This window comes from Saccostrea echinata, unplaced genomic scaffold (assembly GCF_033153115.1).
Source record: "Saccostrea echinata isolate AGI-Se365-2 ecotype Australia unplaced genomic scaffold, CSIRO_AGI_Sech_v1 ptg000054l, whole genome shotgun sequence".
Classification (NCBI taxonomy): Eukaryota; Metazoa; Mollusca; class Bivalvia; order Ostreida; family Ostreidae; genus Saccostrea; species Saccostrea echinata.
In genome coordinates, this window is record NW_026889803.1 from 66,459,156 (window position 1) to 66,531,244 (window position 72,089).

The following is a 72,089-nucleotide window of genomic DNA, read 5'->3' on the forward strand; positions in this document are numbered from 1 at the left end:
TTGCAAACTTATTTTGTTTAAAAAAAAGTTCTGATTCTAAGCACAGTTACTCCAAGGGTGATCTTAAAAAAGAAGCTTAAGTTTCTCACTGACAATATCTATGTTGTATTTGGGGACCAGGTCTTCCAACAATCTGTTGGAATTTCTATTGATACTAATCGTGCCCCGTTATTAGCAGACCTGTTTAAGTATTCTTATGAAGCAGAATTTATTCAAAAACCTACTTGAAACGAAGAAGTTTCTTTGTGTGGCCTTCAATTCCACATTTAGATATATCGACGATGTTTTTATCAATTAACACTAGTATTTATTTTCATATTCCTGTTGATTCGATATATCCCGTTAAATTCGAAATAAAAGACATCACAGAGTCTGGCACATCTGCGTCATAATTAGATATCTTATTAGAAATCGACATTGATGGCAAACTACATGTAGCAACCACTTTTATGATAAACATGATGAATTTAACTTTTCTATCGTCAACTTTCCTTATATATGTAGCAATATGCCATTATCACCTGCATATGTTATGCCTTCCAATAGATTCGATATGGAAGAGCATGTCGAACAATTTCTAAAACGAAGCAGGCTTTTAACAAATAAATTGATACAAGGATATCAACAATCTCGTTTAATGTCAACATTGTCCTTGTTTGCAAATGCAATCTTTCGTAAGGTCGAATGTTGACTGACGTATTTCATGAAATATATGGAGAAATCGAATAGTATTCAAGCTCAAAAGTCCATTAAACAATAAAAAATAGGAGCAGAGCAAACACGGACCTCCAAAACATAAGAGTTGGGATCAGGTGCCATGGAGGAGTGAGCATCCCCTGCCGACCGGTCACACCTGCCGTGTGCTCCTTGTCATGATCCGGAAATAACGGAAAAATCCGTCAATTCAGTGTGTAAATAATGGCCTAACAATTAGTATGAAAAAAGTCAGTCAGCATTTGACTCAAAGATAAACTGTATTTGCTGACAAGTCATTGTGTCGACCATAGAACTTACGAAATGATGACTTTAAATACAAATTGTATGAAATACATTATTTTCACAATGGATTTTTCCGTTCATCCGATCATAACAAGGGGCAAACGATGGGTGTGACCTGTCGGCAGGGGATGCTTACTCCTGCATAACACCTGATCCAACCTCTTCTGTTTTCAAAGGTCTGTGTTACCTCTGTTCACACTTTGCATTGTTTAAATGGACTTTTGAGCATGATCACTATTCGTTATCTTCACATTTCCTTTGCCTCTTTCTTCACATTTCCTTTGCCTCTTTCTTCACATTTCCTTTGCCTCTTTCTTCACATTTCCTTTGCCTCTTTCTTCACATTTCCTTTGCCTTTTTCTTCAAAATGTTCATTAAATAATCGTATGAATTTATCACACTCTTTCTTTACATTATATCTGTTTGAGTCACCTGCGGGTTGTTAATACCATAACAAATGATTCTCTCCCGCCCCCCCCCCCCCCAGGGTGTTTCTCATGAATGCACTGAGAGAGGTTTATGGCATTTTCCCGCCTTTGAAACGTTTTTAAAGACCTTCCTTTACAGCTGTACTGTCTATCCCGACTATGTCAATAAACCAGCTTTTAATATTTCTTTCTTTTCAGTAAGGTACCATGTTGTCATGCAGTCAAAGTAGGGTTATTCGAAAAAACGGAAGTAATAATAATAATGATAATAATAATGTCCTTTATTTATACAGGATAGCACAATTAGTGTAGAAAACTAGTTTACATTGTGGTCCTGAAAACGTTTATTCAGACAGCAAGAGTATGTACAGAAACAAATTAATATAAAGAATATGAAAAAAAGCGTGGTCTAATAAAAATAATATTAACACATGATATAATGTAAAACTTCCATAAAAAGAACATAATCAATGAGGTGTTTGGTACATTTTAGTTAGTTTGTAGACTGAAAATAATTTCTGATATATGCTGATTTAAAACTTTGTAATGGGGGATTACACTTTAAAGATTCTGGCAATTCATTCCATATTTGCGAGCCGTAAATTGTAAAAGATCTTCTATAATATTCTGTTTTTTGCCCCCGGTATGTACAGTGCGTTGCTTTGGCTTAATCTAGTAGATCTGCTGTTTATTTCATATACATATTTATAAACATCTAAATAATTTGGAGCTAATCCATGCAGAACTTTAAAAACAAGAATGACAGTTCTATATATAAAATAGTCATTTAGAGGCATCCATTTGAGTTGCAGAAACATTTCTGATGTAGGTGTATAAAAGGTTTTATTTAAAATCACTCTAGCGGCTCGCTTTTGGAGTTTACACAGTTTGTTAAGACCGTCTTTGTTCTTCATATTGCCCCAAACAGTACAGCAGTAATTAAATTGAGGAAAAACAATTGTATTGTAAATTTTAAGCAATAACTCCGAGGACATGAATGATCTTAATCTAGATAAAACACCTATTTTGCCTGCAAGTTTTTTTTGTTAAAATTTCAACATGTTCAGACCACGTAAGACACCTGTCAATGTAAACACCAAGTAATTTCGCACAAGATACATTTTCAATAACAATACTGCCCACTTGAATAGATAGATTCCTACAGTTTCTTAACCTTTGTTCCGTACCAATTAACATACACTGAGTTTTTTAAAGATTGATTGTTAACTTGTTTTTCTCCATCCATTCTAACGTATTGATAAGATCGCTATGTAATTTATTTTCAATAACATTTATACTCTTATCTGAGACATCCTGAGTTGTATCATCAGCATACATATGAGCTGTTGAGTAAAAACACAAAATTTATAAACTGTGGTCATAAGGAACGTTTTACGCCTTTTATTTCAAATAATTTAGAAACATGCGATAAGTCCTTTAAGCAGTCTGGGTACATACAGAATAAAAAACAATGGCCCAAGTATTGATCCTTGAAGAACACCTATAGTAATGTCTAATTTTTCTGACTGAATACCATTCCACCTAACACACTGTGTTCTATTCGATAAATACGATTTGAACAAATTAAAAGAGTCTTTGCATATTCCAAAAGACAATAATTTGTGGAGAAGTACATTATGATTAACCGTATCAAATGCTTTGCTAAGATCAACAAATAAAACACCAGTAAGTTTTCCACTGTCAATGTTTCGTAACCATTTTTCAATTATACTATGAAGTGCTGTTTCGCATGAATGTTTGGGTCTAAAACCAGACTGTTTTTTATGGTAGTTTTTCATTGATAAGATTGTTACTCGTGAGGTATTCATAAAAAGAATTATGAACATGTCTTTCTAAGACTTTGCTTATAATAGGTAAGACCGAGACTGGTCGATAAAAAAAATGTTCACCTGCTTTATACAACGGGGTAACCCTTGCACTTTTCCACTCATCAACAAATACACCCGACTTAATTGAACAATTCAAGATATGCGTTAAAATATCTCCTATGACATGAATACTTTGTTTTAGAATTTTAACAGAAATTTCGTCTAAACCTGTAGCTTTTGAGTTAGACATAGACAGTACTTCGTGAATAACAAATCTTTCACTAACAAAAGGTATGGAAAACGAACCTTCTGGCATTTGTTGAGGTACCTTGGGTAGAGAATTGTCAAATTTAGAAGCATATTTATGTCCAATATTAGAAAAAAAGTCATTGAATTTATTTGCGATTTCTCGGGGGCAAGTTATTGTTTCACCGTCGACTTCTACGTGTGTTGTTGTAGATTTGGTTTGTTTTGAGGGAAGAAATTCCTTTATACGGTCCCACATATTCTTGGGCTTAGCGTGTGCCTGTTCAATTACCTCTTTTACAAATTCGCATTTGGCTTCGTTGATCTGGATTCCAAGTCGTTTACGTGCCGCTTTGTAAGCATTCTAATCCGCATCGGATTTGGATTTGAGTGCTTTCCGATGTAGAAAGTCACGTATTCTCATTTCTGATAATATATTGTCATTAATCCACTTTTCTGAATCCGCTCTGATGCGCCTTTCTCTCATTGGGAAGTGTTTGTCAATGATTTGGAAAAAAGTGTCTTTAAATAAAGCCCACATATCATTAACATTTTCTAGGTTTCTGATAGAGTTCCAGTTCGTCGAAGCGAGGTCGGACATGAACGCATATTCGTCTGCATGTTTAATATCTCTGTATTTGATGTATACATGTTTTTTATTTTCTTTGATTGCTTTATTTCTAATTGTATATACTAAATGTAGTCACTAATACCGATAGGAATAACACCAGAATTTCAGTAGAGGAAGTGGTAGACAACAGAAACTTGAATTCAGGAAGTAGAATGTAATTTTTTTTTTTTTTTTTTACTTTTTTAAAAGTTTTCTGGAAGAGGAAACATATAACGTTAGTTGCAAAAACATAAAATGTAGTTCCGACTACAGTTAATTCGTGAACATTTATGATGTAGGCATAAAAAATCAACAAATCAGAAACGTCATTTTCACATCAATCTGATAAATATTAAATGATTCTAAAATAATAAAACACAATTTAAAAAAATATATAAGTTTTATTATTGACAATGGTTTTGCAATTTCAATTTCTTGACATATCTTGACAAAAAAAGTAATGAATATGTAATGTTGATTATAAAGCATTCGATTGTGTTACATAGTATGAATAGTAAGTGCTACAAGCACACGTCACGTGATCTGTAAAGGTTTGCTGGAATCCCCGTTAAGAAAATCCTTATGTACAGTATTTCAAAATATCATACGCCAAATGTTTGACAATGGAATTTAAAAACATTTATAAATAAGATCAAAGAGCGCTGATTCATTGGAAGACATCGAGTTCTCAAGATGCATGACTTTTACAAACCCAGAATACTTATCAAAACCAATGGTAAAGCGAAGAGCAAAGTGGCGGATCCAACTTTGGAGGCATTGTTTTGTTCGTTTGCTGTAACAAAAAAAGGATTATAATTAAGTTGATTTGTTAAACAATGATTACTTTTTGTATTTTTTCTTGAGTATATGATATATTATTATGTTTTCTCCATTAACATGTTTGTATAATCTAATTAAAATTGAAGACGTACCTCCTAAAGGCTGACCCGCTGTAAAAGAAAAATAAATCGACATGATTTAGTAGCAGTAAAACAAAGACTTTAATTACTAAATAAATCTCTCATTTGTGGTTTGAATCGACCTTACTTTTATTGCTATCAGAATCATAACGATCATTGTTATTATCATCAGCTATATCATTGCCATCATTATAACGGCCCATCTTATAATAATCCTACCTATCATTGTAAGTATCATCATCATTATCATTGTTATCATCATCTTTCTGTTGATTATTGCCATTATCAAAATCGTTATAATCAGAAATAGCGGAGTTGTTCTTGACCAATTTAGAAGTGCATTCTTAATTAGATTATACCTTCACAATATTCACAAGTAGCAGCACAATTAGTCTCCATGTATCTCCTTACAAAGCGGTTAGAACAAAGTCCACTATCCCTCAAAAAGGTACAGCTGTTTCCCATGTCTTCACATACTTTGGCAGCTTTAAACAAAATATACAGATTACCAATAATCTGAAATATTTTCTTGAAATACATGCAAATCGTATAATAAGATGCCCATTGGCCACAACGCTCACCTGAATCACTTCGAACATGCTGTTCATCAGATTTTTTTTTCATATATATTTCTATGCAAAACTTTTATTACCTACAGGCTACTGTGGATCAACCCTACCTCCAAGAGCAATGATTTACACAAAACTAAAAATATACTACATGAGGATGTTTCCATATAAATATGACTATTCATGGCCTTGTTGTTTTTGAAAAGACAATTATTAAAGATTTTTTTTCTTTAATACTTCTATGTAAAACTTTGATCCTCCATTGTGGTCCCTGGGGGCCATGATTTTTAAAGACTTTTTCGTATAAATTACTATGCAAAACTTTGATCTTCTATTGCGACCCCACCAAACCTCCTGGTTCATGATTTGAACAAATTTGTAAGTACACTACGTCGGGAAGCTTTCAAATAAGTTTCATTTCTAGCCAAGTGATTCTTGAGCTGAAGGTTTTTAAGACACCACCCTATTTTTGCCTTTTCTTCATTATCCCTCCTTTAAAGAGGACTGGTCCTTTATTTTTTACAAACTTGAATCCCTTTTACCCAAGAATGCTTTATGGTAAGTTTGGTTGTGATTGGTTCAGTGGTTCTTGAAAAGAAATCGAAAATGTGAAAAGTTAACAGACAGACAGACGACGGGTGATCAGAAAAGGTCTCTTGAACCTTCTGTTCAGATGTGCTTAAAAGTGAGAAATATATAAACCAATAAATTTTACAGACACATTTTAAACGGATATTTAAGCCTTTACTGCATCTTAATGATTTTACGATGAAACTCAATTTTGATTAATTGAAATTAAGTTTTACTTACCACCACATTTGTTGCAAGTTTGTTTGCAGTACATCATCATATAGCGACTTCTTGAACAATATCCAAACAGAGCCCAGAACCCACAAAACCGGTTCATGTCTGCACATTCTATTTTAGTGAAATATGATTAAATAATGTAGGTCATTAAAAATACCCTTTATATATATATATATATATATATATATATATATATATATATATATATATATATATATATATATATATATATATATATATATATATATATATATATATATATATATATATATATATATATATATATATATATATATATATATATATATATATATATATATATATATATATATTGGCAGAAGTAGGTTAGATCATTGATGTATAAATACTAGTACATGTAACAAATAAAGAGGAATAATGTCAGATGTGATATCCATTAGTCTTCTAATCAAAGACTTCTGTAAGCTTTCAAAATAGGCCTCAAGTTCTTATTATGTCAATATTTTGGGGTGATGGGGGTTTTTAAGTGTGTTTTATTCGTAGTTTAAAAAAATAAGATTGAGCAAGAAAAAAGAGCGTATTTCATGTAAAAAAAAAGTTGCCGAATGCGGAAAAAGTCTTATAACTTATAATTTAATACAGCCAATTCTCTTCGTATGCTTCATTAAAGCTGAATTTAATCAGGCAAAATAGTAACAAAGAGACACAGCTGACCTTCAATAGGTGGCGTTGTTGTAGTTGTCACTACGCTGTTAGAGGTGGTTGTAAGTCCAGATGTAGACGTCGCTACTGGCGTACCCTGGCAATTCTGGACCGGGTTGTTAGCATCTCCAGTGGGACACTTACACTGACAATCTTTTCCAACAAATCCCTCTCCTGGACAGTTCTGAGCAGGACAGGAAGCTGGAAGATATATTTAATTGATATACGTACATGCAATCAAATGCAATTTAATTTACGATTTATCATATAGGTGCATTTCCCCACAGAAGTCAATGTCAAGATAAGTGCCCATCTTTTATTCCTGATTTTTTTTTTTTTTAAATCAAAGCTTTCAGAGTGAAAAAGGTACACGCATTTTAAATAAAAGGAATATGTAGTATCATCAATTATACATTCTATTGTGGAATCATTTAAGCTCGAGGTGACCAGTTTTTGTGGTTTGTTCAAAGCTTTATACACTGTAGAAAAGCTGATTTTTATGTGAACAAAAATGATTAAATGAAATACTAATAATTAACCGCAAAAGAGCAACAATAAGTTTGATAATCGCCAGGTAGTCGTAACACTAAGTATTCACAGCATTTCGTAACTTTATTGGGTAAACAAAATTTATAAATTTCGATTTTTAACTGATGCAAATTATAGCATATTTAGCTTTAGAATTCATAGAGAGTGTATTGCGAAGGCGAATATCTTGCTATAGAAGACAAACCTATACTTCAATATTCGTAGAAGGTTGTAAATATTTGGGTAAGGAGTACCCAACTTCACGAAATATAATGATTCTTCTTCGAAATAAATACAATCAATGAATTATTACTTCATCTTTCATCCACATCAGTCTAATTATTTAGCAGAAACCCCATGTGAATAATTTCTAAAGCATTATTTCCAAGAGCGAAATAAAATCTTACCAGCACAGTTATACATTAAATTTGCGAGTTTAATGTCACTGAAACTGAGTCCCGGTGCATTCCCGATAATGTTTTGAAAGGATTGGTCGATAGTTCTGACTGTGATGCCATTGTTGGTTGAAAAAGCCTGAAAATGACATTTTTAGAAGATTCAATCGTCATGTTAGAATTTTTAAAAAATTTAAAATCAACATTTTTCAAACGTCAGTTGCATCAAAATTTATGACTTTTCAATACTTTGTACAACCATTCGTCACGATAAATAAAAAACTAGGCTTTTTGATATCATAGACAACTCCTTCTTTAAAAGAAAAGGAACTCGGAAATTTTCATATCTTATGACTGGTCATCAAAATTACTTTGTAAAGATCACTACTGATTCTACAGTACACTAAAGTTGACATTAAAAGGATGCTGGAGTTCCTCATTGACAATATCTATGTAGACTTTGGAGACAGGGTCTTCCAACAAACTGTTGGAATTTCGATAGGCTCCTTAATTAGCCGACTTGTTCTCATATCCCTATGATGTAGAATTTATTTAAAAAGGAGAAAATACTGATGTGGCCTTCAACTCAACATTCAGATATATCGACGACGTTTTATCAATATAACGATAGTTACATGTACTTCCATGCATATGTTGACTCAACATGTCCCAGTGAACTCGAAATAAAAGACACCTTAGAGTCTGTCACATTTGTTTCATATTTGGATGTTTTACTGACTATAGACGATAAGGACCAACTAACAGCTAAATTGTTGACAAGCGTGGTGACTTCAGCTTTCCACCGTCAACTCTCCTTATTTATGTACTAATATCCTGCTATCACCTACATATGGTGTTTATATATTCGATACTCAAGAGCATGCTTGGAGTACGATCAATTTTTGACCCGAGAACCGATAAATAAGTTAATGTTACAGAGATTTCAACAACCTACTTTGAAGTCAGCATTTCGTAAATCCTATGATCGTTATAATGACCTTGTTAGCAAATACAACCTGTCATTGGGTCGTATTTTGACTGACATATTTCATACCAATTGTTAGGATTTCTTTTATACTAAATTTGACTACCGAATATTCAGTTTACCTGATCAATCCATAGGACTCACGGCGGGTGACCGGTCAACAGGGGATGCTTGTAATCCTCCCAAGCACCTGATCTGGAATTTTTTGGGGTGTTTTGCGTCCCCTTCACAGATTTGAATTGTTTGTAGGTTTTTTGAGATCGATCACTGTTCGTTATCTTCACCTTTTTCATTGTAATAGGACTGGAGGAAATACAACCATGTTTCAAACCCAGCCCGCCCACCCCCGGAAACTCTTAACAGCCTGGCCCCCTGAACTCCCGATGGATGTTCTACCACCTGCCAATGTTAGGAATCTGGCTTAGGCAAATGAATCTGCCTGACCATCATACACTGCGTAAATAAATAGCAGGTAAGTAAACCAATAATCAAAGGGAGTTCATTTTTTAATGTACATTGTTGAGAGATTTCATCACTCGTATTACTTATTGATAGATTTAATTACGTGATAAAAATCCATTAAAACCCCGAAAAATAAATCTCAGCAGCACGTTTCAAGCGAAATTCAAACTTACAAAAAAAGTGACTTAATGAAAGCAATGCGCCTTCTATATTTGTTGTCCGTTAATTAAACCCCTAAATATAACAGGAGTCTCGTGTCCTTATTTCTAGGTGCTGATCTTAATTTACAGATAATGTAATTATTACAAAGAAATAGAAAGACTACAGAAAGGAACATACTCGGGCTCCATAATGCATCACACTGAGGTAGTCGTAAGGTACCCCAAAAGTGTTGACCTGAGAAGTGGGCTGTTTTTCAAAGTTGAAAAGTAGAGCGGAAGCTATGTTTGCTTCCTGTATTTCAACAAATCCATCCCGATCTGGTCTACTCTGCTCGTGCCAGTAGCCAACTGCATGTCCTATCTCGTGCGTAATAATTCGGCTCTGAAATATGGTCAATATGACATGTATTTGTAACTTCCGGGTTTTTAAGATATAATATTTTGTATTATCCTTTATCTGAATTTGATACTCTAATAAAAGATTCCTTTCCTTTCTCTCGTTAGGTGATAAATTACTGCGTTAGTGTTTTGAGACTTACAATTCTGCATCCATTTGCAAGGCTGATAGGTTGAATATTTCCTGTTCTCCCAATGAAAGACGAACATCTAATCAAGACAAAACAAAACGTCAAAACAAGAACTCTTCGGGTTACTCCAGAATGAAAATATGCTGTCTGTTCCATTATTAAGACTGATAGTATTAATGTAGGAATTTAATTTAGAACTGTTTCTGCATAAAAGGATGTCTAAAATTATATATCGTGTATATGTAGATCATCGCTCCCTATATACATGTATTTGTTAACACAGGACACGGATTTCAGTAAATCCAATGGCTTAAAAGACACAGGGCGATACAGGTAATTACTGTGTGAGGTCACTGAAGAAAACGTGATAAATTTTTCTCATCTTTAAAAATTAAAATTTTTATGTTGAAACAGTTTTGATGTTTGTGGCACAGGGAAATTTTTTGTCGATATCCTTCCGCGACATTAAAATTCGGACATTTATCAAGTTCTCTGTCCCTTTTTCAGTCTGATGATACAAAAAATGACAAATTCGATGATAGATGTTATACATTATTTACTACATAGCCTCTCAGATGCAAAACACTGTAAAATTTTTCCAAGCCAAACTGTTTGATAACTCTGGCTCTGACTTTTTGCAGAATTTTTTTATAAAGTGAAATTTGAAAAGCCATACTACAAACGAAATGCATACATCTATGACACAAAATGACACCAGTGCACTAGCCATGCTGTCATCGTTGTCCACTAGACTACTAAACCGGGAACCATTGGATCATGTCCGGGTTTGGGAGCGATTACGGAGGGTGACTGGGCATATTAAGGGTGTGGTATTTATATAATTTACTATTCATTTTGCTAGAATGCATAGATTTAATGTCATGACAGAGCATAGTGAGAGGACGCGTCTACGCAACTTTTCCGACAAGCTTTTTCCTGATTGTTTGATACATCCAAAAAGTATATACAATCAAACAGACGGCTTTTGAATATAAAGAAATTCAAAAATGAAATTTCAGACGAAGCTACAAAATTGATAAATTGTAAACATATAGGACATGTTCATATTATCCTCCAGAACATTTGCTACAAATGCAAAACAACCCCCCCCCCCCCAAAAAAAAAAAAACGATAGAATTAAAATTTGTTATATAAAATCCTTTCTCGCGTCGGGAAGTTATGAAAGAAACTTTCTGTAAGCCTTCTTACCCATCGCCATTTTGAAACCTAATAGCAGCTGTTTGTGAAGTTCTCAGAGGGAAGGTCAGGCACGTCTGTGTCCTCCATTCGTCGAGGGCAGCGTTTATCTGGGCCAGGGCGGCAGAGCCTGAAAACATTAAATGTACAACATATGAAATACTAAATGTTCAAATGAATAAATGAACTATGATACATCAATTAATCTGGGTCATGGCGTGAGAGTCTGAATGATATAGTATGATATATATGATATAATGATATGAAATATAGAATAAATTGGAAGTTTCTTTTGAGGAAACAAAATTTACATTTTCATCTAGTAGACTTTTATTTTATTTGTATATAGATATGTCGGGTGTAACTCACTGAATGTACTAGGTGCTATCTCGTATGGAATGATGTTGTTGGGCCACCTCCGTCTTTCGTCACGAATGGCCTTCCTTCTTTTCCTCTTACCGTTTTTTTCTTCCATTCTGTTCACAAGGGATGAAAAGTTTTACAATTGTGAACAAATAAAGCATGACGGTAAAAAATACAAAAACTTCTTTGTTGTATGTGTACGTTGATTTGTTTTTGTTTGTTTGTTTGTTTTGTTTGTGTTTATTTTGATTAGAATCAGTTTGTCTTGATCAGTTTAAATGTACATGTAGAGCGAAAAGATAAAGGGCATAGAAACGGGGGAGTTTTCTAGGTAAATTAATTGTTTATTACAACTTAATGAATATAAACTTATTCCATTGTCTCTAAAGACGATTCTTAGTTCAGATTTCATTTAATGAAAGGGCTAGTATATAAAATACAAATCTAAATTCTTTATCAGGGACATTTTTACAGGGGAAGGAGAAGTTAATTTTGTATTCAAGTGTCATGTTGTAAATTTTGTATTTGCTGCCACCCGGTAAATTCAAAATTTACAACATGACACTAGAAGATCGTTGAAGCATCTTATCTGTTAATTTTCAATCTGTTAATCTGTTAATTTAAAAATAGTTAAGTTATGTCTTCACCTTTCTTTCTCTTCTGCGAGGAAATCGTCCAGAGTCATTAATATGTCCAATTCTTTCCTGACTATTCTAGAAGACTCGCTGGACACCAAGTCATATGCCATACCTTTTAAAAACAAAATTCAATGATAATAGTAGTTTGACGATTAACAACAGGTTAGACACAGGTAAAAAAGATATCCTGATCTGATACCCATTGTTTTCTTTACAGTAAAACAGTGATTAGCAGTTATACCTCACTAGTTTTGTAATCATAATCAGCAATGAGGACATATTGTATGCTCTGATTGTTCAAAAAAGAGTTTATGTCAAGTCTGAGATAATGCTTTCTTTTCGATGCTGAAATAAATTCTTTCTTCATAATTTATAAATTACTCACTGTTGTTATTAGCATTCTTTATAGCGGTATCTATGGACATGCTTTCCGTCTGTTTAAATAAAATAAATTAAATATAAATAAAACAAATAATGAATTAATTGATTATCACTCTTCAATTTAAATTGATTTTGCATGTAATTCTTTCCTTTTTAATTTGCACCAACTTTTCCAGATCTAACGAATAATTTTACCTTAAAGACAAGAGCAAAAATCAAAGCACATCCGAAAATCTTCATTTTGGCTAATAGTGGTCTCTACCTCGTATCACTGCAAATTTTATCCGTCGATAGATAATTACATTAATTTATATGATACAAACTGTGTAATGCTGATGTGTCAGATCCTATTCTGTTACATGTGTCCGACAAAGTCTCCCCAAAATACGCATTTTACACAAACGTAATAATGTACATGTAAGGTATCTTACTAACTATATATGGTCACAATGAAAAAAAAAGAGAGAAAGCGGCGTTCATTTCTTATTAACAAATATTGTATTTTAAAGTTAGATCGTAAAAACTTATTTTCTAGCATATTGAACCATGGCGATTTACCGTTAGTATGTTTTAGCAGGAAATACAGAAATTTGTTAGCCCCTTAACAACGGTTTATGTCCACTTAAGGCAATGACCCCATAAAGGATGTATTATATATTAAAATGACCGTGTAAATAATCGGACGTCACAAGGCGTATTACGACAGGGATGATGAGGCTTTGATGCATAGAAAAACTCGGATCTCATTCACATACATTCGGTACAAGTTATTAAACCATTATTCCGATAGTGACTTTGTTTCCTTTTATTTCACTAAACGAAACGATTTGCGTTTCCATGTGGTTTTGCTTTGAAGTGGTTCTTCGATCATTTGTTTCCATTTCTAGCAAAAAAAAAAAAAAAAAAAAAAAAAAAAAAAAAAAAAAAAAAAAAAAACATTAAATCTTTAGAATATTTCAGCATCTTATTCATTAATTACTAGTGATTTACAAGTAGAAAATGAATACATCAAAGCCAACCCCAGGACTGTACCTTCTCGATTGGACTATCAATGTTAAAAATCCTCTAGATACTAATAAAAAAGTAAACTTGACGGGTACAGAGGATATCCAAAGGTGTAATGTATTTTATTATGTGAAAAACTTTGGAAACTAAAAGCTTAATCCATGACTCATGAATTTCAAATTTTGGTAAAAGATTGAGCATTCAATGTAATTATACAACCAGTTTGCTCTCTACGTGTCCCTTAAAAAGGCGATTTATAAAGTTGTAATTTATTTCCAATAAATGATCAACTTAACCCCACTCTAGGACCTGTATCATCGATCCAGAGGCCATGATTTTCAAATTTTGGTAAAGGGTCATGGCTTATTGTAATCTTGTAAATATTTCTTAGCATGAATATAAGTCTTTTCATCATATAACTTGAATCTTAAAAATATGTGTTGCACTCCTGACGAGATAAATATAGATCTGAAACACAGACCCTGTAATTGATAAAACTATTTAGTAAAATGTTCTTTGTGTCTTAATTTTCAAAAATAAAAATCAAAGAATCATATACTGATTAAAGTTTTTTCATGATGGGGAGCAAAAAATCAAATGTTGCACTCCTGACATTTTTGGATATGCACAGATACTTGACTCTCATTAATGCTGCTTGTGATTTATATAACATTTTTAAGTTTTAAATTGTATAACAGTTAATGTTTTACACTTTGAAAATTCTTTTATGAATTAATTGCCTTTCAAATTTTTAAAATTGATTTTTTTTTGGCAACACTACATTTTTTCTGTTGCACTCCTGACATGGTATAACATTTTTTTTCAACATCAGCCATGATCATGACCAAAACTTGGTCATACAAAAGATGCTACAGTTTAAATTTAAGCTCAATACTTTGAATATTATCAAGAAAGTCTGTATTTCCAACATAAACCGTTATTATTTATTTAACAGATCTTCAAAAAATTTGAATTTTCAAATTGTCACAAAAAGGTGTTGCACTCCTGACATTTTTAGCATCATTTTGGGGCATAAATTGTATCGAGATAGCATGTTTTCAGACACTCATCTAAAGACATATGCTGAGACAAAAAATTATTCCCATTGCCTGTATTTGTAGTGCAGGTTGATAAAGATATATTTGTTTTTTTTTTAAATTCATCCTGATCCTGTCTGTTAAGTTGTCAGATGTAGTAACTTAGGTGTTTACTTAAACAATAAAATGTTTCATTGTTTTTAATGCAGGAATAACGGTCGCGACATTGCAGAAAAAGAACTTGCTAAACGCTTATGTAATTTTGTCTATAATGGGTGCAACCGTTATTTCCTGCATGAACAAGTAAAGAAAGACATTTTATTCTTTATATTTATATCTGTATTAATTATTCGTATAGAGTTGATGAAAGTAAAATGTTGTATTATTGGTCTGTAAATTACCTTGATGGAAGACCCTACTTTTCAAGAAATCTTTCAGAGAGATGGCCTTAAAAAACCATATAAAAAACTAACTTGATCATTGTTAATGCAGTGATAACAGGAAACGGTTCTCATAAGAAATATATGGGAAATTATTTAGTGAATGTAAATATTATTTTTATTATTGTCTTTTTTTTACTTGTGCGGTTGTTCTGGTTAAACGCAGATGAATGCTTCATTTTCTCGAGTCTGTCTGATGGATGAAATTTAATGAGAACTAAACGACTGAAATCTTGAGTGAAGTTTTTAATGATTTTAAAAGATACAAAATGAAAATAAATATTCAAACAATATGAACAAAAAACCTCAAACAATTCTAGTTAAAGATATAAAACAATTCTTCATTTATTCAGTGCATATAACAATCAAAATAAGCAAAGAAAGTTGTTAAATGCTGCTTGCATTAATATTAGGTTTTTTTTTTAATTTAAACGAAAAATATAAATTAACTTATGATTATATGTATATGAAGCAAATAAAATTTTAACACACCTATGACATCCAACAATAAAATCTATGTAACTAATGCATTCAAACAGCGTTATTTTTTCTTATATTTTTTTCATTATAATAACACACTCCAAACGATGAAGACAGGGATCAAGATAAGCATGGTGGTGGATCCAAGGTTTGATGCTTTGCTTCCTAAAATATATATATAATTTCAAGTTTTAGTTCACAGCATCTTGTAAAGTTTAATAATCAAAGTCTTAATGTTCTTGCGGAAGTTCATAAACTTTTCTTGTAAAGCTTTGAACCACACTAGAGTGCCCCTTTTTAAAGTCCCAGAGTCAATGCTTCGAATAAATTTAAACCCATATGAATATTCCGATGTAAACGGTTGACACATATTGTGTCCCCACCCGTTCGACTCTCTGCTGGGATCCAACACTATCCCTTGGCACCATGTGTTGAACAAATTTTAATCTAGATTTCTTCAAATGCTTCCATTTTAGTATGATTAACTGTGGCTGTCATGTTCTAGAGAAGATTTTTAAAAAGATTTTTTTTTAATCGATATTCTTTTATTAAACCGTTATCCCCTATTGTATCCCCATCCTAGGGTAGGGATCACGATTTTAATAAATTTGAATCTAAACTATATGAGGGTGCTTACTGACCAATGTCTTCTAAAATTCCATGCCAATTTAGCCACCCCACCCCCTTTTAGTTTTAGCCATAGCCCCTGTAATCTATGCTTCCTTGTGATTATGACGTATTGCAACCATACTGTTCTTTTGAAGATTTTTCCAAATGTATGATTTAATGTTAACCCTTAACTCTCTGTTACTGCCCTAAATGAAATATATGGAGATAACGAACAGTATTCAAGCTCAAAAGTCCATTAAACATTACAAAATAGGTGCAGAGCAAACACGGACCTCCAAAACATCAGAGATGGGATCAGGTGCCATGGAGGAGTGAGCATCCCCTGCCGACCGGTCACACCTGCCGTGTGCTCCTTGTCATGATCAGGAATAACGGAAAAATCCGTCAATAATTCAGTGTGTAAATAATTGTCTAACAATTAGTATGAAAAACGTCAGTCAGCATTTGACTCAATGATAAATTGTATTTGCTGACAAGGTCATTGTATTGACCATAGAACTTTCGAAATGAAGACTTTAAATGAGACTGCTGATATTCTTGTTTCATCAACTTGTTTGTCAATAATTTACCTCGTTTTAGAAATTGTACATACGTAGAGCATGCTCTTGCGTATCGAATCAACTGAGTGATATAAACCTCGTATGCAGGTGATGAAGGTATATTGCTGCATAAGTAATAAAAGTGGACGATTGAAAAGTTAAAGTCATCACGTTTATCATAAAGCTTGGTTGTTAGATTACCATTAACGTCTCTTTCAAGTAAGATATCCAAATATGAAACAGATGTGTCAGACTCTGTAGTATCTTTTATCTCAAGCTCACCGGGATATATCGTATCGACATAAGAATGGAAATAACCATTGTTAATTGACAATACGTCGTCGATATATCTAAAGTCGAGTTGAAGGCCACAGCAAGTGTTTTCTTCTTTTCACGTATAAGATTTTGGACAAATTCTGCTTCATATGAATAAAAATAATTCGTAAGGAACATGATGTAATCTTTGAATCTTTATTACATGGACTTGATTCCATATCAATATTGTAATCCTACCCTTACTGGGATTTTTTAAATCTTCATGTGTAATCTCAAATGTCAATCATGTCACCTAAATTTACCCCGCCCTTGCCCAGGGGGATGATTATTTTCATATTCATTGAATATACTGATGTATATATTCTCAATTAGGAATACTTTTCGTAAATTTTCTGGCCTAATTGTTCTTGTCTAGAAGAATTTCAAATGACCCAGCCTTACTTTCACTATTTTTGATTATCTCTTCTTGAAATGGGGCGTTTTTCTTTACTCCTCACTTAAATATTTATAGCAATGGAGAAACTTCAGGAGTACTGTACAACAGTATATTCAGAAGTGGTGTAAACCAGATGTGGATACCTAAAAACTCCTTTTAGAAACTTTTAGAAAATTTGAAATCACAAAATTTTAACAAAATCAATAACATCAAAACGTACGAATTTTCAACACTTTATACAACCATTCCCCACGATACATTAAAGTTTTTCAATCGTCAACTTGCCTTATTTATGTAGCAATATACCCTTGTCACTTGCCTATGGGGTTTTGTCTTTCAGTTGATTCGATACGCAAGAGCATGCTCTACGTACGATCAATTTTTAAAACAAGGCAAGCCACTGACAAACAAGTTGATGAAACAAGGATATTATTTGTTTGTTTGTTGTTTAACGTCCCTCTCGAGAATTTTTCACTCATATGGAGACGCCACCACTTGCCGGTGGAGGGCTGCAAATTTTGACCTATACTGGGCACTCAGGGCCATTGGGCAATGAGGGATCTTTTTCGTGCAAGCACCTACTGCGACACAGGACCTCGGTTTATACGGTCTCATCCGAAGGACCGGCCTCCACGTCCCGCAGTGGATTTGAACCCGCGACGTAAGGAGTAACTCCTTACATCGCGACTCTAGAGCAAACGCTCAAACCACTGCGCCACGAGGGCGACAAACAAGGATATTAACAGTCTCATTTGAAGTCATCATTTCGTATGTTTTCAGGTCGATACAATCACCATGTCAGACAAGAGGCCCCAGGGCCTTAACGGTCACCTGAGTACAATACAACAATTTAGAGGATCCATACACTGATAAATGAAGCTTTGTTGCCCAAAAGCAAGAAAAATAGTATGATGAGCATCAACAAAGTAATTTGTATAGAATCTATCTGTCCCCCATTTATCACTATTACCATGCAGACTATTAACAAAATGTCTATTTTTAACCCCATATTATGACTTCTCACATTGGTCTCTCTTGGCGTTTGAAGAACATTTAAAAAATAAGTTATTTTTGCCTCACTTTTATTCATCTATTATTTCCAAGTCTACCTGATCATTAAAACTAGGAAAGTACTTTTTGCATTATACAATAATTATTCTTGCATAATTCTCTTATTCTATTAACCTTTCAAATGCATTATTTACAGTGATTAATTATCAAAGGTGAATGGCAAAGGGGAATAACTTTGCTTAGCAGAATACAAGTTCATAGAGCCCTGACCAGGACCAGAATACTTGACTTAATAATCCAGGTGTTCAAAATTCTGGTAAAAATATCCTTGCATATTAAAACTTTTACTCTGTTTGCCTCGAATATGCCCAGAAGAATACAAGATTTTCAAAGAAATGCATGTTCACTATGTTATTAAATAAATAAAGCCCCCCTCCCCCTTTACACCAGAAAATCTTACCCAGGGGCCATGAACTAATAATTCTGGAAGAAGCATTTTGCTCGTCATAACTATACACTTGTTTCTTTGCTTTATTACCAGTAGTAGAAAAAATATTTTGAAAGAAATTATGCATTTTCACTATAAAATCAAAAGAGCCCCCCCCCCCCCTCAGAAGAACCCCTGACCCAGGGGCCATGAATTGCACAATTTTGGAAGAGGCATTCTTCCTTATCATAACCATGCTCTTCCTTTGTTTGAACAATACCAAGGAGCAGAGAAGAAGATTTCGAAAGAATTTATGCATTTTCCTTATATATCAATAGAGCCCCGACCTAACACCAGAACCCTTCATCCAGGGGCCACAAAATTCACAATTTCTGAGGAGGCATTCTTGCTCATCATAACTATGTACTTAGTTTATTTAATATCCAGGAGAGAGAAGATTTTCAAAGAAATAATGCATTTTCACTATATATACCAATTGAGCCCCACCCTGACACCAGAACCCTTGACCCAGGGGCCATGAAATTCACAATTTTTGAAGAGGCAACCATGCTCATCATAACTATGCACTAAGTTAGTTTATTTAATACCCAGGAGTAGAGAAGATTTTCAAAGAATTAATGCAAATAATCAAGAGAGCCCCCCCCCCCCAGCACCTGAACTCCTGACCCAGGGGCCATGAAATTCACAATTTCTGAAAAGGCAGCCATGCTCATCATATCTATGTTCTTAGTTAGTTTATTTCATACCCAGGAGTAGAGAAGATTTTCAAAGAATTAATGCAAATAATCAATAGAGCCCCCCCCCCCCCAACACCTGAACCCCTGACCCAGGGGCCATGAAATTCACAATTTCTGAAAAGGCAGCCATGCTCATCATATCTATGTTCTTAGTTAGTTTATTTAATATCCAGGAGCAGAGAAGAAGATTTTCAAAGAATTAATGCATTTTCACTATATAGTCAAAAGAGCCAACCCCTCCCCCCCCCCCTTACACCAGAACCCCTGATCCTGGGGCCATGAAATTCACAATTTCGGAAGAGGCACTCTTGCTCATTATAACTATGTACTTAGTTACTTTATTTAATACCAAGGAGCAGAGAAGAAGATTTTCAAAGAATTAATGCATTTTCACTATATAGTCAATAGAGCCACCCCCCCCCCCAACACCAGAACCCCTGACCCTGGGGTCATGAAATTCACAATTTTGGAAGAGGCACTCTTGCTCATCATAACTATGTACTTTGTTACTTTATTTAATACCCAGAAGCAGAGAAGAAGATTTTAAAAGAATTAATGCATTTTCACTATATAATCAATATAGCCCCGCCCTAACACCAGAACCCCTGACCCCGGAGCCATGAAATTCACAATTTTAGAAGAGGCATTCTTGCTCTTTATAACTATGTACTTAGTTAGTTTATTTGATACCCAGGAGCAGAGAAGAAAATTTTCAAAGAAATAATGCACTTTCACTATGTGATCTATATAGCCCCACCCTAGCACCAGAACCCCTGACCTGGGGCCAAGAATTTCACAATTTTGGTAGAGGGCTCAATGCTTATTACAATGATGCCAACAGTTTGACTGCTTGATGTCCAGGAATAAAGAAGAAGATTTTTAAAGATTGCATTAATTTTGGTGGTTTTAGCCCCACCCCTCAGGCCCCAGGGGGGCAGGGACCATGAAATTCACAATTTTTGTTCCCCTTCACCCATAGATGCTATATGCTAAATTTTATTGAAATTGGTTGAGCGGTTTTAGAGAAGAAGCTGAAAATGTTCAAAAGTTTACGACCGACGAACGACGTACGACGTACGACGACGGACAAAAACGGATAGCAATAGGTCACCTGAGTTTACTCAGGTGACCTAAAAATACAACCTATCAATAAGTCAAATGCTGACTGACGTTTTTCATGCTAATTGTTAGGCCATTATTTGCACACTGAAACTGTCTACGGATTTTTCCGTTTTTCCCGATCGTGACAAGGAGCACACGGCGGGTGTGACCGGTCGGCAGGAGATGCTTACTCCTTCATGGCACCTGATCCCATCTCTGATGTTTTGGAGGTCTGTGTTTGCTCTGCTCCCGATTTGTATTGTTTGAATGGACTTTGAGCTTGAATACTGTTCGTTATCATCCATATCCATATTTCATCATTTGAAGGAATATATTTTACCCAATGGCTATTTGAAAAGTCGACAAACGACAGTGGGACGACGGACAATCTTCGATCATAGAACTCACTTGAACCTTTGACTCAAGTAACCTGTTGTACTAAGTTAATTTCATTTATTTTCAAATTCATCTCTCGAGGAAAAGCCTAATTTTTTCTAGAAATTAAAAAAAAAATAAACTTTTTTTTTTATTTTGCATAAAATATATCTTACTTAGTGGGGTTCCATCTGCGCTTAGCAACTCTCCCGCTGCAAGGAAAAGCAGAAGTATATCACAAAGCAGAATAATTTTGAAATATTATAAAAACTTAAGAGCTCTCTATACACTGCACACTAAAGAGTTCTGATTTTTGTGGTATTTTTATGCAGATAAAGTTATCTGCCCTTTGATTAAGAATAAAATAAATTAAATGTACAGTTTATTACTTTATTTGTGATCAAATCAAGCATTTATAATATTTTAATAGGCCAAGATGAATAGATTGAACACTTCATCTGCAGATATTTTGCCGACTTAAGTAAACAACAATGATTTATGTTCATTAGTACTTCATTGTCTTTGAACATTTTTCCTGGGGGTAAATGCAAGGTACCCTATGTTTAAACCTGATAGAAAAGCTCAATGTTTAAACCTTAACACACTATAATTTTCTCAGTGTCCCAAAAATATTTTCCTCTGGTGTATAGAGGGTCCTTAAGATAATATTGTGCAAAAACATAGACTGGCAAAGGTTAGTTTTTCTTGTCCATTTTTGCCTGTTGACATACCCCTACAGAAGTTACAAGTGGCGGCACAGTTAGATTCCATATAACTCCTCACGAACTGGAGAGTACAAAAGCCTCGGTCTCTCAGCAGACCACATGACTGGCCCATGTCTTCACATCGCTTTTGAGCTGAAAGATTTTATAAAAATTGCTTCATGACAAGGCGATTTCTTTCAGAAAAATAGAACCTTTATTTTAAGCCTTCTTAGATGATAAAGTTAATATTCATTATTTTTCTAAAATAAAAATACGGATTTATTTCAGACCCCCATCCCCACTATACCATCCCCCCTCAAAATTGGTAACATAAAAATAGACATTTCCCCTTATTTCAACTAGGATGGGTTTAACTAGAAGCATCACAATGTAAGCATAATAATATAAAAATATCCGACAATCAATTTTCTTTCCAACCTTGGCGGAGGCTTGTGACCACCTTTTCTTAATGAAGAGAGGGAGGGGTAGCGGAGTAGCTGTGCCTCCCATTTTGTGCCAAACACATAACCAGTTTTACTAGATCAGTTTCTGTGCACAAATTCATTTTGCCTGATCTTTCCTTCCATTACACTCCCCAATACAATGTTTTATGTATTTTCATGACTTTGTTTTTGCTGATATATTTGTCAGCTGGTTGTGCCAATGATACATTACCATTGCAGAGGTTACATGCTGCTTTACAATACATCATCATATACCGGCTCCTACTACAGTAACCCTGTCCCGCCCAGTAGTCACAGTAACGATTCATATCCTCACACGCTCCTAAAGGACATAAAAACGAATAAAATCAACCGCAGCACAGAAAACACAGTCCAGGTAATGTCCGTCACTAATTTAAAATTTCAACTGTAACTGAGTCTAAGACCATATTAGTTATTGCGAAACAGATCATATAAGACATTCAAACCAGGTTTTTTTTAAGTAAATTGTCAATGAAAACCAAGATTATTATTTGAAGCAACATTAACAGATATAAGCTAAGGGAAGAGGGGTTTACCTTCCGTTGGGGTGGTGGTTCTGATTGTTGAAGATGAAACAGATGTGGTGGTCACTAAGGTGGTACCAGTACAGTTCTGGACTGGGTTGTTTGGGTTGTTAGTGGGACATTTACAAGAACAGTCTTTGCCGACAAAACCTTCTCCCGGGCAACTCTGAGCAGGACAGTTCTCTGAAGAGAGTAATTCAGTTTTTATAAATCAGAAATTAAGAAGACAATTTCAAGTTGGATATTCTGGTTGACAAGGAGTCGTACCTGCACAGTTATACATTATATTGGCAAGCTTGATGTCATTATAGCTGAGTCCGGGGGCTCTACCAATGATATTTTGAAATCGGGAATCAATTGTCTGTACTGTAATTTGACCATTAGTTGAAAAATCCTGAAATAATCAAAAAATGCATTATAATAAACATGCTTATACACACATGGATAATGCACGCCAAATTACAAGTTTTCCATTTGAAATGGCAACTCAGCACTTGTCTCTTTCTCTTAAAAGAAATCATTCATTTAATTCCACGGAGATTTTGCATGAATAGTAATCCTCACCCTGGCTCCGTAATGCATCACACTTCTGTAATCGTAAGGTACATCAAAATTATTCACTCGACTTGTTGGGAGCTTATTAAAGTTGAAGAGAACCGGCTGTGGTATATTTTCAGTGCGAATCCGGACAAACCCGTCTCTGTCCGGCCTTGACTGTTCGTGTTGGAATCCAACAGCGTGTCCCATTTCGTGGACCACAATTCTCCTCTGAAACATTGAAGGATATTAGTTTACAGCTATTTCGCCTTCATCTTCGTTCTAACTACAGTAGTAAACTGCAGTAGTTTACGTAGATAATATAACTGTAGTAAACTGCAGTAGTTTACGTAGATATATTGAATCTCTGTAAGAATATTTGTATGGAAAGATTATCTCTAGTTATAAAAAAAGATGCCAACGTTGTTCTTTTAGTTTTCTAATGATGATTTATCAGTCACTTATTATTAATTTATTTTAATTATACATACGTATTTAACCTTTATAACATTTTATCCAGCTATAAGTTAAGGCAACTATATTTCGCGTCAATTTGATTCTTTTCATTTGTAAAAAAAAAAAATCATTCATACTGGATGTCAGAAGGTGTATATTAAGAAAAATTATTGGAAAGAGGATTACCTCTTTGTTAAGTGTAAAAAGCACTTACTATACGGCATCCCCTGGCCAAGCTGATCGGCTGAACACGGCCTATTGTCCCCACAAAAGACGAGCATCTAGTGTAAGACAAATAGAAACTTGTTGTAAACACTTTATCTATCTAAAAATTATTTTAAAATGTACAATTAATTCTTTTACTTGTACATCTACAACAATAACATAATTTGATGCACATTAAACTGAACACACCCCTGGCCATTTTCAAATCTCACGGCACTGGACTCCCCACGCCTCTCTCTGAACACGACACACGTTTCTCTGTTCCAATCCTCTATTGCCAGGTTAATCTGATTCCGTTCTGTCTGAGCTTTAATTAGAAGTGAATTGCAAAACTCACTTATCGTTCGATGATTTACATTGTATTTAATTTATTAACTCTGCTTCAAAAAAGAAGTTAAAAATACATATATATTTTTTAATATATTTGTATCTAGATTCTCTTAGAAACAGTGTTAAGCATATTCAAATTCATTTTCATTTTGAAATAAACACAGAGCTTTGTGAAGTACCATGTTTTAAAGGCTCTAATGATTTCAGTATAACTCACAAAAAGTGTTTGGTGCGATTTCATAGGGAACTATTTTTCCTGGCCATCTGCTTTGTTGGGATCGGATCGCTTTCCTCTTCTTTCTCCTACCCATTTTTTCTTCTGCCATTCTACGAAATTGTAAATTTAATGAAATAGAAAATATATCTTCTGTGAGAATAGTGTACATTTTTCCTTTTAATTTACCTGTAGATGCTTTAACAATTAGCTCACTGAGTTTTCCTGTATAAATAACTTAGTATTTACTTTATCTGTCAATTTCACACAAACACTACAGAGTTACAGTTTTGGTGATATGCTGAGGTAGTGGTTGGTGATATGTTTAAGTATTATTATATAATTATTTACTAGGTTCGAACCAAACTGTTTGTCTGAGACCGTTAGGCCGAGGGCAACAATTTGGTTCGAGGGGTCAGCAAAACGCACTTTGCCGAAGAACACAGTCAATAAATGTTGTTTTTTAAAAATACTTTTTCTTTTTTTTTTTTTTTTGATATATCTTGTGCTGGCCTCCAAGATGCACAAACGGTCCACTCTGCAGGCTTACATCAATTTTTTTTTTACCACTTAGTAAAACACTGGAAATGCTCGACTTTCTAAAAGAAATCACTTATATAGAAAACAATTTTTAAAGGTACAACAATTAGTTATGTGTTGAGGCGCTGTATGGTGATTTGTATAGGTAGTATTTAGGGATATCTTGAGGTACTGGTTAGTGATATGCTGAGGTAGTATTTTATGATAGCTGAGGCAGTTGGTGTTATGTTGAGGCAGTGTGTTCTGTTATGTTGAAGCAGTGCGTTGTGTTATGTTGAAGCAGTGCGTTGTGTTATGTTGAGGCAGTGTGTTGTCTTATGTTGAGGCAGTTTGTTGTGTTGTGTTGAGGCAGTGTGTTGTCTTATGTTGAAGCAGTGCGTTGTGTTATGTTGAGGCAGTGTGTTGTCTTATGTTGAGGCAGTGCGTTGTGTTATGTTGAGGCAGTGTGTTTGTGTTATGTTGAGGCAGTGCGTTATGATGTGTTGCAGCAGTGCTTGGTGATATTTTGAGGTAGTGCATGGCGATATATTAAGGTAGTTTTTGTTAATACCTTTCTTTTTCTTGTTGCATATAATCGTCTAATGTCATCATTATGTCGTGTTCTATTCTAACGGTAGGATTCTCTGAAGATCCACTGGATACTAGATCAAAACTCATACCTAGAGTTAAGTAGCAAATCACAAAATTAACAATCAAAATTCATACCTGTGCAGGTGTATAGAGGGAAATCACCTGCCATTACTAACGATCAAAGTGCATACCTTTTTAAACGACCTACGAAAATCTTTCTTATAACGATCAAAATTCATTCTTGTCGTTTTGTACATATACCATACATATGTCTCAAGCACAAAATTGACTCAGGATTACTTAAGACTGTGATTATAGTATATATTGGTTTGTTCCGGTGTAACATGCTGACCAGAGAGGCACTAAATCGGAAAGTCAGCTTAATCATTTTGATGAGAGGAAATATTTGATTGCCAAAGGTGAAATTTACGACTCTGAATCATATTTTATCACATTTAAATATAGGAGATTGTTTTACATGATATAAATGGCTTGATATGAAAACATTAAAACCATCTTTGTTAAGTAGTTAGGTAATATACTTAAGAGGTAAGTATATCCACTCAGGGTTTTGAAATAAAATTTTCCCCCATTAACTACACACTAAAACATAAATAAAATATAAGTGTTAATTACGGAAAAAATAACGAGATTTAAGGAAGGAACATTTTATACTCTTATACTGTTAAAATACTGGATATAAGATGAGTAAGAAATAATATCCTATTCTTTCCGATAAGTACCAGCCCAAAACATGTACCTGCACGAATCTCGTCAAGTAATACATATGTATTCCGGAACGAAGGTTTAAAACAAAACACAGGCATCCCCAGAACATGAGCCCACACAGGTATACCCAGAACACGAACCCACAACTCAACAGGAAATGGTCACCTGCACTACGTGCCCAATACACACATTCCCTCAACGCTGGAAAAGTATGCTGGCAAAAATACTATCAAGTATCAACTATGCTTTGTGTATATAAACCACCTTTGAAAACCGGACATATTTTGGATATAATTCCATTAGTGACCAGTTGCCGCAAGCACATTGTTTTTATCGTCGTATCTTGAACACTTGGATGCAGATCAAAGAAAACAATCGGTCTCGTTATATACTATTTAACACTTGCAAGAGGCCACTTATCTAATTAAAGTTCTTAGTTCGAATTTCAAATGTCAAAGAGAAGCTCACGACCAGTTTTGCTCTGGACGGTATCCTACAACACAAAAGTTCAAACTGTTTTTTTTATCCATTCCTTGTTCTTTCTTTACCAGAACCTTGCTGGAAAACTATGATCTTTGAATATCTAATTTTGATTTAAAATCCAGTGTTTAGTGGACGTCTTTGCATCCAAGCTACACCCTCAATTACGCACTTCTGAATAGATTTATACTCATCAGGGAGAGAAACTTTATCTCAAAAGGATTTTTATTGACAAGAATTTTTTAAAAATAATTTATTGCATTTTGTTCTTAGGTTTGATATTAATTAAAATCAGAATTAACTTCTAATAAAATACCAGCATATTGAATGAAAAAAATAAGGTAGATAAAAGGAAACTTTTCTAATGACATAAAGATGTTCATGTAATTCCGTATTTATACATTTGGACACAATGGAGAGCAGTTGATACTTATATATATATAAATAAGCTAATAAAATATGTATAAATAATCTATTACTCACTGTCATTGCTGGCCTCCATCAGTATTTCGTCCAGTGTCTTTTCTTCCATGGCATCTGCCTAAAAATAGAAATATTTTTCATTCAAACGTTAAAATGTATTTTACAAAAATTTGCGAATACAATATTTAACTGTTCAGTCGCTTCTCTCCTTTTTAACTTAATTTTTGCATATTTTTATAACAAGAAAAATAAAAGATATATTTCTTGCAAACCTTCAGAAGGTAGACTTTCTTATTTCACAGATCTATACTGACCAATAGAAATTAATTAAAACTTTCCCTACCTTTAGGTACAAACAAATAGCTATTAAGAGTCCTAGAGACTTCATAGTAGTGTTTCTACTGATCTGACGACTTTAAGGGTAAACTGTAGTTTTTGCCTTCCCCCTTCCATTTATATAAGTTGTCGCATGAGTCACTTCATGTACGTAGTGGTGTGCTCTCGTGCAAATTCTATCTCGGGTGCAATATTCTGAATTTTAATTTATACATAATATTACTCATGAAAAGTGAATTGGATCGGGCAGCAGGCAAAGCCAATTTCAGCCACCTCCCTACAACATTTCTGAATTTTGCATGTATAACAAAACTTCGATATTAAGAAATGACGACTTACAATAATTGGTTTTAATTAATTAAGGCACTTACTCAACATGTGAGCAGAAAATATGTATCTCAGATTCAGGGAATTCTAAAATAAAAACACATTATATACTTGCATGTAGCATCAAAGTGTGAAGCTTGTCCAGGAAAAAAATATTTAAAAAAATATATAGAAAATGGAGAAACTTATTTTTAAAGAGGGGGGGGGGGGTAGATTTTTCCTGATTCTACTGAAAAAATACTGTACAGTGACTTTTTTCCAGAAAAGAGCATAGATAACTTCTTGCCTTGTACTACAATATGAATGTACAAATTTTCCATGAATAAAGATTTTTTTGTATGGGGCAATATCTAAGAAATTAACTTGATAATCTAACACACACGCACACTTGGATACCAAGGACATATTCTACTCATGTTGTACACTAATCCCCCTGGTCAGAGCCGTCTCATCTGATGAGTAGGAGAGAATTGCTGACTTCCTCTACTCCTAGTTTGAATCATTATCCTGTACGGAATTCCGCGACTTCTAGTTACCCTGCCAGTTCGGTAATAACTCCATATATGAGCGAATTACATTTGCTTTCTCAAGGATCAGAAGTCTTGTCTAAAAATTAAATTATCAAGTTTAAGTCCATTTTATTTTCTCTTTCAAATATTTCAAAGTGAGAAGTAAATGAATATTCTGAAACACTACGGTTAATTGCAAAACTCAATCGCTTTGGGTTTTTTTCTTTGAGTGCAAAAAGGTTGTAGCCTACACATCATTTTCTCAGGGATAAAAATTTGGTTGAATAAAGGGGTGGGGAGTTGATAATAAATTGTTTTTTGTTGCAAATGCGAAAAAAGAATTCATTGCAATCCGCACTATTATGTTTATAGTTTTGCTTTATATTTAAGGACAAAACTATTCGCATAGGTGAAATGTTTTAAGCCAAAGTTGAAGTGTTATTAATATTAAGTCTGTATCAGAAAATTTCATCGAAAGTAATAAGTGCAGGGAATGCATGAAATTGATAACTTGAAATATATTTGGTTAGTAGGAAATAAAACGTATTGATCGAATGTTAATTATTCAGTAAGGAAGTTTCCATATTTCCTGAGCAGAGTATAAGGATGAGTTAAGAGTTCTCAGTTTTGTTAAGTGGTCTTCATATCACATTATAAACTGAAAATATGTCTACAATATTATTTTTACTGGTCAAATTGAAATTGTAGATGTCTGGGTTTGCAAAAATGCTCCCTTTGAACCTCCCCCTCCAATACCTATCGAGAGGGAGTTCCTTGCCTACCCACACTTTGCACCTCAGGTTAAATCTGTGACTTCACACTAGCCTACGGATTAGTAGAAAGGAATATATGCCACTGGCAAGAATAACCCTACTAGCATTAATTCTTTATTTTGAAGCTCTTCATTTTGGATTGGAAAACCCCAATGAATTAATTTTTTTCTAGATTGTTAAATTGCCTAACAGGTAATGATATGGAATACTTATCATAAGGGGACCTTCCGCCAATTTCGATGATGTTTCTAGAACACTATTTTATGAAAGAGAACGAGTCAAATTTCAATTGCTGTATATAAATAGATCATACCTCCATAATTAGATTTATAAAACGACCTATTGTACGTGATGAATGATTGTTTTATAAACTACGTTGTTTATTTAACACGTGTATGTAAAGTAAAAGGTGAAGTGAAATAATAGAGATAACGGTCAGTATTCAAGCTTATAGTCCAGTGAAACAATATAAATCGGGAGCAGGGCAAACACGGACCTTCAAAAACACCAGAGGTGGGATCAGGTGCAATGGAGGAGTAAACATTAGGGTTGGCACATGATCAAATCTACCATAAAGCCCTTTAGGGGATTTGATCACATGACCAACCCGTCTTTACAACCTGATAAAAGTTTTAAAACTTAAAATAAATAATAAGTGTAACCCTTGTATATAGACTTTTGTTTGAGATACAAAAAAAAATATTGAATATTGATTTATATAACACTTTTTACATGAAACACGTACAAAATTGTAATGTTGGGATGCTTAATTGGTTTTAAATACATTGTACTATTCACTTTAAGTATACAATTGTAAGAATGATGGAATTGTATGTTCGCTTGAAAGTGTGAGAAAAAAAGGACATTAAAGGACATTGTCGGTGAGTTTGAGGAAGAGGGCTAGAAAACTATATCTAGTGTTTGTGAATTAGATACAACGTAGAATGTCACAAACACGGATTCAGAAAAGGCGCACTCCCTTCCGCGAGAGAGAGAGAGAGAGAGAGAGAGAGAGAGAGAGAATATCGATACGCTTTCTCTAAGGACCATATATTTCGTATTCCTACCATAAAATCCTGCACGTTTGCCATTTTGAGAATGTTATTTGAACAGGTTTTGAATCTGTTTTTCAAAAAAAGGGAAACATTACACATATAGATATTTAGTTTAAGGCATAATATGAATGGATGAATGATTTAATGCGGAGATTTAACAACAAATAGTTCTAAATAAGTTATATTTTACTAAGTGTCCAAAATACTAGGGGTGATCAAAAAGTTCGCGACCTATCTCTATATTTACAAAACCACAATTCAGATCAGAATGAAATTCGGCACACATATAGTCATACACATGTTCTATAAATAACATATGTTAAATAATGTCTTGCTCCGTGTTTGTGACGTCACAATATGAAAATGACGTCAATATGTAGGTCACTTGTGACAAAAAATGGTTGACTCAGTCGTACTCGAGCAACGAACGGCTGTAAAGTTTAACGTATATCTTGGAAATTCCTTTGCAGTAGAATATGATAATTTGTACAAGGTTTATGAAGACAAAAGACTTACCAGAAGTTCAATCATTAATTGGATTGATTGTTTAAGTAAAGACAGGGAGACGGTTAAAAATGATGTTTGTTCTGTTGCCCAGCGAAAGAAAGCCGGGGAAAAGATGTGTCCTTAGTTGAGTAATTTGTTATGAAACATCGTCAAGTAACAATTAGAAAAATGGTTGTATATCTTAACAATAATATTATTATTAAAGCTGTAAAATATCGTTTACTTTAGACTTTAAACATATGAGATATGATGAAAAAGAAGGCGCCCATACTTTATCAACATTGGATAAACGACTCTCCCGAGACAGAGGACTCGGGTTTTGAAGGGTCACCATACTAATTGTGGGAAGGGATATCCTTATCCACCCATCCTATCGCCGAGATTTGGCCATTTCTGACAGATGGACTGTTTTTGTTATAAAAATAACTTGCATGGTAAGAAATATAAGACTCGGAAAAATCTTTTACCTTCTCTGAACAGACTGCTTCAGAGCATGTCACGTGACTGCCTCGATCACGTGATTCGCGCATGGGAAGAACAATGGCAGATGTGCATTAAAATCGGAGAGGATTACTTTAGAAAATAATAAACACTGAAACTCCATTTTATTTTTTTTAAAGAAGTAATTCAATTAGTTCGCGAACTTTTTGATCACCCCTCGTATATGATACCATTTGAAATACCTGCCACAAACACATCCATTGGCTAATTTCTTTGATATATGTCTCTAAAAAATATTTGAATAAGTACAATTTTTAGCAACAAAATATTCAAAAAAAATTCTAACACTTAAATGAAATTTCAATGTATCATATTTACATCAAAGTTTTGCAAAAAACTGCAATTTCAATCAAAATGGATTATTAAAACTGAACACGATTCGTAAAAGGAATGTGTCCGCCATTTTTGATCGGATTCTCGCTATATCTGAGGACCCCTATATAAAGCGGCCGACTTAGTCACTGTTCAGTGTAATCAATCGTCACCTATGTAGACGGACGTATACTATACAGCACTCGGTAGGGACGAAAATATAACTATACTTTTTTTTACGCAGGAAAGTAAGATATCAAAGAAACTTATAATAGTTGCATAGGTCAGTGCAGTATACAAACAAACACAAATACACGTACCTGCAATAAAATGTAAACAAAGGTAATGCAAGATAACCAGCACGAACACGCGGGTCGCCATGCCACGCCGATACCCGTGACGATAAAGCAGTCAGGTGTAACGAATGCGAGGAGTATACCCTGGTGCTGAAATCGTAGATAGTAATATAAAAATGGCGTATGCCTATTTACGAGTCATATTCAGCTTTAAAGGAGCTAGCTACCCTCGTTTTGAAACTGTAATTATCAATCCTAGTCTTAGATTACTGCTGATAAACACAAACCGGAATCCTTAACATATATAAAAGGTTTATCTCTGCTGAAAGTCCAGAAGTTACTACCGAGACGGGCACAGTCTCAAGTTAAGGAACTTTGTGCAATGTCTAGACATTATCATTACACAGATAGAACGTCATTAAGAGGGCATCATTTCAAAACCATAGCATTTTTCAAAGTGAACTAATTTTGTTGTTGTCTTTTTAACGAATGTCAAATTATGTGAATAAAATAGGAAAATAAAAATATAAAATCACAAAATTTTATCAAAACCAAAAGCATCAAAACGTTAATCGAATACAGTGAAACGATTAACATCAAACGTAAAGTTTTCAACACTTTATACAACCATTCCCCACGATAAATTGAAGTCCAAGCTTTTTGACATCATAGACAGCTGCTTTTTCAATAAAAATGGAACTCGTAAATATACTCTGATTGTACACACAAGTACTTTGAAGTTGATATTAAAAAGATGCTCGAGTTTCTGATTGACAAAATCTATGTAGTTTTTGGAGATCAGGTCTTCCAACAATCTATTGGAATTCCCATGGGTACCAATTCCGCCCCGTTTTTGGCAGACCTATTTTTGTATTCATATGAAGCAGAATTTATGCAAAAAACTTCTACATGAGAAGAAGAAAACACTTGCTGTAGCCTTCAGCTCGACATTTCAATATATCGACAACCTATTAACGATTAACAATAGTTACTTTCATTCATACGTTGACTCGATATATCCCAGTGAGCTTGAAATAAAAGATACCACAGATTCTGACACATATATTTCATATTTAGATATTTTACTAGAAAAAGACGTTAATGGTAACCTAATCACAAAGCTTTATGATAAACGTGATGACTTCAACTTTTCAATCGTCAACTTCCCTTACTTATGTAGCAATATACCCATTTCACCTGCATATGGGGTTAATGTCTCTCAGTTGATTCGATACGCAAGAGCATGCTCTACGTATAAACAATTTCTAAAACGAGGCAAGCTATTGACAAACAAGTTGACGAAACAAGGATATCAACAGTCTCGTTTGAAGTCATCTTTTTGAAAGTTTTTCAGTCGATACAATGACCTTGTCAGCATATACAACCTATCATTGAGTCAAATGCTGACTGCCGTTTTTCATACTAATTGTTAGGCCAGTCATTATTTATACACTGAACTGTCTACGGATTTTTCCGGTTTTTGTTTCCCGATCATGACAAGGAGCACACGGCGGGTGTGACCGGTAGGCAGGGGATGCTTACTCCTCCATGGCACCTGATCCCACCTCTAAATTTTGAGGTCCATGTTTGCTCTGCTCCAAATTTGTATCGTGCCATAGGACTTTCGAGATTGAATACTGTTCGTTATCTTCGTATTTCATGCAATGTTTATAATGCATTTTTTTGTAATATTCATTACATTAGGTTTTACAGAATCTTGAAATGGTATCATATATTCTGGGACACCCTGTACCTTAGACATGATTAAGACAGCTCTACCGGCCGGTCGCGCCTATGGTTTGGTTCAATTGTCGATCTTAGCACGCTTCTAAATACAAACTTAGGACTAAAAAAGGACTTAAGTTCCACTTAAGCATATATTAGACTTAAGGTCCACTTATGTTACGACCCCCTCTGCTTGGGCTTATAAAATAAGCCTTCCAAGTTTTTGACTTAAGTAGAGTCATAAGTATGACGCAGGTGCCTGTCTAAGCACTCCTTAATTATGTTATATGCTGTAAAATTAAATGAACTAAGCGAGGTCTTAGCTAATTCAAACTTGTGTTCATAAAGGAGATGGGTGAACAAGGCGTGCATAATGCCTGTAGATATTCAGTTTATGAATTTAGTATTTAAAATTCTCATTTAAATGAAATTATGGAAAAAAACCTTTTCTGGGCAATTTTTTTTCGGCAAAAATTAGTCTGTTATTTAAAAAATAATGTAGTATTCATTGGGATCGAAAACCTAGCAATAAAAATCCTGAGTATCATTTTCCTTTGAGACTAAAACGCCAACCACTAAACTACACAAATCCTGATGAATGGTGGCATTTAAATCATGTTTGTTATATGACTTTTGACTAAATGGACTTCAAGTATTTCTCGGAAAGATACAAATGTCAGATGCAGAAACGGTGTCATAAAAGAGTACTTTTAATGTAAAATGGGTCTTTGTTCCATGTTTTTGTTGATCAAAAATGTAAGTTTGTACGCAAAATTTGAGGATAAACTTTCAAAAATATGGCGCAAAGACCCACTCATATCGAAAAATTGTATTATAGTATGAGAAAATGATCTTTTTTTACACTCTTTAGTGTGTATGGTATTTCATAAGCCAAAAAATTCAATCTTTATGAGATTTTTGCAAATTGTGGAGATTTTACATAAATGAAATATATGGAGATAATGAACAGTATTCAAACTCAAACGTCCATTAAACAATACAAACCATGGAGCAGAGCAAACACGGACCTCTAAAACATCAGAGGTGGGATCAGATGCCATGGAGGAGTGTTCATCCTCTGCTGACCGGTCACACCCGCCGTGTACTCCTTGTCATGACCGGGAAATAACGAAAAGATTCATCAATAATTCAGTGTGTAAATGATGGTCTAACAATTGACTTAACGAAAAATTGTATTTGCTGACAATGTCATTATATCGACCATAGAACGAAATGAAGACTTTAAACGAGATTGCTGATATTCTTTTCTCATCAACTTGTTTGTCAATAACTTGCCTCGTTTTTGAAATTGTTCATACGTACAGCATGTTCTTGCATATAAAGTTGAAAAGTCGTACGTTTTTATGTTGTTGATTTTGGTAAAATTTTGTGATTTCAAATTTTCCAAAAGTTTCTTGGAATTTTTAAGAATCCACATCTGATTTACACCACTTCTCGAATATATTGTTGCAGAGCACTCCTTAAGTTTCTCCTTCACTGTTCATATTTTAGAAAGTAGTAAAGAAAGAGGCATGGTAAAACATTATCTGGAACCCGTTATGTATCTTTTTTGTAAGGATTTTTATGAAGTTTCGGAATCCAATATAGATATGGTAATTCAAATTCATGTTGGTTGTTGGGAATATCAAAAATACTCAAAACTGACATATGATTTTGAAGAATTTCCTCCTTAGAGAGGGAGCTATGCGTATAAGTTTGATTACCACTTGTAGAATTAAATCCTAGTTCCTCTAAAATTTAATTTAAATAATGAGCCTTACAAACAAAGACCCTGTTGTTACCTGCTTTGTCAGCTGGGACCAGTACATACTGATCGTGTAATCTATCTAATTCTTTTTCACTCTGCTCCTATTTTGTAATGTTTAATGGACTTTTGAGCTTGAATACTGTTCGTTATCTCCATATATTTCACTTCTAAATTATTAAACACAGAAAGATAGTTGGTTTTCATTTTGCGAGATAATGCGAGATTTTAGTATTAATTTTAGATGAAATATCAAAGAAAATTTTGTTATAATTGAGATTTATTTTTTCACATTTATGTTTGTAGCACTATAGGCATTTTGCTCCCTTGTTCATTATCAACTAAAGATTCAGACATGTTTTTCTTTTAACTATAGGCATTTCGCTCCCTTGTTCATTATCAACAAAAGATTCAGTCATGCTTTTTTATATAACTAATGTCGTCGTCTTTCCTTACAACTAATAGATTAGAGTAGAATTATATCCTTGTTTTAAAATTTAATCTAATAATTGAAAATTAGTTATAGTACAGAAATAAAGTCAATATATGCCTTTTGTTTATCACTAGAAGCAACTGACTTTGACTTTTTCAGTTTACCTATCTTCGTTACTTCTATTATTTTGACAAATGTTCATTTGCTTTGTCATTGTCGCCAACATGGCACGAAAACCGAACTTCTCGCTACTTGAAATCAAAATTCGTATTGAAAAAGTACACAACAGTAAGAAATTTTGATTTTCTATATATATGTCAGCGAAATGGACGTTTTATGATATAGCTACATTGTATTTACAATACATTCAAGTAGTTGAGGAGAATTGTTTTCATAAAGTATTTTATCAAGAGCCGATCTCTCTCTCTCTCTCTCTCTCTCTTAAACCATCTTTCTCCGAAGGAAGAGAGCGCGTCTTGATTGAATCTGTGCTTGTGATGGGTATCTAATAAACAAATACTCTTTATTAGTTTTCTGGTCATTGTCCTCTAAATTACCGACAATTTCTACCCCCCTTAATGCCCCTTTTCTCATATTTTTAAATAAACATACAAACCCACCATTCTTCTGTATACTGTTTACTTATAGTGAGTAGTGTTTATAACCTATTAAAAATTCTGCATATATGCCATTTTGGGAATGTTATTAGGACCATGTTTAATACATCTGTTCTTCAAAGTAAAAAAGATATACAAATTTTACATAAAGATAATTACATTTATTACATTTTCAAGAGTGAAATATATATATATTATTATAACAGTAACTTGATCCGAGGAGCTGTATCATGTCCAGTTGACAGGCACGGATCATCAGATCAAACGAGACGCGAAGCGTCGAGTTTGATCTGATGATCCGCGCCTGTCAACGAGACGTGATACGGCTCCTCGGATCAAGTTATTGTTATAATGATAAATTTATTATATACCCCTTTACAACTAGCAAAGTATAATAAAAGGAAAACTTTTTGGATCAATTACATAACTTTTATCCATTAAACAAACCATTTTGTCAAGGAACTTTTTGATGCGCGAGAATAAAAACGTCATTTATCTGTGTACTACGTCATCAGTTTCAGAGAGAGGTGATATGGATTCAGAAAACCACAGTGTGGTGATCCTGAACGTCGGATCACACCGTCACGTGATTGCGTAAATTCAACAGTAAAACTGAGTGACAAACAGTTGGGTATATAATAATGTAATTTATTAATTGAATTAAAGTGATATTCTCTCACAGTGTGAAAGGATATCAAAGTGATATTTTCTCACAGTATGAAAGAATATCAAAGTAAGTAAAAATTAATTTCTGGTCTGTCATAAGATAGAGAGAAAAAACTAAACCGTCTTGATAGAGACTAAAACTGCCAATTTCTTCCCAAATATGTCGCTAAAATCCATGTTGCTATGTTTTCAATCTCACAATTGCTAAGCTGAATAACCGCTCAATTATGATGTCACAGCCTATGACACTGTGTTACGAAAAGACAGAGGCAGAGGGAAAATCAAAGAAATTGTCATAAAAAGAAAATTCTATGTTTTCTAGTTGGATATGGAATTTATTTCACTCATGAGACAATTTTTTTATTATATATTTTCACTCGCAATTCGCACTCGTGAAAATATAAAAAAAATTCTGTCCCACTCGTGAAATAAATTCCATACATTGAATATCCTCTATGTATATTTATTTTTATGCATTATATGAATGGACGAATGTATTTTACAAATAGTACAATATATGTTATCTATGTTTTACAATTAATAGTACAATATATGTTATCTATGTTTTACAATAAAAAGTACAAAATATGTTATCTATGTTTTACAATAATAGTTCATTCATTTCAACAAAGCAATGTTGCTTGTTGATATCTTTATATTGCAAGTCAAGATAATCTATAGAAAAACAACTTTCTTATGGGGATAGGGAGGGAGGATATGCCACAACATCCTACAATCAATTCTGACGGTTTAAACATTTCTTTTCATTTCTCTTCATTAATAAGATCGAGTTCTCCATACTATGATATTAACTGGAGATTTTTAAAAATAAATTTCTGAAAAAAAAGTTTTGAAATTTCATGTGCTTATCCCAACGGAGGGGAAAACAAATTCACTTACAAAGCCAGTGGGATCTTGAATATACGCCAGGTGAACTTTGGATTCCAAAATTTATAGAGAGAAGCAGGTTTAAAATACATTAAAACTTGTCTTATAAGGACACCACTGGTTCCCGAGAAATTGGCCGGATTAGACAACATTATAAAAAATAATTTACTGAAAGGGACTTCAACTTTAAATCGTATTAGGCAAAATTTCGGAATAAACAACATCCGGATTAGACAAGTTTCTCTGTATTCTTTTATCTTTACAAATACATATCGTTTATATTTGTACAGGCTCCTGGATTTATCTTTGACCTGCCATAACTGAAAACTGAGTAGAATCGTCTATACATAGTAACTCAAAGATACTCCGCCCGGTTAAATTATACGTAACACCTCTATATGAACGGGTTTTCATCTGGATTAAATTTATTTAATTATGTTGCTTTTAATTTGCTTTTGAGTAGGCACTTTATTTCCTAGAAATTATGAACTTTGAATATGATTTAAAAGTTTATATATTTATATATATTTTAGTTAAAGACACTTTAAAAGTTCTAATTTATGAGAAAATATGCTTGTATTCTGTGAGAATATTTCAAGTCTAATGTTTGTATAGTATCCTTATCGACGAGTTTCTTGAGTGGTTCAGTGGCCGGGTGATTCTTTAGTCTGACTGACAAAAGTTAAATTCAATCTCTCCACAAACCTTTCATCATTTCTATCCTGGTGAACTTGAGATAAAAGATACCACAGAGTCCGACACATCTGTTTCATATTTGGATATCTTACTTGAAAAAGATGTTAATGGTAATCTAACAACCAAGCTTTATGATAAACGTGATGACTTTAACTTTTCAATCGTCAACTTCCCTTACTTATGCGGCAATATACCTTCATCACCTGCATACGGGGTATATATCTCTCAGTTGATTCGATACGCAAGAGCATGCTCTACGTATGTACAATTTCTAAAACGAGGTAAATTATTGACAAATAAGTTGATGAAACAAGAATATCAGCTGTCTCGTCTAAAGTCATCATTTCGTAAGTTCTATGGTCGATACAATGACCTTGTCAGCAAATACTATTTATCATTGAGTCAAATGCTGACTGACGTTTTTCATACTAATTGTTAGGCCATTATTTACACTGAATTGTCGACGGATTTTTCCGTTATTTCCCGATCATGACAAGGAGCACACGGCGGGTGTGACCGGTCGGCAGGGGATGCTCACTCCTCCATGGCACCTGATCCCACCTCTGATGTTTGGAGGTCCGTGTTTGCTCTGCTCCTATTTTGTATTGTATAATGGACTTTTGAGCTTGAATACTGTTCGTTATCTCCATATATTTCATTCTACCGAATTTTGAAAATATTAGTTTTTGCTTTTATACCCCATGAAATATACATAGCATTGGAGAATTTCTGAGCAATCTAAGCTACAAACATCTCTTTTACCTCCTCCACAGTTTCCCTCATTTTTTTAATATCAAGTGCATTCTTAAAATAGCATGATTTAAGTCAAATGGCACGCATTTATATAGCCTATAGTCTATCTGTTTACTTCCCTTTTCCCTAAAAGGATATAATTAGCTCTTAAACAGAGTTTCCATCCCTTTAAAAATGTTTGAAGTTATTATCTTGATAAAGAGACTATCTTATTAGCCACATTCCGAGTGCTTTCTTGGTCATATCTTAGGCTTCATTGATTCGTAAGCACGATTCTCCCTATTTGTAAATGGTTTATAATTCACTGTGACGAGTGTAGAATGCAGGGCAGGACCCATGGAGGCCAATCAAATTAATCTTAGCAATGTTGACGTTATTTATTGCCAAAGGAAAAAAAATATCAGGGGTGGATCCATGTCCTAATGCTAAAACGTAACAAAGTTCGGACAAATATGATACTATAATATATAGTATGCCTTTTGTTAAAATTCAATAAGTGAATATTGATATCGGCGATCGGACTCTGACTGATTTTGAATAGAAATGACATAAATCTTTAAAATATAAAGAAATCGTAAGTTTTCTTTGGTGCTTAGGTATGCGACTTTACATGTCGTTTTCTTTGTAATTCTATACAAATATTTACACACAAGTATATTTTTAACATTGTGACAAAATCTTACAAAATATCCCACTATACCCGGCAAACATTATTCAGGTTACCTATTTGAATACAAATCTATGGGAAATATTGCTGATCTCTGAATAAAAGTTTGCTTGTGTTATTTATCCTTTATTCAGGCCACCATGCAGTTTAAAACTATTTGTAACTTATGTCGTAAATTCGTAAATTAACTTTTTTTTTATAGTTTTTTTCTATGTTCTGTCCATTATAATCAGATTTGATAGTACAAATATATAACGTTAAGGATATCCGCTCCTCAGCCGTCTAGCAATGATAACACAAGCTTTTTACACTATGTATTAAATAACAATTGAAGTAAAAAGAAAAACTAAAATATTTTATAAGCATAAAAAAGATGCAATTTTCTCCGAATGCCTGGATACCCTTATTTTTTTATCCTAAAATATATTTGTTGATCAATTTTCAATAAGAAAATGCATAACCTGTGTTTTTAATTCGCATTTCCTGAAAATAACGTTCAAATCATGGGATGTTTTTAAGTGGTCTCAGTAAGCAATTTAAAAACATCATCATATCCATGGTACTATAATTGATTTCTTGGGGCAGTTTGGGTCAATTAGTAGGATTCATTTTGAAGGGAAACTGTTGTAGTATCCGTTTCCTTTGATGTATTAATCAAAATGACCTTGACCATCTACTCTAAACATGTACATAAGTGATCCTTTTATTTTAGTAATGGTTCGAATACAACTGTATATGCCTGAAGCTGCTATGTGAAAACGGCAGATGACAACAATGCCAGTCCAACTTTAAAAAGATGTCATGTAGGACTTGAAAATAAAAATGTATAGAATCATCAGTCATCTTTTGCTTTACCCCTTTATTTCTTCGACATGAATCAAAGTACCTGGAACTAAATGAAGATAACGAACAGTAATCAAGCTCGAAAGTCCAATGTAAAAATTACAAATCGGAAGCGGAGCAAACACGGACCTCTACAACATCGGAGGCGGGATCAGGTGTCATGGAGTAAGCATCCCCTGTCGATCAGATACACGCGTCGTGTGCTCCTTGTCATGATCGGGAAAGCTATATTTAATGCTGCACGGATTTTCTCACGGTAATACCAGTCTTGATGTACTGGCTATGTTTATCGGGGAATAACTCTTGACTGCTCTCGCTATAAATAAGGTTTAATAAATGGAGCATCACTGAGATTTTTAAGCACTCTCGACAAACTGCAAAATCGAAATGAACTTGTACTATACCCATAGCATCGGAGGATGCCTTAACTGATCTATTTTTTAAGGATAACTGACAAGGTAAAAATTCAGTCCAAAGTAACAACATACATGCCCTATCTGGACCAAACATAATTGAATTATGCATCTAAGTTATGCAAACCAGCATCAAACTTGCTTTGGTTGCTACAGGTGACCTACAAACATCTGTATTTTTCATATTTTCATGACAAGTATATGGATTAAATTTTTGGAGCAGGTCCATTTCTTATTTTGACCGAATGCATAAATGATGTATCAGAAATTCATAACAGTTTAATAAACATCTTGCTTAAGATGCTGCAAGTAATATCTCTTAGTTCTTTGATGAAAGGCCTATACAAGAAGTGCTAAAATTACATGTAATGAAGGGGTTTACTTTGATTACCTACATGTAAGTTTTAACAATCTTGAACAAAATAATGTACAAATGTTTTTTTCTATTTTATTCTATATTTTATATTTTTATAATACATATATGTCATAACAAATTAAAGTGAATTATTTGTAGTAAAATTCAATATTAATTTGCATTCACTGTACATATATTAAGTTCCTTTTACTCTTATATACATTTTGAATGACATTAAAAGTCATTATCATATGTTTCACTTCAAAATGTACCGACACTTACAAGTACCACTCAATCACAACACAGATAATAATGGCCCACACAACACATTTCAAGATGTTTGTTGGAGATGGGCCTGCATTTGTTTGACTTTAGCCTCGTCCTCCTGTGACAGGGAGGTTAATTTTTTGCCGATTCTGTCGTGGATTTCCATGTACTTAGCTACACATCTGTCCAGACACACCGTCCTTTAGAGAGTTCTGCTTCCTTGTATTTGGGGGGTATACACTTCTGTAGACAACACGCCGTCATCCTGTAAAAATAAACAACTACATTAGGACAAATGCACTAGTCATGCAATGATTGACGGCTAAGTGGATGAATAGATTAGTACTCGTGCACTTAGAGTTCATGCATGATTTGCTGCCTACAATATTGTGAAGAATAGCCTACATGTACTTCACATCCTGTGGCATCATACATCCATATATTATGACTCAGCCATTACTGGACAGAAGTGGCAAACCACACACAATGATCAACATTATATAACTGTCAAAGCACGTACATCTTTGTATCCACTTTGAGCTTTATAAGTATATCTAAAATAAATCTATTCAAATGGAAGAAATACATAGGTAAAAAGTCCATTAAAACATATTATTTCAATGACTTTATGAGGAGCAATCAATGAAATAATTTAAAAAGTCATCCTATCATGAATTACTAGCGATGAGTAGAAATCCTGCAGTCTCCAGCACTAAATAATTTTTTACAATATAATTCTTTGTAATTTAACCACCCTTATTCTGAATTATCCCTGGCCTCTGGGCAATAAAAATTAGATGAACTCACTTTTGACCTCAGTCTTACTTTTCCACTATAAATTCCTATTGTAAAAGTGAGACTGAGATCAAAAATGAACTTATTTAAGTTTTATGGCCCCAGAACAGATAATAACAATATTGGGATGAGGACTGCTTTCACATACCTTTGATTGATTGTATCCCTGATGTTCCTAAGCAGAAGATTAAAAAAAGATAATTTTCTTCAATATTACGTTATACAATATAAACCCAGTCTCTGAAGTACCTGCAGGTAGCTTGAAATTTAGTTACTATAGCAATACCCTGAAATACAATGATGACCCCCAGTTCAGTTTACTACCACTTCTTAATGGAATCACACAAAAACTGTTTTAGGAGTAGCAATTTTAAAAGAATTCCAAACATTATTCTATTTCCAGTAACCACTGCAATATTATTCATGTAAATCAAAAACAGATACAAATAATTTTGAATCTTGATGTAATCTAATTATATATGAAATTACTGAAATTAGACCAAATCTGTCAGAGATATAGTATTTTAATAAATTATTTATTTAGTAACCATGGCATTACCATTCATGAAATTAAAAAGAAAACACACACATAAAAACATGTACCTTATTATAGTTTAATATTGTGTACCAATTTTTATTGAAATTTGGCTTAAACTGTAAAATGATCTACATTTTAAGGGAGCCGACTGGGGTTTTATTGTGTAAAAACTACTATAGAGAAACTCTTTAAATTTATACCATATGTACATTACATTGACTTCAGTACACATGGCAGGTTTAGTGAAAATCTACCTTCTGGTTATTTTTTAGGGACCATCTCAAAATACAGGTACATTTACTATAGGATTATATGGGAAGATACTTTTTTTTTTTTTGCACTTCGGAGCGAATTATACAAATGGTACTAAAGACTTTTTGCTCAAATTATATTATTTGATGAGTTATACTATATTGCACATTTTATGCAAGAAACACAAAATTCTACCGTCTGGTTTCCAGAGGGGGCATCTCAAAATGTCAAAATTCATGATATTTTCCTGTTTTTATGGAGTACTACAAAAACATGACAGCTAGATACCACAGATTTATATAAAAAATAATTGTGAGATTCTCAATTTCTTATGTTTAAAATTTCAAAAGTATCTATTTTATACTTTTTATTTTATGACATAATTAATGACCCCTCTTGAAGAACTTCGGTTATTCTTAACGTCAAAAACACGCTATTACGACGTCTATCTACCGTTCTTTTGAAAAATCGATTAAAAAATCAGTTATTTTAAAGCTTAATTAGATTTTTTAACCTGAGATTTCCTAAATTTGTTAATTTTTATAAATTATGTAAAAACAGCTGCTTTAAAAGAGTAAATACGCTTTATTTTACTATGCTGCGCGATGTATTGCGCAACGAAAACCCCAGTCGGTCCCCTTAAAGGAATCTTGAAGAAATTATATTTTTTATAACCATGGCAACATTTTTGTTGAAATATATATAGAATTTTATAAATATATTTAACAGCAAACCAGGTTTTCTTTGTGTGAAAGTACTGTTATTTCTCACATGAATAGAGAAACTTCACATTTGCAAGACTTATTTCCCTTTGTCGGCGAAATACCCATTTTTTTCATTATATTCTTTGTAACTTACCTGTAAATATTTTAAATATTTAAACGTCTTTTATTAATTTTTTACCATACCTTTATAGGCAAGTATGGGGCAGCAAAGAAAACATAATAACAAACACAGATATATTTTATCTATCAGAAACTGCCCCCTAAAGTCGTTAGTGATAAAGAGAGAAAACAACACCTTACATTTGTTGACCCAGATTGACCCTGGAAAGAGAAGTAAACTTTGTTAATGTGAACGATGTCTTAATAAAAAACTTTATATTCTGAAAACTGTGGGAGGTGACATCCCAACAAATTCAATGTATGCATGTAACCTTTTAGCATATTTTGCAGAAAAAAATAACTAAGTTCAAGAAATGGTATTTTCCCCATAAATGATCAAAAATCAAAATCCAAGTACCATGTACATCTCTGATATATGTATAGTTGATCTGCAAAATTTGCTCTAGCCTATGGATATATGAAAAGTTGAAAGACAATGGAACAACGGACAAATTTCGATCACTTGAGCCTATAACACGTCGAGGAAACTATTTTCTGTGACGTCAGAATAAATTTACATGCTAAATGTGGCACCCAACGTGACTTGCAAACTGACCAATCAGCTAAATGAGTTGCATTATGGGTTACTTCAAAAATACTACATGTACGTTTCGAAAAGGCCAGTTTTTGAAATCGCTCTCGGAAAGACATGATGCATTTTCCCAAGCATTTTACACACTTAATATAATATGTACATCTTTATCTACTAGTTCCATGCTCACATTTACATACAAATGTTTTACAACGGTAAAATTTGGGTTTTCTCCACTCTATTGTATAAGTCCGTTTGTTGACAATAGCCTGGCAGTTTTTCCCGTGCTGTACTATCAGTTAGTATGAATTTCACGTGACTATTCCCTAGTCCAAAACAAATCGACTCTGAGGTGTACTCACGTAATCGACTCTGAAGTGTACTCACGTATTGTCATTGTTTACTACGTATACAACTTCGATATATATGCTACTTTGTTTGTATGTTGTTTAACGTCCCTCTCGAGAATTTTTCACTCATATGAAGACGCCACCACTTGCCGATGGAGGGCTGCAAATTTTGTCCTATATTCGGCACTTACGGCCATTGAGCAGTGAGGGTTTTTTTTCTTGCCAGCACCTACTGCGACACGGGACCTCGGTTTATACGGTCTCATCCGAAGGACCGGTCTCCACATCCCGCAGTGGGGTTCGAACCCGCGACGTCAGGATCAACTCCTTACTTCGCGACTCTAGAGCAGACGCTCTAACCACTGCGCCACGCCGGCGACTATATGCTACTCAATACACGTTCTTATGATCAATGTACTTGAGAATTAAAATACCGTACAGCAATAGACTTATGTTATTTATAACTGCATTAACTTTTAATTTCTAGTAAACAAATAACAAAGTAACAAAAAATAACACCAGTAGCATGGCAAATTTACGAATATCAAGTTATAAAAACTGGGTTCTTATTTACTTGTGAAGACTTTGTGAGCGGTAATTCAACGTACTATTTAACACGAAAAATTGACTTTGTTAATGTGAGCATGGAAAATCTTAATTAGAACATATTCCTCGTGTTTTTCAAAAACATTAAAAATAATTATCAGTCGACTTTCCCGCAGTCATTTGAAATCGCGTCCTAAATTTGCCTGACCCACGTGTTTGTAGTAAAATATAAACACGTAGTAGACCATCGAGCTTTTCGGCTCATTCATTGGATTGGTCGATTGCTCGCTGTAAGCACCTCTGTGCGCAATGACGACAATATCCATATTTGGTAGATTCCTCGACCTATTTAACTCATGTAAGCTGTTGTACTAAGTTAAAGCGATACTGTAACGCAAAAAGGGAAAATTAAGTAAAATAAAATTTTTGCATGACCAGTGCAAATTTTGTTCCATTCTTGAAAGTATTAAGACTAAAGTTTCAGAAAAACACAGGCTTCAGAACTAAAAAAAAATCTGTTTTTATAGAGAAAAAAATGTTTGCCCCAAGACGAAAAGAATCCTTCACTTCTTCCTCTTCATTGATAGCATAAAAGTTGAAAAAGTTACCATGGTGTCAAGTCTATAGAAATGAATGTCGGATGACCAAGGAGATTCAAACAATCTTCAAAAAAGACTCCTTACCTTTGCATGTTCCGATTCAATGTTTTTACAAGTTTTACGCTAAAAATAAAAGTCGCGTGACCTTGGTATTGATGATAACAACGACGCGGTAGAAACAACCTTTGTTTTTTTTCCGACACTTACATTTTGCAATCTTACAGTGCAGTTGAGTTTGTCAAAACTTCGCTATACGCATATTTTTCATAAATCGTTCGCTTTGTGATACAAATATCTTGGAAGAATGACATGATTTTGACACATAATGTAACTTTAATTTCATCAATTTTCAAACTCATCTTTCGAGAAAAAGCCTAATTTTTTCTAGAAATAAAAAAAAACTTTTATTATGTTGCATAAAATGTAAAGAAAAAAAAAAGAAAAAGAAAAAAAAGAAGGATTTTAATTGACGTAGTTCGTTAAAATCGAAATCCTAGTAAAATACATCTTACTTTGTGAGGTTTCATCTGCGCTTAGCAACTCTCCGGCTGCAAGGAAAAGCAAAAGTATATCACAAAGCAGAATAATTTTGTAATATTATAAAAACTTGTGTAAAAACAGAGACTGGCGAAGGTTAATGATTTTCTTGCCCATTTTTGCCTGTTGACATACCTCTACAGAAGTTACATGTGGCGGCGCAGTTAGATTCCATATAACTCCTCACGAACTGAAGTGTACAAAAGCCTCGGTCTCTCAGCAGACCACATGACTGACCCATGTCTTCACATCGCTTTTGAGCTGAAAGATTTTATAAAGATTGCTTCATGACAAGGCGACTTCTCTCAGAAAAATAGAACCTTTATTTTAAGCCTTCGTAGATGATAAAGTTAATATTCATTATTTTTTCTAAAACAAATATACAGATTTATTTCAAATCCCCATCCCTACTTCTCACTCTCCCCTCGAAATTGGTACCACAAAAAAAAAAAAAAAAAAAAAAAATTCCCCTAATTTCGACTAGGATGGGTTTAACTAGTAGCATCACGATATATGCATAGTAATATCAAAATATCCAACAATCAATATTCTTTATATCCTTGGCGGAGGCTTGTGGCCACCTTTTCTTAATGGAGGGAAGGAGGCGGGCGGGTATCTGTGCCTCCCATATTTTGTACCAAACGCCTAACCAATTTTACCAGATCACAGTTTCTGTGTACAAATTTATATTGTTTAATCTTTCCTTCCACTACACACCCCAATACAATAGAATGTTTTATGTTTTTTTATGACTTTGTTTTTGCTGATTTTTTGCAGCTAGCTGTACCAAAGATACATTACCATTGCAGAGGTTACAGGCTTCTTTACAATACATCATCATATACGGGCTCCTACTACAAAAACCCTGCCCCGCCCAGTAGTCACAGTAACGATTCATATCCTCACACGCTCCTAAAGGACATAAAAACGAATAAAATCAACCGCAGCACAGAAAACACAGTCCATGTAATGTCCGTCACTAATTTAAATCTTCAACTGTAACTGAGTCTAAGACCATGTTAGTTATTGCGATACAGTATCATACAAGACATTCAAACCAGTAAAATTGGTCATTGGCATTTTTAGTAAAATGCCAATGAAGACCAAGATGATTATTTGAAGCAACATTATATAAATACTGCATGTAGTTGAGTGTAACACTGAAAATTTTCACCCCAAGAAAACCATTGTCAACCGAGGCGCAGCCGAGGTTGACAATGGTTTTCGAGGGGTGAAAATTTTCAATGTTACACTCATCTACTTGCAGTATTTATTATATTATACTGAATTTTTTTTTTACAAATACATATTACAGTGAACCTTGCCTGCAAAAATTCTGCGCACTCAATATTTTTAGCTCACCTGAGCTGAAAGCTCAAGTGAGCTTTTCTGATCAGCCGTTGTCCGTCGTCCGTCCGTCCGTCTGTCTGTCCGTCTGTCCTTCCGTCTGTAAACTTTTCAAATTTTCAACTTCTTCTCAAGAACCACTGGGCTAATTTTATTCAAACTTGGTACAAAGCATCCCTGGGTGAAGGGAAGTTTAAATTGTCAAAATAAGGGACCAAGTCCCTTCAAAGTGGAGATAATCAAGAAAAGACAAAAATTGGGTGGGGTCATTAAAAAATCTTCTTTTAAAGAACCACTGGGCCAAAAGGCTGAAACTTATGTGGAAGCATCCTGGGGTAGTGTATATTCTAAATTGATCAAATCATGACCCCCGGGGGTAGGGCGGGGCCACAATAGGGAATCCAAGTTTTACATTGAAATATGTAGTAAAAATCTTCTTCTCAAGAACCACTGGGCCAGAAAAGCTGAAACTTATGTGGAAGCATCCTGGGGTAGTGTAGATTCTAAATTGTTCAAATCATGACCCCCGGGGATAGGGGAGGGCGACAATAGGGAATCCATGTTTTACATTGAAATATGTAGTAAAAATTTTTTAAAAATCTTCTCAAGAACCACTGGGCCAGAAAAGCTGAAACTTATGTGGAAGCATCTTGGGGTAGTGTAGATTCTAAATTGTTCAAATCATGACCCCCGGGGATAGGGCGGGGCCACAATAGGAAATCCATATTTTACATTGAAATATGCAGAAAAAATCTTTAAAAATCTTCTTCTAAAGAACCACTGGGCCAGAAAAGCTGAAACTTATGTGGAAGCATCATGGGGTAGTGTAGAATCTAATTGGTCAAATCATGACCCCTGGAGATAGGGCGGGGCCACAATAAGTACAACGGGGGGGGGGGGGGTAAGGTGAAAAACAGCAAGGCCAAAGTTACTCAGGTGAGCGTTGTGGCCAATGGGCCTCTTGTTTGTCGAATGTTGCTATGCTTGAGGGCGTGGCTTCATTATTCAGCGGGTTATAGTGTATTTTAACAAATGTTTCTCGACGAATCAAATTCAACTAATTTACATGAAAGTATAATATTAACAGATATAAGCTAAGGGAAGTGGGGTGGTACCTTCCATTGGGGTGGTGGTTCTGATTGTTGAAGATGACACAGATGTTGTGGTCACTAAGGTGGTACCAGTACAGTTCTGGACTGGGTTGTTTGGGTTGTTAGTGGGACATTTACAAGAACAGTCTTTGCCGACAAAACCTTCTCCCGGGCAACTCTGAGCAGGACAGTTCTCTGAAGAGATTTTTAAAAATTTTTTATAAATCAGAAATTAAGTAGACAATTTCAAGTTTGAAATTCTCGTTAACAAGGAGTCGTACCTGCACAGTTATACATTATATTGGCAAGCTTGATGTCATTAAAGCTGAGTCCGGGTGCTCTACCAATGATATTTTGAAATCGGGAATCAATTGTCTGTACTGTAATTTGACCATTAGTTGAAAAATCCTTAAATAATCAAAAAATGCATTGTAATAAATACATGTATGCTTATATACACATGGATAATGAACGCCAAATTACAAGTTTTCCATTTGAAATGGCAACTCAGCACTTGTCTCTTTCTCTTAAAAGAAATCATTCATTTAATTCCACGGAGATTTTGTGTAAATAGTAATCTTCACCCTGACTCCGTAATGCATCACGCTTCTGTAATCGTAAGGTACATCAAAATTATTCACTCGACTTGTGGGACGTCTATTAAAGTTGAAGAGAACCGGTTGTGGTATATTTTCAGTGCGAATCCGGACAAACCCGTCTCTGTCCGGCCTTGACTGTTCGTGTTGGAATCCAACAGCGTGTCCCATTTCGTGGACCACAATTCTCCTCTGAAATATTGGAGGATATCAGTTTACAGCGATTCCACCTTCATCTTCGTTCTAACTACTGTAATAGATTGCAGTTGTTTTCTCTAAACTATTCAACACCATCTCGTTATTTATCTTACTTAAAAAAAATCTCCATTTTGGACCCCAAAGAAACATTTACCCATTCATATATCCAACATTGCTGTAATACAATAGGATCTAGCCCATTTACATATCCAACAGTGACACAATACAATAGTCTAATCGAACACCCCTTGAATTCATGGACTAGTGAGCATGAACAGCATGGCGCTAAAGTCATTTCAAACCTTTCAATTGTACTGAACAGTCATGAAATCAGACGAAGAATATTTTTAAATCCAAAGTAAATTCAGAGAGGTTTAAATTGTGTCTTGAATACTTTTGACATGGAAGCAGAAGAACACTACAGAATTTTGAGAACAGATTGGGAATTTATCATTACATATAAGATGAAGATTTGTTGAGGAAAAGTGTTGGAATCTTATGGAGTTCTATTCGGACAATACACTGTAGTTCTAGAAGTTCTAAATCTTATGAAAAGATTGTTGGTGTTATGCGGAACCTGCTTTAAAAATAGTCCATATCAAGATCTGCAATAAAAACGGTGTCAAAAATAGATGTGCTGTCAATTTATTAAATTGTTTTAGAACTTATGGAAGTAGGAAGTATGAGAACAAAGATGAACCTCGAATAATCTGAGGGGATTTGCCGATAACGGTATCCTGAAATAATATTCAACAACAGGACGTGATGTGGTTCAAGGTGAAAATGTATTTATAAGCGTGTTTAAAAGTGATGCTTTCAAAATTTAAGACCGGAAACATCTATACTTATAAATTAATAAATTTTGCAAATAAACTCCGAAACGGGTGCACCAGAGTTCGTACTTACTCCTCTAACAATACACTACATACAAGCTGATGTCCGTAAACTATATTTAGATTTCACTTGCATAGTAAATATCGTACATTAAATTAAAAGTCTACTTTTATTTTCTATAAACAGCCATGAAATAGCAAAAACCTGAGTACGGTGGCGTTTCCGGTTGGCGGATCTAAGTTACTGGCAATTTTTAATGAAACTGACAACAAGCAATCATTTATTTATTTCATAAAACTTCATCACTGAATTATTCAATCAAAACTTGATTTAAATGATATAAAAGAAATAAGTTTTGATAACCGATTAAAAAGGGAAATGTGCAAATTATTTTCGTCATTCACCAATCTTAATATTGACGGAAGCTTCTAGAACATCATATAGCATCGAGCCCGATGTTAAAAAGAAAAACGAGGCGATCATTTAAAAAAAAAGCTTTTGTATGAATGGTCATTGAAATAATGGTAAATCATTGATAACACTATAAGTTTTGAATATATTTATATATCGAAAGACTATTACATGTATGTCGTAGGTTTTTCTAATAAATTTATTAGAATATTAATAAAATTTGTATTTATTCCTTATACTGAGAGCATCGTGGCAACGAACCCGAAGTACAATTTGTACTTCGGAATAAACCTGCTTACATGAAATGAGAAAATTAATGAATAAGGTATTGTTCACATACAATTAAAGCTGTGTAAAATATTGTGCTTTAATCAATACATCTCAGTTTTTTTCTGAATAAAGTCATTTGTATCAAATACTCGGCCTAAAAGCTAATTTTTACACAGACCCTGTACTTGGGTCTTGCATTATAAATATGTATGTACCTTATTGATATGTAAAAAAAAAAAAAAAGTAAAGTACATTTTTACATATCAATAAGGTACATACATATTCATAAACCAGGACCCAAGTACCTGTGAATTTTTACCCCCCCCCCCCCCGAAAAAAATCAATTTATCAGTAAAATGTGCATATTCGCTGCTTTTATCCTTTACGGAAATGAAATAAGAGCATCTGAAGTACAATATCCATAACATAGTATAACAGGTTTCACAATAAAGGTCAATTAATGAAATTGTTATATTTCAAGTTTTTACAGAAAAGGGGGGGGGGCAGTGGAGACGTACATCTACTTCATGCGGGATTTTGAACAAAGTATTTCTTCCTCCTATAAGCCTGTAGGCTGTCAGTAGAAACTACAATATATTTTCTGTCGTTAGTGATATAAATTCAATTCCCCGCGCTTGCGCGTGATTTCATATAGTTTCTGTAAAAAAATACCATCGGATAAATAGTGGATATTTTATTGGCGACAAAAGTCTAATAGTGTGCAAAATGGAGAGGAATTGTTAATTTTGTGAGCATTGGAAGTGAATATTTAACACGATTCTAATGGTGTGTAAAATGCGAACTATTTCCGTTTGCATTGGAAATAAATTCTAATAGTGTGACAAATTCGGAGTAATTATTTTTACCATGTGCAGAAAAATAAGAAAAATTATTGGAAAGAGGATTATCTCTTTGTGAAGTGTAAAAAGCACTTACTATACGGCATCCCCTGGCCAAGCTGATCGGCTGAACACGGCCTATTGTCCCCACAAAATACGAGCATCTAGTGTAAGACAAATGGAAACTTGTTGTAAACACTTTATCTATCTTAAAATTAATTTAAAATGTACAATTAATAATTCTTTTACCTGAACGTCTAAAACAATAACATAATTTGATGCTCATTAAACTGAACACACCCTTGGCCATTTTGAAATCTCACGGCACTGGATTCTCCATTCCTTGGTCGGAACACGACACACGTTTCTCTGTTCCAATCCCCCATTGCCAGGTTAATCTGATTCAGATCTGTCTGAGCTTTAATTAGAAGTGAATTGCAAAACTCAATTATCGATCAATGATTTACTTTGTATTTAATTTATTAACTCTGCTTCAAAAAAGAAGTTAAAAATGTTTTGTAATATATTTGTATCAAGATACTCCTAGAAAAAGTGTTGAGCATAGTTAAATTCATTTTCATTTTGAAATATATGCACACGGAGCTTTATGAAGTACCATGTTATTAAAGGCTCTAATGATTTCAGTATAACTCACAAAATGTGTTTGGTGCGATTTCATAAGGAACTATTTTTCCTGGCCATCTGCTTTGTTGGGATCGGATTGCTTTCCTCTTCTTTCTCCTACTCATTTTTTCTTCTGCCATTCTACGAAATTGTAATACAGTATGTAAAAGTCTTTTAAAGTTAATGAAATAGAAAATACCGTATATTTTCTGTGATATTTTATTCTTTTATTATTATTATTTTATCTGTCAATTTTAACACAAAAACTATATACCGATAATCTGTTTAGTGTTGAGTTACAGTGTTTGGTGATGTTTTGAGGAGGTAGTTGGTGATGTGTTGAGGTAGTATTACACAATTATTGACTGGGTTCGAGGGCGTTTTGTCGGACTGTTTGAGGCCGTTAGGCCGAGGGCAAACAATTCAAGTTGGTTCGAGGGGTCGGCAAAACCCATTTTGCTAAAGAACCAATAAATGTCTTGTTATACTTTTTTGACATATCTTGTGCTGGCTTCCAAGATGGCACAAACAGTCCACTCTGCAGGATTACATTGATTTTATTTTTACCGCTCAGTAAAACACTGGAAATGCTCAACTTTTTAAAAGAAATTTTTTTTAAAGGTACAACAATTAGTAATGTGTTGAGATACCGTTTGGTGATGTATGATGTTGAGACAGTTTGTTGTGTTGTGATGAGGCAGTGTGTTGTGTTATTATGAGGCAGTGTGTTGTGTTATGTGGAGGACGTGTGTTGTGTTATGTTGGGGCAGTGTGTTGTGTTATGTTGAGGCAGTGTGTTGTGTTATGTTGAGGCAGTGTGTTCTGTTGTGATGAGGCAGTGTGTTGTGTTGTGATGAGGCAGTGTGTTGTGTTATGTTGAGGACGTGTGTTGTGTTATGTGGAGGACGTGTGTTATGGCAGTGTGTTGTGTTATGTGGAGAACGTGTGTTGTGTTATGTTGGGGCAGTGCGTTGTGTTATGTTGAGGCAGTGTGTTGTCTTATGTTGAGGCAGTGTGTTGTCTTATGTGGAGGACGTGTGTTGTGTTATGTTGAGGCAGTGTGTTCTGTTGAGGCAGTGTGTTCTGTTGCGTGAGGCAGTGTGTTGTCTTATGTTGAGGCAGTGTGTTGTCTTATGTTGAAGCAGTGTGTTGTGTTTTGTTGAGGCAGTGTGTTGTGTTATGTTGAGGCAGTGTGTTGTGTTATGTTGAGGCAGTGTGTTGTCTCATGTTGAGGCAGCGTGTTGTGTTATGTTGAGGAAGTGTGTTGTGTTATGTTGAGGAAGTGCGTTATGATATGTTGTAGCAGTGCTTGGTGATATTTTGAGGTAGTGCATGGCGATATATTAAGGTAGTTTTTGTTAATACCTTTCTTTTTCTTGTTGCATATAATCTTCTTATGTCATCATTATGTCGTGTTCTATTCTAATGGTAGGATTCTCTGAGGATCCACTGGAGACCAGATCAAAACTTATACCTGTGTACAGTAGTAAATCACAAAAATAACAATCAAAATTCATACCTGTGTACAGTAGTAAATCACAAAAATAACAATCAAAATTCATACCTGTGTACAGTAGTAAATCACAAAAATAACAATCAAAACTCATACCTGAGTACAGTAGTAAATCACAAAAATAACAATCAAAACTCATACCTGAGTACAGTATTAAATCACAAAAATAACGATCAAATCTCATATCTGAGTACAGTAGTAAATCACAAAAATAACAATCAAAACTCACAAGTGTATAGAGGGAAATCACCTGCTAACATTGCTAATGAGTAATGATCAAAGCGATTCTTTTGCCAAGTCCTAAGCAGTTAGTTCACGTCTCCCCAGAGTCCATGCTACACCCTCAATTACGCACTTCTGAATAGATTTATACTCGTCAGCGAGAAAAGTTTATCACAAAATGATTTTTATTTGTAAGAATTTTGTTCTTCGGTTTTATATTAATTAAAATTAGAATTAACTTCCAATAGAATACCAGAATATTGAATGACAAAATAAGGTAGATAAAATAAAACTTTTCTAATGAGATAACGATGTTCATGGAATTCCGTATTTATACATTTGGACCCAATGGAGAGCAGAATGTGAACAAGTTGGTAATACACACACACACACACACACCCTCACACACACACACACACACACATATAATTATATATCTATCTATATCTATATCTATATCTATATATATATATATATATATATATATATATATATTTAAGTAATGGATATATGCCGTATACTGTTCTATATGTAAAATTATCAAACTGTTTGAGGCCCGTTAGGGCCGAAAACAGTCTGATAATTTTACTTAAAACATTGCTGTGACATCATGTCTTTATTCTTGCAGTCTAAAAATTTACCTGTAGCTGTCCGATAATAATATTTACCTATCCAATAATATATTATCGGACGACAGTGATAACAAAATCGGACAGTATTTAAAAAACAAAATGGTGACTGAAATCTATGCATGTTTAATAGGTCCAGAAACAGCAAAAAAAAAGTGAGAAAAAAAAACAAATTCAGGGAAAGCAATTATCAGGAAATTAAGTTGATACAAAATAGCAAATCCATGAAGAAGAAAATCGGGTTTTAACCTGCCTCAACAGTTACACTTTCCATTGGGGTTTTGCTAAGTGTTTTTGATGCAGCACTTTAAATAAGCGAATTTAAATTCATTTATGATAAAGAATCTGCGAATCTCTTCATTTAACGAGGTTTGTTCGCCGATAGCCTCACTTTTAAAACCCGAGATTTTCATTATATCATCCAGCTAAAATTTTAGATAAAACCCCACATTTTTACTTTCCATGGTGATGACATCATCCAACACTGTGTCTGTATCAATGACAGACGCACATGATGAATTAATTACACAGCTGCAAAGGCAAACATTTTTTAATGTTCTGAATAAAAATAAATCCTTCACCACCTGACCACTGTCCATAATTCCTGCTATTCTAAACGACTGCCGTTGAAGGAATGAAATGAAACAAAAGAGTTCACTCGCTGTTTTTACATTCTAAAGAAAAAATAACTTTTTTCTTTTGTCTACTTATTAGACGGTTTCAGGTAGAAAACTATTGATGCCTTAACTCCTGCTGTGTAATTATCGGACTCCTCCAGGTAACTTTTGGACATTTAAATGGCAATGTTTTAAGTAAGATATATGCCTCATACAATTCTATTTAACTTATTTAAAGTGCTGCATCAAAAACACTTAGCAAAACCCCAATGGAAAGTGTAACTGTTGAGGCAGGTTAAAACCCGATTTTCTTCTTCATGGATTTGCTATTTTGTATCAACTTGATTTCCTGATAATTGCTTTCCCTGAATTTGTTTTTTTTTTTTTTTTTTACTTTTTTTGTTGTTTCTGGTTTCTGGACCTATTTCACTCACCATTTTGTTTTTTAAATACTGTCCGATTTTGTTATCACTGTCGTCCGATAATATATTATTGGATAGGTAAATATTATTATCGGACAGCTACAGGTAAAACTATTGATGCCTTAACTCCTGCTGTGTAATTATCGGACTCCTCCAGGTAACTTTTGGACATTTAAATGGCAATGTTTTAAGTAAGACATATGCCTCATACAATTCTATTTAACTTATTTAAAGTGCTGCATCAAAAACACTTAGCAAAACCCCAATGGAAAGTGTAACTGTTGAGGCAGGTTAAAACCCGATTTTCTTCTTCATGGATTTGCTATTTTGTATCAACTTGATTTCCTGATAATTGCTTTCCCTGAATTTGTTTTTTTTTTTTTTACTTTTTTTGTTGTTTCTGGTTTCTGGACCTATTTCACTCACCATTTTGTTTTTTAAATACTGTCCGATTTTGTTATCACTGTCGTCCGATAATATATTATTGGATAGGTAAATATTATTATCGGACAGCTACAGGTAAAATTTTTAGACTGCAAGAACAAAGACATGACGACACAGCAATGTTTAATATATATATATATATATATATATATATATATATATATATATATATATATATATATATATATATATATATATATATATATATATATATATATATATATATATATATATATATATATATATATATATTATATGATGTATCATATGCCTAATCCGTCAAACATACATGTAGTAAACACAGTCTTCAAGTGAAACTTTTCTGTTATCAAGGATTGTCTACCAATTATTGTTGTAAAGGGAGAGGACGTTCAAGAATTGTTTGGTTTTGTAGATTCAAATTATAAAGTTTCAACCTGCAATTCCATAAGATCTGACGTAATGCAAGTATATATTCATAAAGAATAATTAAACAGCTGTTACCAAATTGTAAATACATGTAAATTGGGGGACAGTTATGAGCGTAATTAAATGGTGTTTCTTTCTGATATTAATATCATGCAGTCTTTTTAAGATTGTATTGATTATTTGCGCAAAATCTCATAATTAAAATTTATCGCAAGCTCTCTCTGTTTTTATAAGAGGCACGCTTTAACTGTTTATAAGTCAAAGGTCACTGACACGACACGTAAAAATGGCTTCAATTAACGGGTACATGTACTATCGTTATGAAAAGAAAGTACAAATGCAAGCGTCTGATATCCTACATTTAGATAAAATGTGCAGTAAATATTATATCAATTTTAAAATCAAGTGCATTGGATAAATGTAGATGTACAGTATTTATTGTACTACGTAAATGTTAACGATTCAGAAATTCGTTGTATAATGATGATAGCGTAGGTTAAACATTGTACAACTAGTCTATAAAAGACAAATAAAGAAAATGACATGGAAAATTAATTGAAGTTTCAACGAATATTCGACTATCGTTCGACTAAAGCCTCCGAATATTCGACTAAGCTGTCCGAATAAAATTGACATCCCTAATATATATATATATATATATATATATATATATATATATATATATATATATATATATATATATATATATATATATATATATATATATATATATATATATATATATATATATATATATATATATATATATATATATAGAAAGCACAAAGAAATTCACTTTTATGAAGATACCCACTTCCGCCCCAGCCCGGGGTTGAACTCTCGACCTACGGAATCTGTCTCCTAGCAGTACAGGAACAGCGCGCTAGACCGCTCGGCTATCTAGGCAAGTGAAAAAAAACTTGCTTTCGATGCCGATGAAATTCTCGCGGCGCTGCCCTACACTACACGGTCATTGAGAATGGAAGTGAGATACAGTTATTTGGACATTAGTTTTATCAGAGGATCGTTACCAATACACGTTGTAATGAAATTAATTTTTATTTATAAAGCACATTTTACAACAACTCTTAAACTAACATAACTGCCCTAAGTGAAGAAATATTAATATAGAAAGCACAAAGAAATTCACTTTTATAAGGATACCCACTTCCGCCCCAGCCTCATAAAAGTGAATTTCTTTGTGCTTTCTATATTAATATTTCTTCACTTAGGGCAGTTATGTCAGTTTAAGAGTTGTTGTAAAATGTGCTTTATATATATATATATATATATATATATATATATATATATATATATATATATATATATATATATATATATATATATATATATATATATATATATATATATATATATATATATATATAAGCTAATAAAATATGTATAAATAAGCTATTATAATTAACTTACTGTCATTGGTGGCCTCCGTCAGTATTTCGTCAAGTGTTTTTTCTTCCATGGCATCTGCCTAGAAATAGAAAACACACTTCATTCAAATGTTAAAATGTATTTTACAAAAATTTGCGAATACAATATTTAACTGTTCAGTCTCTTCTCTCCTTTTAACTTAATTTTTGCATATTTTTATAACAAGAAAAATAAAAGATCTATTTCTTGCAAACCTTCAGAGGGTGGAATTTCTTATTTTACAGATCTATACTGACCAATATAAAATTAATTAAAACTTTCCCTACCTTTAGGTACAAACAAATAACTATTAAGAGTCCTAGAGACTTCATCGTAGTGTTTCTACTGATCTGACGACTTTTATGGTAAACTGTAGTTTTTGCCTTCCCCTTCCATTTATATAAGTTGTCGCATGAGTCACTTCATGTACGTAATGATGTGCTCTCGTGCAAATTCTATCTCGGGTGCAATATTCTGATGTGCTCTCGTGCAAATTCTATCTCGGGTGCAATATTCTGACTTTTGCATGTATAACAAAACTTGGATATTAAGAATTACGACTTACCGGTGAAATAATTGGTTTTTTAATTAAATAAAGCACAAACTCAACATGTGAGCAAAAGATCCAGACAATTCTAAAAATAGAAACAAGTTATATACTTGCATGTAGTATCAAATTGTTTAGCTTATCCAGGAAAACATTTAACAAAATAGAAAATCGAGAAACCTGGCGTTTTTATATGGGAAATCCTAATAAAAAAAATGTTACAGTTAACTATAGTTTACTATAGTATCAAAGTATTTTTACTATGGATTTCAGATTGTTATTTTTTATGTTCTCAAATTTACAGGTGCACTTTTTTGATATTAAATTGGAGTATTACTTGTATGTGAACATATTATTCACCTCATTGGTATTGATTTTTAGAGATTTTAAGCATCGAAATCTAAAATATGGGGATTCCATGAAATGGGGGCTGTATAATTTGCGGAATATTTATTAAAAGAGGATATTCCTACATTATTGTGTATATCAATTTTATACACCTTTGTACATGTACATGTATGCCTCTTATAGATTTTTTTATTAATAAATGATCTGATATTTTTTAAAAATATTTTTATGATTTTTAAAAAAAAATTTTATTGGGAATCTTTTAAAAGGATACAAAGGGTCGTAACATGAAGGGTACCTAAGCCTAAAACCATACTTAAGTATGACTTAAGCACATTCTCAGTATAGACTAAAGACTAATGGGAAGCTGGTTAAGTACCATTACACTTATCTAATCTCGTCAATAGAACATTCAACCATTTATAATTTGCATTAAACGAAATAAAAAATGTTTAACCCTTGTATATTGTATATTGACTTTTGTTTGAAATACAAATTTATTGAATATTGATTTATATAACACTCTTAAAATGAAACACGTACAGAATTTTACTGTTGGGATGCTTAATTGGTTTTAAATGCTAGTCACTTTAAGTCTACAATTGTAAGAATGGTGGATTTGTATGTTTGCTTGAAAATGTGAGTTTGAGGAAGAGGGCTAGAAAACTATATCTAGTGTTTGTGAATTAGATACAATGTAGAATGTCACAAACACGGATTCAGACAAGGCGCACTCCCTTCCGCGAGAGAGAGAATTGATACGCTTTCTATAAGGACTATATAATCGTATTCCAACCATAAAATTCTGCACGTTTGCCATTTTGAGTATGTTATTTGAACATGTTTTGAATCTGTTTTTTTTTTTTTTCAAAGTAAAAAATACACCAACATTACATATATAAATATTTATTTGGTTTAAGGCATAATATGAATGAATGAATGATTTAATGTGGAGATTTAACAACTAATAGTTCTAAATAAATTAAAATTTTATTTTAGACATATTTAAGTCAGCTCTACCTTCCTTAAGTCAGCTCGGTTTCCTTCAATTGTCGTTCTTAACACGCTTCTAGATACAATCTTAGGACTAAGAAATGACTTAAGTTCCACTTAAGCATAGTCTTAGACTTAAGGTCTTCTTATGTAACGACCACCCCCCCCCCCCTCCCCCGCTTGGGGCTTGTAACATAAGCCTTCCAATAAAGTTTTGGACTTAAGTTGGGTCATAAGTATGGCGCAGGTGCAGTCTTAGGACCAACAGACCTTTCTATGCACTCCTTAATTATGTGATATGCTGTAACATAAAACGAACTAAGCGAGGTTGAAGCTAAGTCAAATTTATGTTCATAAAATTTCTTTGAAATCTTTTCATTGTATGTACATATATGTTTAAAAATATCAACTAAAGAGTCAGTCATGTTTCTTTGATACAATTAATGTCGACGTCTTTCCTTACAAATTATAGATTAGAGTAGATTTCGTATTTACATTATAACTTTGTACAAAAAATACTTTAAATAATTGAAAAATAAATATAGCACACACGCAAAGTAAATACATGCCCTTTGTCTATCACTCGACTTTTTCAGTTTACCTATCTTCGTTACTTCTATTATTTTGACAAATCTTCACTTTCTTTGTCATTGTCACCGACATGGCATGAAAACCTAACTTCTCGCTACTTGAAATCAAAATTCATATTGAAAATAAACACAACAGTAAGAAATTTTAATTTCTTTTTTTATAGAAATATCAGCGAAATGGACGTTTTATGATATTGCTACATTGTTTTTACAATACATGTACATTCAAGAGGTCGAGGTGAAATTTTCATGAATTATTCTTTGTCTGTTCCCAACTGATCAAGAACCGGTCTCTCTTAAACCATCTCTCTCTGAAGGAAGAGAGTGCTTCTTGATTGAATCCGTGCTTGTATCTCATAAACAAATACCCTTTATCAGTTTTCTAGTCATTGTCCTCTAAATTACGACAATTTCTATGTCCTTAAATCCCCTTTTCTCACATTTTCAAATAAACATACAAACCCACCATTCTTCTGTGCTATTGTTTACTTATAGTGAATAGTGTTTATAACATATGAAGTATCCAAACCATAAAAATTCTGCATGTATGTCATTTTGAGAGTGTTATTAGGACCATATTTAATACATCTGTTCTTCAAAATATAACAGATATACCGATTTTACATGAAGATAATTACATGTATTTGGTTTTATGCATTATATGAATGGATGAAAATTTTTAATGCCTAGATTTAACAATTAATAGTTCTAAATATGTTATATATGCAATTTCAATCTATTACCGCAATGTTTGCTCGGCTTGATTTCTGTATCAGTCCGAAGTTGATATTAAAATGGTGCTTGAGATAATCATTGACAATATCTGTGTAGTTTTCCGAGATCAAGTCTTCCAAAAACCTATTGGAATTCCATGGGTTCTAATTGTGTCCCGATTTTAGCAGACCTTTTTTCATATTTCATATGAAGCAGAATCTATTTAAAAACTTATGAACTTGTACATAAAAGAAGAAGACACTTGCTGTGGCCTTCCATTCGATATTTAGATATATCGATGACTTTTTATCAATTAACAATAGTTATTTTCATTCATACGGTGATTCTATACATCCCAGTCAACTGGAAATAAAAGAAACCACAGAGTCTGACACATTTTTTTCATATTTGGAGATTCTACTTGAGAAAGACATTGATGGCAAACTAACAACAAAACTTTATGATAAACGTGATCAACTTTTCTGTCTTCGATTTCCCTTTATAACGATAAACCACTGTTACCCTGGAAGTTTATATCTCCCAGTTGATTCAATATGCAAGTGCCTGTTCTACGTTCGAACTATTTTCAAAACGAGGCAAGCTATTGACTGAAAAAATGATGATACAAAGATATCAACAATCTCGTTTAAAGTCATCATTTCGCAAGTTCTATGATCGATACCATGACTTTGTCAGCAAATACAACTTATCACTGAGTCGAATATTGACTGATGTTTTTCAAACGAATTGTTAGGCCATTATATTTTCCCACGAATGTCTACTATAGATTTTTTATGTTTTTTTATTTTTCAAGACGAATTCATGTCGTGAATTAATCGAATTATTCTCAAAAAATGTGTAACACATGCAAGACAAACTTTATAGACTTTTCATGTAAGGAGAGGGCGAAATAGGTTTTAAGAACTTGTGCTCACTCCAATTGTATATATTCATTACATGAAATATGTTTAATTAAATACAGATTTTTCTGTTTTCCCGATCATGTTAAGGAGCATACTGCGGGTGTGACCGGTCGACAGGAGATGCTTACTCCTCCATGGCACCTGATTCGGCCTCTGATATTTTTAGAGGTCTGTGATGGCTCTGCTCACAATTTGTATTTTTTCAATGGTCTTTTGAGCATGAATTCTGTTCGTAATCTTCATATTTCATTCGTTTTTTTCTTTCAGAATCACGTAAATGGTACATGAGAAATCAAGGAACACAGAGTGAATGATTCTTGTTTCGAGCAAATTCAGCTACACCGAGATATAGTTCAGATTGATTATTATATCATTATCTTACACACCTTTGATATTAAAAATGAACATGCATTTAAAAAAGATAATTGAAGAAAATACACAAGACCCTAAAAACAAAAATATTTTTATTAAAAAAAAACCAGAATTACAAAATAGCAATAGTGTGGCACCAGATGGATTAGAACATGATTATAAAAAAAGATAGCTATATACTTATATATCCAGCCGTCTGAGCTAAACTATGAAAAAGGGTGATATATGAATCCCAAAGTCCTAAAATTACCAAAATCAACAGCTTAAAAACTTACGACTTTTCAACTTTATACACAACCATTCCCCACGATAAATTTAAGTCCAGACTTTTTGATATCATTGACAGCTGCTTTTTCAATAAAAATGGAACTCGTAAATTTACTTACCTTGTCATTGGTCATTTGCAAAATTATTTTTTAAAAAATTCTGATTGTACACACAAGTACTCTGAAGTTGACATTAAAAAGATGCTTGAGTTTCTGATTGACAATAGCTTCTGTACCAAAACTTGGGAAAATCTGAACTGCAAATCTTCTAATGTTGTCTACGGAATAGAATGTAATCTTTGTGAACTTGTTTATGTTGGTGAAACCAAGGGATCACTCAATAAAAGAACATCAGGTCATAGATTTCAGATAAATAATGGGGGTCAGCAACTTTTATACAAACAATTTAATTTACCTGATCATTCTATTTTGTCAATGAAAGTTAGAATTCTGGAAAAGATTTACCATCACACAAACAGTTCAGCACTGAGCACACCTTTCCGTAGACAACGAGAAGAATTTTGGATAAGAAAGCTAGGGACAGCCTTTCCCTATGGATGTAATGACAATGTCGATAGTGTTGGAAATCTTTCCAGTCCACAGTGTAACAATGTAAATGTGATGGGACTTTTTAACCATACACAGAGACGTAAGCGTAGTCATGGGCATCGGTCTTACAATAAACCTTTAATACACGATGTCTCTTTTGATTCATTACTACCTTACGTAAATCAACAGTTAGGTCTACATCATATTCGCACCAAACTTTACTCTGTCCCTTTGAAACTTTTAAATAGTCTTCTTGAAAAGGTCAAGGAAAGTCCATTTTTTGATTCCTCGACACCAGAATATAGGCTCGGATCTGTAATTATGGATATTGCCAATCATAGGCTTTTTAAACCCCCGCGTTTTACTGAAGAAAATGCAGCTAAAACAATCCGTTTTTTCCTTAAACTTCAATATGCCAACAAAGGAATTGACGCGGTTAATATAAGTAATATTCTTAATCACAAAAGGGTCCAGTCTTGTATTCCACCATATTTCAAGTTAAAGACTACACCTTGTATTTCCTACAAATATACATCGACTATTGCTTCCAAACTTTTTAATTACAAGAAAACTTTACAGGGCCTGGATATCGAATATCTGAAGCATAATCCTCCATCGTGTTCATGTTCTTCTTCGCCCTATAACTATAGTCCTGCTGGACACGTTATTACTGGTGACGTAAATATAGTTAATAATGAGGACCTTAGATCACTAATTTTAAAAGGTCCTAAATTTAGGGAACCCAGATCCTTCAACTGGCGTCGGAATTTCATAAATATTATGGATTCTGTAGAGGACTACGCCAGGCGATGGACCAGACATGAAAAAGAAGACCTTGACACTTTGTCAGAATGGATTAAATGTATCAGATGTATGTTAAAATCGCGCATTAAAAGATTGAGAGGCAATATGAAAACCATCTATCCTTCTGTATTCGATAATCCAGAAGTGAAAAAAGAATTAGATAGATTACATGATCAGTACGTTCTGGTCCCTGCTGACAAAGCATGTAACAACATTGTCTTTGTTTGTAAGGCTCATTATATTAAATGTATTTTAGAGGAACTTGGATTTAATTCTACAAGTGGTAATCCAACTTACACTCATAGTTCCCTTTCTAAGGAAGAAATTCTTCAAAATCATATGTCAGTTTTGAATATTTTTAATATTCCAAACAACCAAAATGAATTTGAATTACCATATTTATATTGGATTCCGAAACTTCATAAAAATCCTTACAAACAAAGATACATAGCGGGTTCCAGTAAATGTTCAACCAAGCCTCTATCTTTACTCCTCACTAAGATATTAACAGTGGTGAAGGAGAAACTTCAAGAGTACTGTGCAACAATATATTCGAGAAGTGGTGTAAATCATACTTAAAAATTCCAAGGAACTTTTGGAAAATTTGAAATCACAAGATTTTACCAAAATCAACAGCTTAAAAACTTACGACTTTTCAACTTTGTACACAACCATTCCCCACGATAAATTAAAGTCCAGGCTTTTTGATATCATTGACAGCTGCTTTTTCAATAAAAAACTAGTAAATATACTTACCTTGTCATTGGTCATTTGCAAAATTATTTTGTTAAAAAACATTCTGATTGTTCACACAAGTACTCTGAAGTTGACATTAAAAAGATGCTTGAGTTTCTGATTGACAATATCTATGTGGTTTTTGGAGACCAAGTCTTCCAACAATCTATTGGAATTCCCATGGGTACCAATTGCGCCCCGTTATTAGCAGACCTTTTTTTGTATTCATATGAAGCAGAATTTGTCCAAAATCTTGTACGTGAAAAGAAGAAAACACTTGCTGTGGCCTTTAACTCGACATTTAGATATATCGACGACGTATTGTCAATTAACAATGGCTATTTCCATTCTTATGTCGATACGATATATCCTTGTGAACTTGAGATAAAAGATACCACAGAGTCTGACACATCTGTTTCATATTTGGATATTTTACTTGAAAAAGACGTTAATGGTAATCTAACAACCAAGCTTTATGATAAACGTGATGACTTTAACTTTTCAATCGTCAACTTCCCTTACTTATGCAGCAATATACCTTCATCACCTGCATACGGGGTATATATCTCTCAGTTGATTCGATACGCAAGAGCATGCTCTACGTATGTACAATTTCTAAAACGAGGTAAATTATTGACAAATAAGTTGATGAAACAAGAATATCAGCTGTCTCGTTTAAAGTCATCGTTTCGTAAGTTCTATGGTCGATACAATGACCTTGTCAGCAAATACAATTTATCATTGAATCAAATACTGACTGACGTTTTTCACACTAATTGTTAGACCATTATTTACACACTGAATTGTCGACGGATTTTTCCGTTATTTCCCGATCATGACAAGGAGCACACGGCGGGTGTGACCGGTCGGCAGGGGATGCTCACTCCTCCATGGCACCTGATCCCACCTCTGATGTTTGGAAGTCCGTGTTTGCTCTGCTCCTATTTTGTATTGATTAATGGACTTTTGAGCTTGAATACTGTTCGTTATCTCCATATATTTCATATATGTGGTTTTTGGAGACCAGATCTTCCAACAATCTATTGGAATTCCCATGGGTACCAATTGCGCCCCGTTATTAGCAGACCTTTTTTGTATTCATATGAAGCAGAGACTGTTCAAAATCTTATATGTGAAAAGAAGAAAACACTTGCTGTGGCCTTTAACTCGACATTTAGATATATCGACGACGTATTGTCAATTAACAATGGTTATTTCCATTCTTATGTCGATACGATATATCCTGGTGAGCTTGAGACAAAAGATACCACAGAGTCTGACACATCTGTTTCATATTTGGATATTTTACTTGAAAAAGACGTTAATGGTAATCTAACAACCAAGCTTTGCGATAAACGTGATGACTTTAACTTTTCAATCGTCAACTTCCCTTACTTATGCAGCAAAAAATTTCTAAAACGAGGTAAATTATTGACAAACAAGTTGATCAAACAAGAATATCAGCTGTCTCGTATAAAGTCATCATTTCGTAAGTTCTATGGTCGATACAATGACCTTGTCAGCAAATACAATTTATCATTGAGTCAAATGCTGACTGACGTTTTTCATACTAATTGTTAGACCATTATTTAAACACAGAATTGTCGACGGATTTTTCCGTTATTTCCCGATCATGACAAGGAGCACATAGCGGGTGTAACCGGTCGGCAGGGGATGCTCACTCCTCCATGGCACCTGATCCCACCTCTGATGTTTTGGAGGTGCGTGTTTGCTCTGCTCCTATTTTGTATTGTTTAATGGACTTTTGAGTTTGAATACTGTTCGTTATATAAAGCTTTGTGAATTATACCTCATCATAAATGTTTTTTTAAGGAGCGGACCTGCCCTAAAGGACTTCTAGGTTAATATTCATGCAAAACGCGGAAAATACTGCTAATACATACTTTGAATGTTTATTTAAAAACTGCAAATAATCTTTTGAGGATAGAAATGCTAATTTGAAAAAAAAAATCAGAAATATATATATACATGTATAAAACAAATGAACATTGCATTGAAATGACTCTTCCCGGGAAATTGTGAAATTCTTCCCTCCTATAGGTCAATTCTTTTTGTTAACCTGAAATGTACCTTTTCACGAATGGCGAACATATACATGTACATTAATACTTTAGGAAAGAAATTTAATTTTCTCACTAAAGGCATATTAATCCTGAATGTAAATTAAACTAAATTTATATGATATATTAAATTTTAAATTGTACAAACTTCATGTAATAACTTTGATATATATAAAATTTTAAATTAAACAAACGTCATGTAATAACTTTGATATATATGAAACTTTAAATTGTACAAAGTTCATGTAATAACTATGATATATAATATATATGAAATTTTAAATTGTGCAATTGTTTGTTTGTTTGTATGTTGTTTAACGTCCCTCTCGAGAATTTTTCACTCATATGGAGACGCCACCAATTGCCGGTGGAGAGCTGCAAATTTTTTCCTATACTCGGCACTTAACGGCCATTGAGCAGTGAGGGATCTTTTTCGTGCCAGCACCTACTGCGACACGGGACCTCGGTTTAAACTGTCTCATCCGAAGGACCGGTCTCCACGTCCCACATTGGGATTCGACATAAGGATCAACTCCTTACTTCGTCACTCTAGAACAGACGCTCTAACCACAGCGCCACGCGGGCGACTTGTGCAAATGTCATGTAATAACTATGATATATATAAAATTTTAAATTGTACAAACTTCATGTAATAACTATGATATATATGAAATTTAAATTGTGCAAACGTCATGTAATAACTATGATATATATAAAATTTTAAATTGTACAAACTTCATGTAATAACTATGATATATATGAAATTTAAATTGTGCAAACGTCATGTAATAACTATGATATATATAAAATTTTAAATTGTACAAACTTCATATTATAACTATAATATACATGAAATTTTAAATTGTTCAAACTTAATGTAATAACTATGATATATATGAAATTTTAAATTAAACAAAGGACCTTTTATGTATGGGTACCAATTGCGCCCCCCCCCCCACCCCCACCCTTATTAGCAGACCTATTTTTGTATTCATATGAAGCAGAATTTATTCAAAAACTTGTAAATGAGAAGAAGATCGATCGACTGTATGTTGTTTTACGTCCCGTTCGAGATTTTTTCAGTCATACAGAGACGTCACCATACACCGGTGAAGGGCTTCAAATTTAAACCTTTACTCGGCACTCAGGGCCATTGAGCAGTGAGGGTTCTTTATCGTACCAACGCCTACCGTGGCACGGGGCCTCGGTTTTTAAGGTCTCATCTGAAAGACCCGCAACTTTCACTTCAAAGTGCAAAGCGCTTGGCGAAGGAACAGTTGCTACCAATTTTTTATCGACTTAGGTCAGTCGCGGCCATGATTCGAACACACGACCTTCCGATCACGGAGCGAGCGCTCTACCGACCTAGCTACCGTGACGGCCATGAGAAGAAGAAAACACTTGCCGTGGCCTTTAACTCGACATTTAGATATATCGACGACGTATTATCAATTAACAATAGTGAGTTTTATTCATTTATCGACTCGATATATCTAAGTGAGCTTGAAATATAAGATACCAGAGAGTCTAACACATTTGTTTCATATTTAGATATTTGCTAGAAAAAGACGATAATGGTAACCTAACAACCTAGCTGTATGATAAACGTGATGACTTCAACTTTTCAATCGTCAACTTCTCTTACTTATGTAGCAATATACCCTTATCACCTGCATATGGGATTTTTGTCTCCAAGTTGATTCGATATGCAAGAGCATGTTCTACGTATGAACAATTTCTAAAACGATGCAAGCTATTGACAAACAAGTTGATGAAACACAGATAGTTCTCAAGTTATATGGTCGACACATTGCCCATGTCAGCAAATACAACATATCATTAAGTCAAATGCTGACTGACGTTTTTCATACTTGCGAAAACCTTACTTGTCGTAAGTCGTAAGAAAAGCTTTTCGTAAGTTCTATGGTCGATACAATGACCTTGTCAGCAAATACAATTTATCATTGAGTCAAATGCTGACTGACGTTTTTCATACTTATTGTTAGGCCATTATTTACACACTGAATTGTCGACGGATTTTTCCGTTATTTCCCGATCATGACAAGGAGCACACGGCGGGTGTGACCTGTCGGCAGGGGATGCTCACTCCTCCATGGCACCTGATCCCACCTCTGATGTTTAGAGGTCCGTGTTTGCTCTGCTCCTATTTTGTATTGTTTAATGGACTTTTGAGCTTGAATACTGTTCGTTATCTCCATATTTTTCATTTAATCAGGGTTATTGAAATCCTTGAGGCATCAACTTAAATGTCAGTAGCTTCCTCGTGTTAAAAAAAGATCATACCCAGAAACTGCTCTTATGAGTTGGAGGACATAAAAACTTTATGCAGGTGATGTTGGAACATAACTACATAGATGAGGGAATTTGTTAGGTTATTATTTTATGCTAAATTTGATCAAGGAGTACTTCGTGTACCTGATCAATACATAGGGATCACGGCGAGTGTGACTCCTCCTATGCACCTGATCCCATCTCTGGTGTTTCCAGGGGTCCGTGTTTCTGGCCTGTTCACGATTCCTTTTGTTAACTACATTAATGAATTTAAACATCGTTCGTTAAAGTGGTTATTTATTTCGACCATAATTGAATTCCAACATGCGAGATCAATTTATTTATGCCGACATTCAGCTCATTTTTATTAATATTCAATAATTTAGAAAAAATCCCTGAAAAATATCCAATACTACCCACATGTGACTTTCAACGTTCAAATATTACGTTGGCACGCAAATTATTCATGTTAACGTGTTAAGTTGCATGTCAACATTAATGCTGCGTCTTGTATGTTGGATGGGGAAATACTAGATAATATATTTAAAGTAATTTTCGTAAGGAAATGGGTGAAGAAGGCATGCAGAATGTCTATATCTTCAGATATATAGAAATCATATTCAGTTTGTGAATTGAGTGTTTAAAGTTAAGTTCTCATTATTGAAATTTATGAAATTATGATAAACAAAACTTTTCTGAGGAAAACTTTCTCGGCGAAAATTATTCTTTTTTTAATAATGTGGTATCTCTAGGGTTCGAACCCTAGCAAATAAAAATCTTCAGTATCATTTTCCTTTGAGACTAACATGCTAACAACTACGCTACACAGCTCCTGATTAATGCTGTTAAATCATGTTTGTGATATGACCCTTGACTACATGGACTTCAAGTATTTCTCGGAAAGATGCGAATGTTGTGTCACAAAAGTGTATTTTTAATGTATTGTGGGTCTTTGCTCCATGTTTTGTTAACAAAAAATTTTTAATGCAAACTTTGAGGATAAATTTTCAAAAAAATGAAGCGAAGATCCACTCATACCGAAAAATTGTGTTATAGTGTGAGAAAACGATCCTTTTTGCTCTCTTTAGTGTGTGTATGCTATTTCACAGGCAAATTATTTTCATCTTCGTGAGATTTTTGCAAATTGTGGAGATTTTACATAAAGTATACTTATGTTAGATGAAATATCAAAGAATTTTTTTTATAATTGAGACTTATTTTTTCACCTTCATGTTTGTCGCATTATAGGCATTTCGATCGCCTAGTTCGCTACTGTATTTTTTGTATCTGATCACATTTTTCTTGCATTTCAACAAAGCAATGCTGCATATTGCAAGTCAAGATAATCTGTAGAAAAACAACTTTCATACGGGGAAGGGGGGGGGGTGCTACCACATCCTACAATCACAGACTCCTGGCGGTTTTAACGTTTCTCTTCATTCTCCATACTATAATATTATTAGAAGATTTTTTTCAATTTCTGAAGCTTCGTGTGCCTGTCCCAACAGAGATGAAAACAAAATCACTTACAAAGTCAGTGGGATCTTGAATATACCCAGGTGAACTTCGGACTCCAAAATTTAGATGGAGAAGCATGTTAACAATACATTAAAACTTGTCTAATCCGGACAACATTTTAAACAATAATTTTCTGAAAGGGACTTAAAGTTTAAAATCGTATTAGGCAATTTCGGAATACACAACATCCGGATTAGACAAATATCGTTGTATTCTTTTATCCTCTTGAGTCGAATACCCATCGTTTATCTTTGTACAGGCTCCTGGAT

The 72,089-nt window shown here is 33.8% G+C and overlaps 3 protein-coding genes across 3 annotated transcripts; all 3 read right to left on the minus strand.

The window, feature by feature from the left end:
• Nucleotides 1-2,636: 2,636 nt before the first annotated feature.
• LOC133172140 (blastula protease 10-like) lies at nucleotides 2,637-12,966 on the minus strand. The gene is made up of 13 exons (XM_061306963.1): nucleotides 12,922-12,966; nucleotides 12,731-12,779; nucleotides 12,355-12,457; nucleotides 11,714-11,820; nucleotides 11,357-11,474; nucleotides 10,160-10,226; nucleotides 9,799-10,002; nucleotides 8,025-8,151; nucleotides 7,102-7,290; nucleotides 5,392-5,517; nucleotides 5,045-5,062; nucleotides 4,825-4,905; nucleotides 2,637-2,770 (listed from the first exon to the last, which is right to left on the minus strand). Exons 1-13 carry the CDS (start codon nucleotides 12,964-12,966, stop codon nucleotides 2,637-2,639), a joined length of 1,368 nt encoding a protein of 455 aa, XP_061162947.1.
• Nucleotides 12,967-15,615: 2,649 nt separating this feature from the next.
• LOC133205787 (zinc metalloproteinase nas-6-like) lies at nucleotides 15,616-27,889 on the minus strand. The gene is made up of 13 exons (XM_061341656.1): nucleotides 27,802-27,889; nucleotides 27,519-27,576; nucleotides 25,807-25,915; nucleotides 24,720-24,829; nucleotides 24,362-24,479; nucleotides 24,162-24,228; nucleotides 23,519-23,722; nucleotides 23,222-23,348; nucleotides 22,967-23,137; nucleotides 22,621-22,731; nucleotides 21,973-22,098; nucleotides 21,418-21,453; nucleotides 15,616-15,853 (listed from the first exon to the last, which is right to left on the minus strand). Exons 1-13 carry the CDS (start codon nucleotides 27,844-27,846, stop codon nucleotides 15,774-15,776), a joined length of 1,362 nt encoding a protein of 453 aa, XP_061197640.1. The 5' UTR covers nucleotides 27,847-27,889; the 3' UTR covers nucleotides 15,616-15,773.
• A 19,231-nt stretch (nucleotides 27,890-47,120) lies between these two features.
• Nucleotides 47,121-59,155, minus strand: LOC133172141 (blastula protease 10-like). The gene is made up of 10 exons (XM_061306964.1): nucleotides 59,092-59,155; nucleotides 54,771-54,879; nucleotides 53,437-53,546; nucleotides 53,082-53,199; nucleotides 52,879-52,945; nucleotides 50,218-50,421; nucleotides 49,915-50,041; nucleotides 49,658-49,828; nucleotides 47,331-47,456; nucleotides 47,121-47,206 (listed from the first exon to the last, which is right to left on the minus strand). The coding sequence occupies exons 2-10, from the start codon at nucleotides 54,788-54,790 to the stop codon at nucleotides 47,121-47,123; spliced, it is 1,029 nt and encodes a 342-aa protein (XP_061162948.1). The 5' UTR covers nucleotides 54,791-54,879; nucleotides 59,092-59,155.
• Nucleotides 59,156-72,089: the final 12,934 nt, after the last annotated feature.

What these genes read in the sequence shown, in the direction of transcription:
- LOC133172141 (XM_061306964.1), bottom strand. Translation starts at nt 54,790, where the DNA reads ATGCAACAAGAAAAAGAAAG. An exon ending in ATGCAACAAGAAAAAGAAAG is followed by an intron (nt 53,547 to 54,770) that starts GTATTAACAAAA and finishes ACAATTTCGTAG; the next exon opens with AATGGCAGAAGAAAAAATGA. An exon ending in AATCGCACCAAACACATTTT is followed by an intron (nt 53,200 to 53,436) that starts GTGAGTTATACT and finishes TTCTAATTAAAG; the next exon opens with CTCAGACAGATCTGAATCAG.
- LOC133205787 (XM_061341656.1), bottom strand. Translation starts at nt 27,846, where the DNA reads ATGAAGTCTCTAGGACTCTTAATAGCTATTTGTTTGTACCTAAAG. An exon ending in CTATTTGTTTGTACCTAAAG is followed by an intron (nt 27,577 to 27,801) that starts GTAGGGAAAGTT and finishes TTCTATTTTTAG; the next exon opens with GCAGATGCCATGGAAGAAAA. An exon ending in AATCGCACCAAACACTTTTT is followed by an intron (nt 24,480 to 24,719) that starts GTGAGTTATACT and finishes TTCTAATTAAAG; the next exon opens with CTCAGACAGAACGGAATCAG.
- LOC133172140 (XM_061306963.1), bottom strand. Translation starts at nt 12,966, where the DNA reads ATGAAGATTTTCGGATGTGCTTTGATTTTTGCTCTTGTCTTTAAG. An exon ending in AGGTTTCAAAATGGCGATGG is followed by an intron (nt 10,227 to 11,356) that starts GTAAGAAGGCTT and finishes TGTCTTGATTAG; the next exon opens with ATGTTCGTCTTTCATTGGGA. An exon ending in GGTTTTGATAAGTATTCTGG is followed by an intron (nt 2,771 to 4,824) that starts GTTTGTAAAAGT and finishes TTTACTCAACAG; the next exon opens with CTCATATGTATGCTGATGAT.